This window comes from Natator depressus, chromosome 7 (genome assembly GCF_965152275.1).
Source record: "Natator depressus isolate rNatDep1 chromosome 7, rNatDep2.hap1, whole genome shotgun sequence".
Classification (NCBI taxonomy): domain Eukaryota; kingdom Metazoa; phylum Chordata; order Testudines; family Cheloniidae; genus Natator; species Natator depressus.
The window spans coordinates 11,128,417-11,200,505 of record NC_134240.1 but is presented as its reverse complement, the minus strand read 5'-3'; the positions used below and the strand labels follow the sequence as shown (position 1 = coordinate 11,200,505).

Genomic DNA, 72,089 nt, shown 5'->3' with positions numbered 1-72,089 from the left:
TTGTAGTCTAGAGAAACAAACAAGTAATCTTTCAAATGCTAAAAGTATACTTTAACAACCAGTAAACACATGGTTGTTTTTTTGACCTACAAATCTGAATCTGTAGCTTAACAATTCATAGTAGATACACTGTCTCTTTGTTGCACTGTGTCACAGAATTCATTGTTCTCAATGAGCTGCCAAACTGCCACATGCAAGTTAAGGGGACAAACACCAAATGGTTACAGTTTATTAAAAAAACCTAAGCACCTAAAAATGGATTAAAATAAATCTGATTTTAGATAGAAATCTATTTCTATCAACATGCTTCTTTTTATGTATACTTTTTGTATTGCATGAACAATGTCCATTAAAGAAAAAGTTAATCACAGATTTTAAAACAACTGAAGACACTAACAAATGTCACAAGATATTAGATTAATCATTAAAAGACAGATTTTCGACTTTGGTTTTTAAAAGGTATCACAATAAAATATGTTTAAGTTGATAGGCACCGATTTATTTGTACCTGAAGTTGTCTATGGCAAGTGTTGAGCAGAATGAAGATGTGGAAGTAAATCACAGTAAGACTGGAAGGTCATCTATGAAAGATGATACATTGCCTAGCCTTGAGAAAAAAACTGTTTAAAAACAAATGAGATTTGATTAAAAATTACATACCCATTAAATCCGGTGACTATTTTCAGGATTCGTTCCTTCATCTCCTCAAAGGGAATATATTCCACATTGGGATTAGGGGGCCCTCTTGGTTCAGGTGCAGAGGTTCTGAAGTCATCCATCACTTTCTCCAGTTTGAAAATAAAATAGCCTTTAAACTGAGACCACTGAATCCTAAATTAAAGGTTAAAAAAAAATCACAAGTGACTTAAGACGCATGCAAAATATCCATATTATAACTTTGTTTAGACCAAAGCAAAAAATCTTAGATGATCATGAATTTTTATAACCAGGTAGTTCAAAGATTTAATATTTTTAAGCAACAAATAGTTTACTGTAGCCAACCAACTGAGAGACATTTTGAAGACTATTCCAAGGATAGCAGACAGGACAAAATTAAACATTTTATCTTCAACGAGAAGGCTGTTAACACCACTTTCATACATAAATTTAGATACGATATTTTACAAAAGCTCTTTTGCAGTCCTGAAGAAGACCTGAACATAAATTTATTCTTCAGTTATGCAGCTCAGTTACTGACAGTTAGATTGTCAGCTCTTCATTACATGGATCATTTTATTCTACATTTGTAGAACATTTAGCACTTTGGGGCAGCAATCTCAATTATTATTCATATTATAGTAGGCCTAGGAGCCCTGTGCATGGACCAGAACTCCATTGTTCTGTTTGTACTGCATCTAGCACAAAAAAAGTCCCTGTCCCAAGGAGCTCACCATGTTTTAACCAGGGGTATATAGTAAGTCATGGGCGGGTCACGGGCCATGAATTTTTGTTTATTGCCCGTGACCTGTCTGACTTTTACTAAAAGTACCCATGACTAAAGCATAACCTTAACAATGAGATAGCTTTGCAGATGTTTACAGGAAGCACCTCCCACGGGTGTTTGGAAACATAGGAGAAAGCATGCATATGCTTGTTTGAAAATTTAACAAGTAGACAGTGGAAGCTGGCATCATGGCTTGATCAGAGGTGAGCATCAACATCCAGACAGTGAATGACAGATGATAGGTAGGGCGGAAGTTCACTGTGAAGGATCTTGAAAGTGAATACAATCAACTTACGTTTGATGTTAAATGAGATTGCAGCCAGTAGAGAGATTCAAAGGGGAGGGTGGGGGGGAGACAGCATCAAAGCAATAGGCTTGGAAAATGATCTTTGCAGTAACATTCTGAACAGATATGAGCAGGGCAATGCTGCATTTGTCAAGGCCAGAGCGAAGAACGTTACAGTAATCAAGATGTGAGATGAGAGCCTAGATGAGAGTTTCAGTTGTGCGAGTAGATAAAAGCCATATCTTATAGATGTGGAGCAGAAAGAGTTGGCAAGATTTTAGGTATAGCCTAGATGTGAGGACCTAGAGTGAGAATGAAAGGCAGAATGGTGTCCACAGTGATCAAGAAATGAGGCAGGTGGGAGGGTTTGCAGGGAGTGGGGAGATTAAGGGCTCTGTTTTCTTCCAGGTGCTTCTTACCACGAATAAATAGTATGGAACATAACACTGATGAACATAACACTGACTATTTTTGTCTATATTTAATTCATATAGTTATCTAAAATAATTATAATGTAATTCATGTGGAAGATTAAAACAGAAGAATCACTAGCACCTGTGTAAGAAACCACTTCTGAGGAATATTTAGAGTTTAAAGAATTAATATACATTCAAATCAACCAAGACAACCTAGCTTCTAGAAACACCACACCATTTACTTTATTCAAATTTAAAATGTATATGAGTCTTATAGACTTCAATTTAAAATGGAACATAAACCTATATAATAAGGGAGTAAATGTTTCTCTCTTTGTGTTGAGCTGGGATATATTAATCTTTTACTTCCAAACGACCACCTTGGTGTGAATAGTATTTTTGCCTTCACCTTTTTGCCTAACGCAAGTGTGACAGACCCAGGCCAGTTGGGTACAGCAGAGTAGTAGAAGGCAGATATACTGGCCTCTGAGGCTAGCATAATCCACCAGGAAGCACAGGACCCACTGAGACAAGGTCGGAGCTCTGCCTCACAAGGTACTATCTATTCAGCCCTCCTCCAGTCTACAACATCAACTTTGCCAAGGTATTGACAGTAAGATAGGACTATGGCTAAAAGACTAGAATTGTGCTAACCTAAAAGATGTACATACTATAACCATTCTCTTACATAGTTACTGGTCTTAAGTGTCTCTTTAGAATAGGCTCAAGTTACATGCTTCCATATTAATTTGTGAAAGGAGAACTTTACAACAAATAAGATACTGTTTTTTTGCTGCCATAGCTCATCTGTCTCCCAGACTTGTCGGTGCTTAAAGATTCAGACATAGAACATGTTTATGAAAGTCATTTTCAACCTTACACAATTCTTTTAAACAACTTTTATAGAGAATCTTTTAAAGTGCTATTTACCATATAACTTCAATCTAAGTTTGATGCCAATGAGAATAATTTCCATGTATTGGAGCTTGCCAAAAAACTAGAAAAGGATGGGTCAGAAAATTACTACAGATATTATGGGCAGGTTCTGAATAAGCCTCTCTACACTGATCATCACATAGAACCTGCACTGCAAAGAGAAGTTTTGGGCCTTTTCACAACACAGCACTTCCTCAGCAGTGCAGGTAGAATTGTGAAACTGATCAATATAATGTTATCTTAATACATTTCAATCTACTACTGGTGTGGTTTATAGGATTCTGGCTAACTGACAGAGCCACATTTAGCCCTCTTCAGCTGGAAAAAGGAGTTCCACATAATCAAGGACAAGAGGGAAATTAAGACATAGTAAATATAGGTCTAAAGATAGCGGGGGCTTGAAGAGGGGAGAATATAATTCAAGCTCCCCTCCCAAAGAGATTCTGATAGGAAGCATTGCTCTTTTTTTAAAACGTGATTAAGGGCAAAAAAATGGAGGTGCAACAACATTCAAAGTTTGAAATAATGTGTGGTTCTTTTATATAAAATATAATAGAGGGAATAAACTGGGTTTAAAAGTGAGTGACACACCTTGAAAAGACACTTTACCCCTCACTCCCAACCCCCCCAAAAAAGAAAGAGGATGGAAACAACTAGAAAAAGGTGGGATAGAGAAAGACCCATACCAAAAACACAAGGGCAGAGATAAATGGGCAGAAATAAGGGAAAGAAAAAAAAAATCCTAAAATGACAAGGTGTCACGTTATTGACTTGAACTGGGACCATACAGAACATGGTTGCAACCAAGATCCTGTAGTGGCACCAAATCTTGTATAAAGGGGGTCAAATAATGTGTCTCAGACAAGGTTATGGTTTGCTGGTTATGATTATGCTGTCTACATGTGTGTATCATTTTTGTAGTTAATGTTATGAATATTGGCTCTATACTATCTGTAATTTAAACCTATGCTATGCTTCTGGGCGACACCCCAGACAAGTTAGTGTCAGATCTGCCTAGCCTGCTGGATGGCCCATTAAGGTCCATCAGATATACAACGGACCCACTGAGAGAAGGCAGACACCTTGTGACTCAGCAAGGCATGCAGGGACATGCCTATGGACAAAACTCTGAGGTTTTTCCATGCCATGTGATGGACAGCTTGTCTTTGAAACAAAGAAAGAAAGACCACATCGCAAGAGAATATAAAAAGCTGCTGCAGCTCCTCCATCTGGTCTTCAGTCCTGCTTCTTACCTCTGGAGGGACTTTGCTACACAAGCTTTGAACCAAAAACTAAAAAAGACCCATCCCAGCTGTGGATGTACTCCAGAAACTTGATTTGAACCTGCAGTTTATTCTATCATTGCAAAAACCTGAACTAAGAACTTTGCCATTACTGTATGTAATTGATTCCATTTAACCAACTCTTGCTCTCATCTATATCTCTTTTCCCTTTATGAATAAACCTTTAGATTTTAGATTCTAAAGGATTGGCAACAGCGTGATTTGTGGGTAAGATCTGTTCTGTATATTGATCTGGGTTTGGGTCTTGGTCCTTTGGGATCAAGAGAACCTTTTTTCTTTTACTAGGGTATTGGTTTTCATAACCATTTGTCCCCATAACGAGTGGCACTGCTGGTAAACTGGAGTGTCAAAGGGAATTGCTTGCGTGACTCGTGGTTAGCCAGTGGGATAAGACCAAAGTCTGCTCGGTTTGGCTGGTTTGGTTTGCCTTAGAGGTGGAAAAAACCCAGCCTTGGGCTGTAACTGCCCTGCTTGAAGCAGTTTGTCCTGAATTGGCACTCTCAGTTGGGTCCCGCCAGAACCAGCATTGTAACACAAGGCATAGATCAAACAAACTACTATTCTGTTCGGTTTGTTACCACTCTAATTAGCTACATAATACTAAAGCAAAAGTAGCATATCATTTCCAATGTACTCTATTTTAGCCTTTTTTTTTTTTTTTTTCAGTTTAACCCTCAATGCAAGCATCCAGACTCTGCAAAACTGTAACCATGACAGACTCAAAGAGACAGAAGATTTTAGAATAAATAGCAAATGTTTATAATAAGTGAGAAAAATCTCAAAACTCAGACAGAAGAGACCCATTAAATCACTCCCATGCCAGTGCTGGATTACAACTTACAGAATATTAGCCCATGAAAGTAGATTCCAATATTGCACTAAAGATTATTTCACAGATCCATTTCCCCCTACTTCCAACCTAGGTTAGTTTTCCCTTACTCATTTTCATTCAATTACTAACTACTACTACTACTTATCCTTTCACACAATATCAATGGTTCTCAATTATTTGGAGACAGATATCAGATCCATGTGGCCTAATATGTACGGACTAGGTTAATAGTGGAAGTCTAATGCCCTTGGGGCTGAAAACAGTGCCCTGTGTCATTTTAAAAATCCTGAAACCACAGAAAATATTGGTGCCACCTGGGCAAATGGGAATCACATTTTCAAAGCACAAGGCAGAAATTCTCCCTACAAGTTGAATCTGAAATCTACTTGGTTTTAATTTATTTTTAAGTTATTTTAATGCACTGCACCTCTCCAGGCTATAATGCTGATTTCAGTTTTAACAGCATCTTCCATTCAAAATCTCAAAACATTTGACAAAATACCTGTCAAGCAGAAAGTAGTATTCCCATTTTACAGACTGAAGAACAAGCAAAGCTAAGTAATTGGTCCAAGAGACACACAGGTCATTGATACAACTAGGAATATAACCTAAATCTCCTGATTGCTAATATTGTGATTTAAACACTAGAGAATGCTGGAATTTTAGATAATCCTGTTGAAGAGCTGCCATTTTGAACTTTATGGAGCAGTTTATCCAGGTAGTGGTACACTTGAAGGGTACTCCTGCAACAGACTGATATGGACCAACAGCAACTCTTAAGTCCACAGAGCAAACGAGACACATAACATCACCTGCTGTGCTCTTAGAATCCCTGTTCTCATTTTATGTCTATAGGATCTTGCACAATTTTGGATGAAACAGGAGTAGAGAGTGGAAAACATGTTCAAGATGAAATTATACAGACCACAGCTGCTTGGTAATGGAGGAAAATTCAGTCTTCTTTATGGTACTACTAATTTTCAGGCCCATAAAATTGTCAAGAATTCTCACTCCATTTACTGGGATCAAGATTTTTCTGTTTAGCAATCTTGGCTGAGATGGAGAGAGGTTGATCTTTTGGACCAAAGAAAACTTGATCATCTTCTCCAGATTTAACTGGACTTCTTCACTTCCAGATTGCAACATTCAGAGTCTATCCTTTTCCAGAGATTTTTGGCTTCAGGAATGTTTCTTTCCCTATTTTTCCCTCGCTCCACGTTAAGAGGACTGATGGGAACTAAATAGAAGGATCTGTTGTCTTTAAGATGGAACGAGTAAGGTAGACCAGCTCACTTATTTCATCCTGAAGGAAAATGTGACTAGTTGTCACACACTGGTTCAAGGGCAAGCAGAAGTGTCTCCCCTTTTCTACTGATGGCCCTTGAGAATGGTAATCACCTGATCCCTCACAAGAAGCAGTTGGCTAATATTTTCCTTCTCTAGTTAAAGGCTGAGTCTATACTAGAAAATTGGGTCAGCATAACTACGTCCCTCAGGTCCACACCTGAGTGGCATAGTTAAGCCAATTTAAGTCCCCGGGGGAGGGATAGCTCAGAGGTTTGAGCATTGGCCTGCTAAACCCAGGGTTGAGAGGTCAATCCTTGAGGGGGCCATTTAGGGATCTGGGGCAAAAATAAGAGACGGTACTTGGTCCTGCTGTGAAGGCAGGGGACTAGACTCGATGACCTTTCAAGGTCCCTTCCAGTTCTATAAAATAGGTCTATCTCCATATTAACAGCATTAGGTCAAGGGAAGATTCCTCTGGGAGGTGGATTACTTAGGTAAATGGGAGAACCCCTCCTGTCAGCACAGGTAGTGTCTACACTGAAGCACTACATCAGCTCAGCTGCAGCAGCACTGCCATACCACTGTACTGTTTTAAGTGCAGACAAGCCCTTAGAGTGAGACCTGGCTGCAGAAAGAGCAAGGTCAAAAGAAGACTGACTGTCTTAAGAGATGAAGACCTCAGGATGCCTGGTAACCATAAGTTTTGGACCTGTGAGAAGCTAGGGAGAAGGTCTTCATCTGAGTCAAACAGATTTTGAAGAGGGAAACGGGTATCCAAGCTGGTTGGGAGTCAGAGTTGTTGCTAGGGTGGGAACCACTGACTAACCCAAAGTGAATGATACAGACAGGCAGCAGAGGAGAAACAGAGCAAGACAGGGAGAGAACACTGGAGCCAGGGCCATCCCTTCGCCGTTTAGATCAAAAGGAGCCACCATCACCTGATGCTGAAGAAGCATTAGCGGTATCTCATGTTAAACATTTCCTTCCCCTCTGATTAAACTGTTCACTACTCTTTCTTCTCCATAGGTGCCAAATTCAGATTAAGCTGCAGAAGATAATTTTATGTACCAAGAAATGCCAAGTCCTGGCCCAGGAAAAACAGCCTCTAGCAGCTACAGATTCTTTTCCACTGAGCTGCTGCAGGCTCACAGAACAGAGCCAGGAGTGGAAGCCCCTTTGAAGTGGAGCCCTATGTAAAGAAAGATCAATCACTATAAAAGCCATAGACAAGACATCCCCAGATTCCCTCAAATCTTCCTGGGAGTATCTCCCTACCAAAACTGTTAGGTTGAAGGGAGGAGGAGGAAAAGCAACCAAAAAATCTAGCACAGAGGCAGACCAGGGCTGCTGTTGATGGCAGTAATCCATTCTTGACAGCAGATGGGGATAGCAACTAGCTGCAACAAAAAAGACAAGAGGAGTCACCAACGGATAGGATTAGAGGCAGAAAACCTGTCATTCCCGGACTGCTGGGAACAGGGGTTTTTCACGCGGGCATTGAAAGGGAAGCCATTTATCTAGATCGGGGTGGGCAAGCTACGGCCCACAGGCTGCATCTGGCCCGTCAGGGCTTTGGATCCGGCCAGGGGGATTGCTAGCCCTGTGGCACCACGAGCCCCGCACCGCTCCCAGAAGCGGACGGCACCATGTCCCTGGGCCCCCCCCCCCCCGGGGGGGGGGGGGGGGAGAGAGCTCCGTGCACTGCCCTCACCAGCAGACACCACTCCTGCAGCTCCCATTGGCCAGGAATGGGGAACCGCGGCCAATGGGAGCTTCGGGGAAGGTACCCGCAGGCGAGGGTAGTGCGTGGAGCCCTCTGTCCCCCCTCCCCCAGGGGCTGCAGAGACATGGTGCCAGCCACTTCTAGGAGCAGTGCGGAGCCAGGGCAGGAAGGGAGCCTGCCTAGCCCCGCTGCGCACCACTGCCACCTGAGCCGCTCCAGGTAAGCGGTGCCGGGCTGGAGCCTGCACCCCAACCCCCTGCCCAGAGCACCCTCATGCACCCCTCCCACTCCCTCCTGCACCCCAACCCCCTGCCCCAGCCCTACATTCATGGCCCTGCATGCAATTTCCCCACCCAGATGTGGCCCTCGGGCCAAAAAGTTTGCCCACCCCTGATCTAGATAGCAATGCTACAAACAAAATAAGTTCCTTGTTTAGAAGAACTGCTGAACACACAACTTCGCTGAATCTTTTTAAAAAATATTTTATCACCTCACTCAAGCCTAACTTGTTTGTGCTTTAGCTGCACCTGCTGTTAAAGCTATTAAACTTCACTTTCATGGTCTAACTTAAGAGTTTGAGGGTGCGAATTTGGTTTTCCTAGATACCAACACTGAACACACAAGAATTTTCACATGCAATCAAGCACCCGAGTCATTTGCATACACACACACACACTTGATTTGTAGATCAAATTAATTCAACTGTGGAAGTTATGTGCACAAATTAGACATACAATTGGCATACCTAAAGTTTGAAAGTTAGACCCTTAAAATCCATCTATTTACAAGAGGCTATCAAAGAAGGTAGGCTGTTTGATAGGTCTATGAAGCTTATTATTTTTCAAAAGCTCAAACCCTCTTCATTTGTCATATTTAGAAAAGATCAATGCATGGCAATAGTTCAGCACCTGAAGCATTCCTGTAAGAAGTCAGCATAGTAATCAGAAAGGAAAAAAAATGGGGATGAGCTGATTTCAGTTTCAAGTAGTAAAGCAACATTGTACAGTGTGTCAAAAATAGTTTGAAGAGGGCATTCACAAGGTAGGATAGAAGACCGCTAAATATAACTTTACTACAATAGGGGGTTTGTGAAACAACATTTTTTTTTTCCCCCTTGAGGAACAGCAGAGTTTGAATTACAGAAAGCTTCCACCAACCAGCAGCTGAATGGAAATAAAAACAGAAAATGCTTGTATGTATGAAGTTCTTACATAAAGAATGATTTAGAAAGAAACCCTACACATCAAGCTCTGTGAATTAATCCAACTGAGGAATCTGCATGGAGAGGAGAGTACTCTCAGGACAATGCACTCACTGAATTTGCTTACAAGAACTTGCCACTGACATATGAGTCATCTCAGGATCTACACACTGTAAGGAAGTAGTTCTTCCAAACTGCAAGCTCAGATAAATAAGGTACCACAAATTTTATCCTGACACTGAGAATTTATACTAACACCTTATAAAGAACCCTGGATGGCTGTTTATTTACATGTGTAACTATATAATGTTTTAAAACAGATTCCCATGAGTATTCCACAAATACTGTACAAATACTTTCAGAACCAGTACTCGAGGTAAAAAAAAAAAAAAAAAAATCAACTGGCCTTAAAAATATTTGCTGTTGTCCAGAATGTTCTAGTTTTGATAGGCTGAATGAGGACTTAAAACTACTCAAATTCTATGCATTTCTAAAACGCTCCAATAGCTTGGTCATCCTCTATCAATATATCTAATGCCAATGACAGCATAGCAAGAAAAAAAGTTAATCCCCAGATACGATGCAGGTATGTAACAAGCAGCATTTCTGTCAATAATAATGGCTAATGCAACCCAAGGATTGAAACACCAAAGTATTAAAATGGTACAGTAATATAAACAAACATGGAAACTACACTTTAATGTTATAGTGCAGTTTGGTTTCTTAAACCAAGACTTTCCATTTCATGTTGCACTCTGCAAATCAAACAAGACACAATGTTCTAGTTTTAAAAACTGTTAATCACGACTGCTACATAGCAACAGTAACCAAACAATGTATATTGCACCATGATTCTGGGAAGTATCATGCAGTAATAAAAAAAAAAAAAACAGTCTCTGACCTTACACTCTAACAACCAGACACAGACCACAAAGAAAACAGACATGAAGGGGAAGGAAAAAGATTTAAAATAACAGTTGTAGTGGATAGAGTGTAGATCATAGGTTGACATTTTTAACTAGAGACTGAACTAGATTAATAAGGAAGTGGGCAGCACTAGAGTGGAAAGTCACTAATGAGAATCAAAGTAAAAGGTAGAATTTGAGAAGGAGAGGAGGAGACTTGCACACACAGATAGGGAATCCATTATAGGCACAGGAACAGAATAAAAAGGGATAAAGGACAGAGAGTGAGGAATGGACAAAAGGAACAATAAGAAGAGTGGACAGAGATGAAGACGTGAGATGGGAAACAAAAGAATGAGATGAGAGCAGAACTGTGTACAATGAAGGCAAAGAGTTTGACCCTTATGGGGAAAGACATAAGGAGCTGGGAACTATAACATGGTCGAAAAAGAACAGGAAGAGGTGTTTTCGTTGAATGGACTAGAGAGAGAGAGAGAAGAGAGTTAGTGAGGACAGAGGAGGAGATTATAATACTTCATAGGAAAAACCACGATAGCATGGAACTGGAAATAGATAGGAAACAGTGAATTTTAGAAATGATAGAAAAGCAACAAGATTTGCTGAGAACCTGGATGAAAAAAAAAGAAAGAAAGAAAGGGAGAAGTCAAAGGTAGCTAAGTTGCAATTACACTGCATGAAGATGAGTTGGTGAACTGCTTCTTAGAAGTTGCACAAATTAGCCAACATAGTTTCCTTGTCAAAGTTCCTTTAAGTTATACCAGTTCTATTTGAGGAATACTTTCCCAACCTAAGGAACACTGCTTGCCTTCCCCCATAGCTTGACATTGTCTGTAAAAGTTTCCATTCCTCTTGTTACCATGGCTTCATTACAGCAATGCATTATTAACAAGCCTTTCAAAGAACGTAAAGAAAAGAGTAGATCATTCAGCCATCTAGTGCTATGTTTTGATTTAATGCAAGAACTATAAGCACATTAAGTTCTTTACAAAATGCATTAAAAAGTGAGTGTATTACCAAGTTGTGCAAGATCATACTGATACAAAAGCTTATCCTACCCAATTAAACAGAAAATCCAAAGTTTCACTGCATACAGGAGCCCAATCACACCGTTACTCCTATCTCTTTGGGAGTTTGGAAGGGAGAGCAATGAAGTGTAAAACTCTCCTTTTTGCTCCACCACCCACATACTTGGAGGCCTTACACTTGTGGAAGTGGGAAAAGCATCTCTCCCCCTCTTCCTAACCTTCTCCATTATCTGTCATGGGAGCCCTTTTCCCTTCCCCCGACTACTGGGAAAGTGGGAAGCTTCTTTCATCTGTTCCCACTCAGTATCAGGCCATTTCCTAGTCACCAGCAGTAAGGTTTATAATTATCTCACTAGCCTTTAGATTATCCTTCCTGGAACGATCAGATTTCACATTTTTGACCAGGAAAAACAAAATAAACTATTTAATAAAAAACAAAAAGTTTCAAAAAACCTCCTACACTGTGTTTAAACAAAGAACTTGGCACAAAATGAAGCATCCAAATAGGCTCTAAAAAGGCAGTATAAAAGCTAGAAATGCAGAAAATCCTAGAATCCAAAGGATTTCAGAAGGATACCCTAATGCTGGATCTCTGGCAGACAGCAGACCAGAGATAGTTGTGCCAAAATATATACATACATACATAAATAAATAAAATAGAGGACACCCTAACTGCAGCTGTCCTCAACAAAAAACATGTCTGCCTGTTGGCGTGTTCCTGAAGATAACTATCCAAGACACATTTGAACACCCTACAGTCCTATGTACTCTAATTTAAAAAAAACAAACAACAAAAAACCCACACACACACACTGGAAGACCTGGTAACACTGTAGTATTTGACACTACTATAAGGTTTGGCCTTGAGGTATAGCAGCATGTTTTAACTGTGTTACAGCACTTGTCTTAACAGAACTGCAGCAAAGAATACAGTTAAAGCAAATTTCAGATCTGCCCACACTATGAGATTAACACATTGTTTTAACCATGTAAGAGACTACCGTAGAGTAAACAGATCACCAACACAGTTTTTACACAGATGGGACATTTAACATAGCAGAATAAAACTGTAAACTTCAGTAATATTTGTGGAAGAGAAAGTCAGAATGATGTCTACAGGAATCTGAACGGGGGGGGGGGGGGGGGAGAGACTGAGGTTTAGATCAGAGCAAATAATCTGAAGTGAAGGTACTGCAATTATCTCAATCTTTCTGGAATTGTGTCACAGATTAAAGATCTAATTAAACATCACATTATCCTGGGGAGATGTTGAACTTCTGGAGAACTAGCCATGATCTTGTAACTTTAGAGTCGGGGGAGTCCTAATGGATGGCAATCTTTAGATTTTGCTGAATTTAAGGAGTTTGTTACCAAGTTACTTGGTTTAAATGTTAAGAGGACTCCATCTCTTCTGAAAAAACTGTCATAATACCAGAAAAAGCAAAACGAAAAGGGAAACAATGGACACCTACTACTGTATTTTGTGAACTTGAGACCACAGAACAAAACAAAATTTTGTTTCAGATATAGGAAAGGAGGATTTTTATTTTTCCCCTAACATTAGCCCAGTGAAAAGTGAAAAAACTAAAATTTGAAACACAGCTTTACTCAGAAAGTACAATCAAGCATTCCATTTCCAGCTAACCTAAAGAAGAAGAAGCTGTATTTTCTGAGAGAGGTTCATAAAAAATGAAAATTCAAAACCAGAGGACAAGCTGAAAACTAAGTCAGAGAGGTGAAGGCTTCATTCCGTATACTCTGTGATTTTGGGGGGGGGGGGGGGGGGGGGGAGTGGCGGATGGTGGAGTTTGTTATGTTAATAGCTTTTCCCAAAGTTACTATTATTGTTGACTTTGAAGCAAACTGAATGCTGAACATTTTATCTTCCATTTTCTTTTATTTCTGTGTGTGGGTTTGCTCAGTGCGGACTATGGCCTTTTAATACAATAACAAATAAAGCAAAATAATCTAGTAAAGTTTTTAGCTCTTCCTTTCACTGTTTGTCATCCTCCTACCCCTTTGCATAGCACCCATAGTGGAGAAAGATATGCTCCTGAACTCAGTACTTCCCCAGAGGTATTGGCAATAGCAGCATGAAACGGTCAATTTCACTCTCCTAGTGTTAGCAAATGTTGGGAAAGCACAGCTGAAATAGATTTAATCACTAGGATTATCTAAAAATTCAGGGTGAAGCAAAGAAATAAGACACTCCTGCAAACTTGCACCCAATTTAAACACCAACTTTAGGACCCATATTTTGCAGTATTCTTCCCTAGCCTTGATGCAAACAGTATCCAAACAGATAATGACCATTGGCTATTTTTGGATATGCCTTAACGCCCACGTTTTTCTTCAACATCTCTTCCCCCCCAGCCCACCCCCCCACCAAAAAAAAAAAGGATCACTAGGCACACAATCAGAAGCGTTTGGTGATAGGGGAGTAAGTGGAAGACATTTTTTCAACTGCCTCTGAAAATATCTGGGATGAAATCCTGGTGCCATTATAGTCAATGGCAAAATTCCCATTATCTTCAGTGGAGCCAGAATTTCACCCCTGATACTTATATATCATCCCTATGCTGCATCAAAGCTAGTGAATGAGCTAAGGAACCAGGAGAGAAAATTACGCCCTGAAAGCTAGCGTATTGCTGCACTAGGTAGAGATAACTAGTTAGTAATTTAGGGTGAGAAGAGAAAATGTCACTATCAGTCTATAAAAGAACTTACATTGTTTTTAAACTTAGATTCAAATATTTTAAAATTTCTCAACTTTAAGAATTATTTAGTCTCTCTGGTTTCTCCTGCACACTTGCTATTTTGATATACCAAAGCATTTCAATGCTTCTGGTTTGGAGACAGTGAAAATAGCAACATCAATGCACTGGGAATTAACATGGGAAATTCCCAACAATGATAATAGGATTGACGTATGAAGATCCCCTGTGCATCAATGAAAATTAGATTCTTAAATGCTTTCAGCATGCAAACAAACCCTTAAGTTCTACAGGCTTAATAATAAAAGTTGTGAGCTAGTGATAGATTTCTTTATGCTCCTACAGCTGTAGCACTGAATGCAACACTTGTGATTATGTAGTATTTATTGGGGTGTTCTACATAAGTCATAAAAAAGTATTTCTTATTAGGTTAGCTAACACGAACTGACACACAAGGTAAAAGCTTAGCGAAGACAAGACAGTTTGTAGTTTTAACACAAGTTAGGAGGACGAAATATGTAAACTATGGGCTGTCTAGGGTTTACCTGGACCTGCTAGCAGTGTGTAGTATTAACACAAGTTGAGTCTTCACTATGATTTTACCTCATGTTAACTAATAAACTAACACTTTTTTCCTCTAGTGAAGACAGTCTAAAGGAGAAAAACATGGAATTTCTCAACAATTCAGAAGACGTTGTTTTGCTTTGACGACTAATTGTGTAACTAAATCCTTGATCTCTTTTTGGGCAAATGACATGTTAGATCCAAGCCTAAGGAATTAGGAATACACTCTGGCTGCATCTACACTGGCAAAACTGGTGATCATCAGTGCTGCTCCACTGGTCGTGAATTACAGGTTCCATGTTTGCCAGGAAAGGCAAGGCCTAGTTGTTCAGGAAGCTGTCAACTGATAACGGTATTAAGAAAATGCGTTTGAATATCAAAAGCCAAATTCTGATCTCACACAAGGTTTATACTGTGTAATTCCACTTACTTCAGTGAAGAACAGTAGTGCACGTTGGAGGTGAACAAGATCTGAATTAGGGTTCAGACATTTTCAAACAAGCTGATATCTTTAGGTAATTTTACTATGTAGGATGCATACAGCTACCCTTTATTTCTCTCCCTTTAAAATGCTAATAAAGGCTGACTGATTACAGAAATTTAACATTTTTGGTTATTAGATTGCTAAATTGAATACACTGATTCGTACACAATGGCAAAATCCCGTTTACCTGTTCATGAAATGCAAACAGTAAGTTGTTCCAACCAAGCAAGCATGACCAATCAACTTACACAGGCTGTAAGATACTTTTTTGTTTTAATCACTTTTCCAGTGCTGTAGCTACCATTGTTACAATGGCAGGTCTGTGGTGGGAATGCCACTCATGCTCCTTCAGTTCAGCAGAAGGCCAAGTTGAGGAGATGCTGCAATAGCCTCTGCTGAATCCTCTTTGTTCCAGACTCAATTACCTGGGCAATGTCTGTTCCCTTCCCTAACATTTACTATCTGAGGTCAAGACCAGAACAGTCCTGCACTACCAGTCTTCTCTCCAGGCTTGCCTTGTCCTTGCCCAGCAATCGCTTCCCAAGGTCTACAGAGGGGAAGAGAAGAGAGCTAGTTTATCCGTCTTCAAGTAGGAACAAGATAAATAACAGCTGTGCTCTCTGTAAGCATGATTTAGGATGGGACAGAACTCCCAGTCTAAACAAAGGGTCTGGGAGAGTAGCACTTCAAGTGAAGTAGTCAGAAGTGAAACCCCTATGGGAAGTTAAATTTAAGTCCCAGCTGGGGAGGACAAAGGAGGTACTAAAGCAGCTGCTGCATCTTTTAAGAGCCACTATTGAGAGACAGAGGCCAGGTCCATACTAAAAAGTTAGGTCAACCCAGCTACATCACTCAGGAGTACGAAAAATCCACAGCCCTGAGCAACGTAGTTAAGCCAACCTAACACCTAGTATAGATAGCTAAGTTGACAGTTCTTCTGTCCTAGCACTACTTCCTCTCAGGGGGGTGGCTTACCTCCCATCAGCATAGGTAGTGTCTACCTGAAGTGCTTACAGCGGCAGTGCCCCTGTAATATTTCAAGTGTAGGTAAGTCCAGAGTATAAGAAAAGAACCAATGAAGATGATGAGGAGAAAAAGAAACCTAATTAGCGAAGGTAACAGAATTGATGAAGCAAGGTTAATGAATGAGTAGAAGGGGAAACTGAATAGGCCTGAGCCAGGGTGTGAATAAATTAGCTGGTGTATAGAATGAATCAATGGTAAGGTCGGTGGGTTGTCTGTGTGAGACTGTCTACATTGCGGACCTGGCAACTGTACGGCTACAGCTGTGCAGGTGTAAGGTCTCCTGCATAGTTGCTCTATGCCAGTAGGAGAGAGCTGTCCTGACAGCATAATTAAACTATCCCCAACAAGCGATGGTAGCTATGTCGGTGGGACAGCATCTCCTGTCGACATAGCGCTGTCCACACCAGCACTTTTGTCAGTGAAACTTATGATGGTCAAACGTTTGTTTTTTCCGCACCCGATTGGTAAAATGTTTGTCAACGAAAGTGCTAGTGTAGGCAAAGCCTGAGAGGGGAACAGCTTGATGTTTGTAAGAACAGCAGCAATGGCGTGAAGTGAGCTTATGAGGCCTGGTATACACATAATAGAGAGTACATACAGTGGCATCGGAGGGAGTTGTATGTGACAGTAAATGCTCACACACGTTGATGTTACTGTGCGCTAGTACATTATTGCCTAGGCTGGAAAATGTTCTTGGCAAGGCTGACACACAATACATTCAATGTGGCTTGTTAGCATTACTATGAGGATCTTGGATTTTGCATTTCTTTACTCAAACTGTTAATTCTGCACTAATGTAGCTTTGATATTTAATTTCTGTGGGACAGAATCAGAAGCGCTTAGCACCCAAATTCCACAATGTGAGCTATTGCATGTCCCTTTCCCTTCACTCCCAAAAATCACAACACAAAAGACAAGACCCACACTAGTTCACATTTCTGGGAAACACCAGTACAGTTTGTGTACACTGCAATGCTGCCTCCAAAGGGTACAGCACTGAAATTGCACCATTACTACACAGATAATCCTTGAAGCATAAGCATTGCATCAATACCTCCATAGCAGTGAGGCAGCCAATTTACCATCTGGGAAGAGACGAATGGGAGAGTTCCTTCAGTCAAACCTCCTGTGCTCTGTAGACCAGAACGCACTTTGGGGTAATCCCAGAACCTCACAAACTGAATTGAGTGAAGGATGACTAATGTGAGGCAAATTTTTAAAAAGGGCTCCAGATCCTGGCAATTACGGGCCTGTAAGCCTGACTTCAGTACAGGGCAAACTGGTTGAAACTATAACAAAGAACAATATTGTCAGACATATAGATGAACATAATTTGTTGAGGAAGAGTAAACATGGTTTTAGTAAAGGGAAATCATGCCTCAACAATCTAGTAGAATTCTTTGAGGCGGCGAACAAGCATGTGGACCAAGGGGATCCAGTGGATATAGTGTATTTAGATTTTCAGAAAGCCTTTGACAAGGTCCCTCACCAAACATTCTTACGCAAAGTAAGCTGCCACAGGATAAGAGGGAAGGTGCTCTCATGGATTGGTAGCTGCTTAAAAGATAGGAAACAAAGGGTCAGTATAAATGGTCAGCTTTCGGAACGGAGAGAGGTAAATAGTGGTGTCCCCCAGGGGTCTGTTCTGGGATCAGTCCTATTCAACATATTCTTAAATGATCTGGAAAAAGGGGTAAACAGTGAGGTGGCAAAATTTGCAGATGATACAAAATTACTAAAGATAGTTAAGACCCAGGCAGACTGCAAAGAGCTACAAAGGGATCTCGCAAAGCTGGGTGACTGGACAATAAAATGGCAGATGTAATTTAATGTTGATAAATGCAAAGTAATGCACATTGGAAAGCATAATCCCAACTATACATATAAAATGATGGGGTCTAAATTAGCTGTTACCACTCAAGAAAGAGATCTTGGAGTCATTGTGGATAGTTCTCTGAAAACATCCGCTCGATGTGCAGCAGTAGTCAAAAAAGCGAACAGAATGCTGGGAATAATTAAAAAGGGATAGATAATAGGACAGAAAATATCATTTTGTGTCTATATAAATCCATAGTATGCCCACATCTTGAAAACTGTATGCAGATGTGGTCGCCCCATCTCAAAAAAAGATATACTGGAATTGGAAAAGGTTCAGAAAAGGGCAACAAAAATGATTAAGGGTATGGAACGACCTCCGTATGAGGCGAGATTGATAAGACTGGGGGTTTTCAGCTTGGAAAAGAGACAGTTAAGGAGAGATATGATTGAAGTCTATAAAATCATGACTGATGTAGAGAAAGTAGATAAGGAAGTGTTGTTTACTACTTCCTATAACACAAGAACTAGGGGTCACCAAATGAAATTAATAAGCAACAGGTTTAAAAAAAATAAAAGGAAGTATTTCTTCACACAACGCACAGTCAACCTGTGGAACTCCTTGCCAGAGGATGTTGTGAAGGCCAAGACCATAACAGGGTTCAAAATAGAACTAAATAAATTCATGAAGGATAGGTCCATCAACGGCTATTAGCCAGGATGGGCAGGAATGGTGTTCCTAGCCTGTTTGCCAGAAGTTGGGAAATGAGCAACAGGGGACGGATCACTTGATGATTACCTGTTCTGTTCATTCCCTCTGGGGCACCTGGCATTGGCCACTGTCGGAAGACAGGATACTGGGCTAGATGGGCCTTTGGTTTGACCCAGTAGGGCCATTTTTATGTTCTTATTGAATGGTCAAACATTCAAAAATAAGCCCATTTTGGTATGGGATCAAGGATGGATGATCCCCGAAGAAAATCAAGAAAGACTGACCACTTTAACTTCATTTGTAAAGTGTGTGCATTAACAGTCACATGCATTGCATTTATTTGAAAGTGTTACATTGCATTTGTCACAGCATTATTACGTGGTAGTTAATTAGAAACTTGACTAAGCAAAAACATGCACTCCTCATTGAGAACTACCTATGTCCTCTGGCTGAAGTTTAAAGTTTGCCTTCTTAGTCAGCTGAAGTAAAAAAAAAAAAAAAAAAAAAAAATAGAAAAACGCATCTCTCTCCAGTAACTCGAACAGTTGAATGAATTTGCTTCTTATTTTTTCTACCAAAAGAAATCCAACTTTATTCTGAGACCAAACTAACTTTCAATATAAAAGGAGCTTTTCAAAAAGTTACAAGTGAAAGTCATATGATAAATAGTTTTGTGATTTTATCTATACTTACTACTGAAAGCTCTTCACTAACATACCCATGTATAAAGCAAAGCAAATTTGAAAGTAAAATAAAAAGAATATTGTTCATAAAAATAAGGTTTAAATTATAGCAGGGGAACCTTTGAAGTTAGAGCATATGTTGCTACAAAAATTTACATACACTGAAACACAAGAAAGGAACTTAGCATACAAAATGCCAAAATATATAGCTGAAATGCCAGAACGAAAATTCGAGGAACTTCTGTCCATATTTACAGTTATTTTCATCATTAGACCAGTTTTACAACTGACAACACCTTTTTCACTCTGGTTCAACTTAAAAAAAAAACAGAACTGAAGTTCACGAAGGAAGTTTAAAAAAAGTTCAATTAAAAACTAAACACTTTCCACCAGCAAGAGTAAACAAAGATATTAAAACAGACCAAAATACTAATGAGGTTAAAAATGTGCCCCTTTCTGTATTATCTTAGGGAGAATACAGATGCACAGAACATATGCTGGACATTTAGAGACCACTACATGCTAAATTCACTTGAAGGTATTTTTCAAATTCAGGCCAATGTGAGAAACTGAAAGGTTGTCTCTTGGTAGCTTCCTATGTATTCAGTTAGACAGAAGTTGGGAAAACTTAGAAGACAAAAGCATCTGAGGGGGAAAACTTGACTACAGAAGAGAACAAACTATGCAGTCCACAGCCTAAAGTAAAAAAGTTAAAAACCAAAACTAGGTAAACTGAGTAATGTACTCAGAGGCACTTAGAGTAAGCACTAGTGCAACCCCACCAATTCCTGGTCACAGGTCATGAATCAGAATTGTTCCCAAGCACAGAAAAGGCTTAAAACTATTTTACAATTAATCGCTTCTGACTTGAGCCAAGTTTTCTACAGGTTTTGGTAGGATCTTAAGGATGCTAGAAACAAATAGGTAACTAATAAAACATCTGCATTATATCTTTTGCAATAGGAAAAACTATTGTTAAGACTGCAAACTTAAATGTTACCTGAACTGGGAGCAGAGAGGGGAGGCCTAAGGCAGAAGGGAGGGGAAAAGATAATCTATGCTTTTTGGGGTGTATAAAGACATCCCAAAACTTTTTTAAAACTCTGCTTGTTTTTTCTACCTTAGAATTACCAGGAATGTCCAACCTTGTTTCCCTGTTTTTACTACATGTTTCCTCAAAGGACCCAAAGAAATGGCTATCAAGCTCTTCTGCCATTAATTCAAGGGGCAGAGAATTGAATCCTTAATTCAGAGACCCTTCTTTCAACTGTTAGGCATTTGAATTAAGTGGCAATTCTAAACAACTCCCTCCCCACACACACCTAGTTTTAAGAAGTCTTCAACAAAAATTGCTCAATTTATCAGATTTTACTTCCCCGAAACTGAAAATGTCATAAATACTAGCTCTCCAGTCACCTAGAGAGACTTCCTGAAAAACAGTGTTTTTCTACATTACATTAGGGTTTGTGCAGCTGCAGGAGTGATTCAATTGGATTATTTTTCTTTATAACTGAGTGATGTAGTTTAAGGCCTACAGAGTGGCAGAAAACAATTGTGCAACTTCACAGCTCTCCAGGTAGGTCTTTTAGGCAGCAGAGTTGCTTTCTGCTGAAAAATGTTAGCTGAAAGGTGTTTCACATGCACATTACAAATAAGATGGTACTAGGAAACAACCTGCAGCCACCAGTTCTCAGACAGTGTGGGTTGGGCACAATTCTTGTTCAGTATAAGTCTCAAATTACAAGAAACCAACATCATTTTGCATAGCTCCATAGTGCTTGGTTAAAAATTCAGGCCACAATCTTTCAAACACTTAAGTATATGCTTAACTTTGCTCACAGTAATAGTCCCATAGACTCCAATAAGTAAAGTTACGCATGTGCTTGAGCTGGTGCAGGATCAGGCTTTTACTGCAAGATGCTGCAAATCCTTGCAACCAAGTTTAGCATTTGCACATTTATACCCAGGCTTCACAATGTACCTATAAAATTTTTAATTACTAGTCCAATCCTACACACACCAAGTAATTTTACTCAGGTGAATAAGTCCCAGTGAGTCAGATGGAACAACTCTCATAAGTTAGTGTTTTCAGGATTAAGACGTAGGCTATTAAATGTGCAATATATAGCACGTCCATGCTCCTATGAGAACCTCAAGACCATTTTTTCTAGACATATTTCATTTTAATTTTCAAAGCCATACTAATTAAATTTAGTAACTGTTTACCTACCAGAAAGTACAGCTACCACAGAAGGAAAACACCTATTCTTTGAACCTTATTCTATAAAGTATATATAAAGTTTGAAAAGAAATATTATGAAAGCCACAACGGCTCTACCTGAAAACCGGAGGCATAACAATAAACTGAGGCAAGACAGAAAGCAAAATTGCCTCATATTATCTCATTTACCTCCTTCCCCACTAATACAAATCCTTTTTGTTCACTAGCTTATATGTCAGCAGGAATATGTACAACTCCACATACCACTGGTAAAAGAAATGTTGCCAATGTGCAGAATCTCCAACATAGAGGACCTTCCCTAAAAAGAGGGCCCTAATTATTTAAATAATTGTGTTCCCGATACTGAGGTTTAGCAACCCTTGGAACTAGGTTTCAGTTTTAACAAACATTGCCTCTGAATATTTCAATATGCAACGGGTAAATAAATTTTGCAAAATATTAGACAAAGAAATAATGTAGATCTTGAGGTCTAATGGGAGCAGAATTAAATGTATGGTGAAGCCTGTGTGCACGTAGTTCCAAATATTGCCTTGTTTGTGTACAAGGAGAACACTGGAGACTTGTTGAACTGTTACCAACAAATGTGAAACTATTAAACAGCCTAGAGCTACTGAAATATCTGAGTATTTAGAAAAATACAGCGGGATAACAACAGAGAAAGAAACTACTGAGAATGTATCGGGCCATCATTTGTATAAAGTGTGAAAAATGTGTCTCTCAAATAACACAAAGCCCATTGCAGGATCAAGGCCTCTGTTTGTGTAACTGAGTACAAAGTTAATCCACACATTTCCCAAACAGAAAGCAAGCAAAAGTTAACAGTACAGAAACAGTTACATTGTATCGCCTGACTCTAAATTCCCTATCACTAGTGATTTCTTAAATATTTCCCCTGCAATCAATTTTAGAAATATGTTATAGTTTCCAAAACAGAAAGTAGATAAAGGCTTTTGTTTTCCTGTCTAAGAAAATTTCAGACAAATGTAAGCAATTAGCATACCTAAAGAGTAATTTTACACTTTATAAAAATATAATTTCTTCTAAAATAAGACAGCATAAAGATTCATTAAGCAAAAATATCTGTATTACAGTTGTGCCTTTTTCTGCTAAATTGAAGCCTTTGATTCAAGGAGCAAAGTACATTTCAGAACTTCAGCTTTCCCTTCAAGGCCACAAATTCAAGCAGGAATAGCAAGAGATCTGTTTTTAATGTAGTGTGCAACTTAGACACAGTATAAATTAGAACAAAGCCTCTGTGAAACAGTGGTTCCTAATAAAACACTAGTATAGACATAAATTCTTTTCTGAAGCCTGTACTCTGGCTGTACTAGGCCTCAAAAACAAGGAGGCAGCCTGAGAGCCAGAAAGCGAGCAACACATCAGCAATCCACCCAGGGAAGCCATTCTCCTTCCTGCCAAATAGTGAGACAACAAGGAAGTCACCCAATACTGCACCACAGATTATCCCTGACAAGGAGAGAGATATTCTAGCTCCTTTATAACTACAATGCCTCTTCCAAGAAAAAACCAAATGGCCCCTGCCCCAGTTAATGTTGATCTATGAAAGAAAGTCTGGGGAAGTGAAATGGGAGCAGTTGTGTGCAGACTGGGAAATGAGGACCTAATGAAATGGAGAGTAACAAGTTAGCTCCCAAATGCCTCTTGTGCGGAGAGCACCTACATTATTTCCCCCCTTCCACATAAAAAGCAGCAACTAAATGCAAGACAGCCTGTAAGTATGCAACACAGGCTGTGAGTACACAACACAAAGCCTGCAAAAATTAATCATGTAATTCACGTCTGTGAACCATGCTATCAGATATCATCACATCAAAAGAGAGATCACAATACATATTAAACTTTTCCTCTTTCAAGCTATGAAAACTGATACGAGTATTACATAAAATGCAGAAAAAGCAACAGGCTTATTGTATTTAATAGGATCAACGAAACCTGACAGATGACCCTGAACACCAGGAGAAACTTCTCAATCACATCAGACTAATGTGTACCAACTCTAAGTGTGAAAGGAAATAAACAAAACTCAAGAGGTCTTCAGCAACTAGAATGAAGGAGAAGATATTCAGTACACCAAATCAACCTACATGCAAACAAAACTTGGGCATTACTCAATCTATCTCTGGGCCTAAAATTGAGAGAGTTCTTATAAGTCTCAACTGGGGAAAAGGAGTGGGGAAGGGATCAGACTTACATTGTCTCTCCAGTCTTGGCAACATGACAAAGAAACTGATCCAGTACTGGACACACTTCCTTCTTCCCCCTCTTCTCAAAATCTGCAGGTAAGAGGGGGTGGGGGGAGGAGAAAATCCCAATCGACATTAATGGATTTGGTCTGCAAATGCAGCTCCCACGTGAAGCTTTTCCAAGTCCCAGGGTGCTGGAAAGCAGAGCCACCCCCTTCCACCCCACTCGAGCCGCAGCCTTAGGGCCCTGCGAGCCTCTTACTGCTTCTGAGGAGGGAACCGTCTACATCTGAATGGCAGTAAGTCACTCGAAGTTGATTTGCAACTTCTCTGGAGCGGCTACAGCCACGAGAGAGAGGCTGATGGACTCCGGCTGCGTCCAGGGAGGCAGGCTGAGGCTAGCACGAACGGGGCTGGGGAGAGAAAGGGCAGGGGTGAGAGGGGGGGCCGGCACACGGGGGGGTGGGCACTGGGCTCCAGCAGGGCAAGGGGAGGAGGAGAAGGAAAGACACTGGGGGCCCTACCCCCCAGCCACCCCTCCCTGAAGCCCAGGGCCCCTCCGGGGGGGGGGGGAGGGCATCCCCCCCCGCTCTCCCCTCATGTCCCAGAGAGCTCTGCCTCCCCAGAGGGGCGGGGGGGGGGGCTTTCCTCTCCACCACCTTCCCCTCCCAGCCTAGGGCGCTGCCTCCTCGCCTGTCCTGGGGGGGCCATGGCCTCCCTCAGCGCAGGGACCCCACCCGCAGGGGGTCCTGCCGCCCCCGGTGAGGAGAACTCGCTCGCTCCTTCCCTTCCCTTCCCTTCCCTTCCCTCCCCTCCCCGCGTGGGGACCCCCCCCCCAGCCCGGCCACCACCTTTCAGCGCCTCCTGCAGCCTCTCGACGTCCATGGTCCGCCGCTGCCCCCTCTCTGCGCCGCTCCCGCCTCCTGCCCCCCGCCCCGCACAGGAAACAGGCACCGGCAGCGGCACAAACACACACCGCGGCGGGCTCAGCAAGCCTCCAACATGGCGCCCGGGCCGTCACCGTGCGCGCCCCCGACGGCCCGCCCCCTCCCACTGGGAGCGGGGCCGCGCGGGGGGCGGGGCCCAGGCTGCGACCGCCCGGACTCTCGGAGAGACAACCTGGCGGGGCGGGCGGGGGAAGGGGTGGTGCTAGGCGCGGGCCGGTGTGTGTGGCCAGGCCTGGGCCTGGGCCTGGGCCTGGGCCTAGGGACTCCTCACACGCGCCCAGGTCATACTTAGCCAGGGGGGCTTCCCACCTTCCCCCCCCCTCTTTCTACACTGAGTGTGGGGCTTCCCTCGACCCCCACTTTCCACACTTACACTGGGGGGCTACTCAGCCCCCCCCACCTTCCACACTCAGATTGGGGGCTACCCAACGCCACACACACACCTTTGACACTCAGATTGGGGGCCTCCCAACCCCCCCGACACACACACCTTCCACACTCAGATTGGGGGCTACCCAACCCACCCAACACACACACCTTCCACACTCAGACTGGGGGCTGCCCAACCTCCCCCCGACACGCACACCTTCCACACTCAGACTGGGGGCTGCCCAACCTCCCCCTGACACGCACACCTTCCACACTCAGATTGGGGGCTACCAACCCCCCCCCCCACACACACACTTCTTCCAAACTCAGCTGCACTCCAACTGAAGTGGTGAATACATAGCTGTTCTCCTTTCCTTGTGCCATTTAATTGTCCCTTATCTCTCTTTCTATTTGCCTATTACAATATTACTTACCTTTGTAAAGTATTGTTGCAATACTTTGTATATGAAGGATGCCATGTGAAAGATGCTTTGTACTATAATACCATTGTGTACCATCGTATGAATTAATATTTTCTATAGCTTTCAGGTATTTGTGAAACTTACCATCTGTGTTAAAACTAAATAGTTATTTCTTATATTAAAATCTAATAGAATTAAGGCGTGATTGTAGTAGGATGACCGCCCAACCAAACTTGAAGGGATAGTCCTTATTTGAAATCTAACATCTTGAATCCCATATCCAGTCATTAAAGGACACACTTCCAGCAATAATCATGAAAAAAACATACACAACTGTACAAATGTATGATTTTCCACAGTGTGTACCTCTATACCATAAATGAAATGTAGGATGCTATCCTTAATTACATATATGCACACATACATTGACTCATATTTTAACAGCTATAGGTGGTCACTTGCATTTGATCTGACTTAGCTTTACAAAATTTATGTTCAAGAGTTTATAAATAAGAAATGTTAGTTAAACAGTTTTTGAACAAAACTATGCAAACAAATATTTTTAAAAATTACAGAAACTCAGATTTTCAGTGCTTTCCATTACTTGTAATGGAAAAGCTGATCCTTTCAGTCTGAAACTCTGATTTGGCAAACAGCAATGTGCTTAATTTTGAGCATGGGTGGTTCCCGTCAATGTATTAAAGTCAATGGGACTACTCACATGCCTAAAATTAAGCACATATGTAGGAATTTGCAGGATGAGGACATTAGATTGAACATCATCAAATGGGACTTCTGCTGGGAAGTTTAACTGAAATGACAGCCTCTGCTGAGGGAGAAAACAGATCCAGGCCGTGAATACAGATACTGAAGAAGTGTGATGGACTTCTAAAAGCAGTTGTAGAAATGTCTTTTCAATATATATTCTTGTAATGGTCCATAAATTTCCCTACACAAAAACCCACAGAGGACAAACACCACAACTCGGCAAGCGTGGTGGTAAAATCTGTGCATTCTTCCCCATACTTCCCTGGACTGGGTCCCAGAATCAGCAGGGGTGTAAACTGGCCTATGAACAAGTCCCTAAAATTGAAGCAGAAAGGCCTGGGATTCATGGGAATCTGAGCCCTCAGATCTGCAGATTTTAACCAGCCAGCCAGCTGCACACACAGAAACGTGTCTACTGTGAACACTTCTGTAGAATTGAGGCACCCATGGTGATTATTCCTGGAAGGAAATGGAAATGCCCATAAAAATGAAGTTGTAAATATAGTAGCCAAATATTGCAGTCAACTGTTATTCTAGGCATATGTGAGCTGGCACATCTGCTGTAATTTACTATTAGGTAAAATCCTGAATAGGCCTGTATCATCTCCCATGTGCTACCCCAGATCTGTATATACAGAGACGTGTGCATATAGATTTCCCTCTTCTCACACAAAAAGGGGCAAGGGGGAATCAGCGGCCTCTGGCACCATCCTTCCTCCTCCCCCCACCACCAACTTTTCCTGAAAGTCCAGAGTATGTATAGCATGAGATGGAGATTTGACAGCCTACGAGGAAGAGTGGGAGGGCCAGAGCATGGCTGGTCATGACATACATTGTCCACTCTCCAGCCCCAGCAAGATTTCGTGGAAAAGATAATATAGCCTCAGGTTGTATTATCTTTTCTGTATAGTCCAGTCCAGGGTCCTTGATAGAACAACTCCAATAGAGCTGCATTGCCAGGAAGCTGGTGTGGTGGCATGGGAGATTACCAGGTTTGTGTACAGTCTATTCTCTGGATAAAGGCAAAACCAATAATCCTGATAATAATACAGGGTGCTCTGGCTGAGGGCTACCTAAGCTCCCCTGTGTGAGTTTTGGCATGGGTCGGGGATGATCCAGTTCCTAGAATCTAACAATGTCCTCAGGCATGTTTTTTCTACAAAACAAAGTTTTTTCCACAACCCTTATTTTAGAACTTCATGGGTTCTAGAATTGAGAACCTTGTAGAAATTTTGGACCTTAGAGTACTATTTAATAGTGAGAATAATGCTAGTTAGCACTTCATATTTACAACATAGTGTACAAAGCAGCTATTTTGTGATGCAATGTAAAAAATATGCTTAGTTTAAACACACTGTATAAAAAGAATTCTAAATGTTTTGTAAACTCTCTAAAATATTTTTCAAACCTATAGAAGTATCTCAGATTTAACACTTTGCAGTTCTCCCTGGCTGAATCTGGAAACCTGGTAATAACCCAAAGGCAGTAGTTGAACTGTAAACATTTTAGAAAAGAATGTTATTTTTCGTGCCATCGGTCATTCCTCAATTTTAAAAAGAAAAACAGCATTGCTCCCTGAACTCCATTTCAAGAGAAAAACAGCATTAATGAGAATAATAGTAATTAGGATTTGCATACTGCAGCATTTTTCATTTGCAAGGTATTTTCCGCGCATTACGTAATTCTAGCATCCTTTAAGTATCATTAGCTCCATTATACACATAAGCAAACTGAGGAAAAGAAGCTGTGATTTGCTCAAGCCATGGAGGGAATCAGTGTCTGAACTGGAGTTAGAATGCTGGAGTTCCCGGCTCCCAGTCCTGTGCTATGCCCACGCTACTCCCTCAGGAGATCTGTAGTGGAAAGTTGAGTGGCAGCGAAAGGAGGGAAAATCCCACTGGGAAAATCATTACTGGTTTTGTTCCTGCTAAGTTGGTCACCCCATATTGTTAAAAATTTTCATTACTGGTGATTTTGCCCTGGTAGCATTTGTTGCCATCGGCCACTTTAGTTTTGTGCATGGGGGAATATGAAGGTGGAGCAGGGGGTCTGCGCTATAGCAAACTGTCCATCAAGCTGCAGTTAGTTCAAGTGGCTCATTGCCACGCTTGTGGGCAAATCATTATGTTAAAAACCTTTACAAATTAAAGCAATGTTTATTTGCTTTTATCTTAGGGCAATATTCTGCTCTCTTGTTCATTGATATTCTCAACCAGTAACATCACTGGGAGCGCCACATGTAGAACTAGTGCAAAATCTGTCGTAATGGGAGGAGATCCGCATCATAGCTCTACCGCAGTGGAGGAAGGAGAGAATTTTGTCCACCAAGTAAGTTGAGGGCAGGAGAAGGATTTCAAGGCAAGGAATGGATACGCAGTAGCAAATGTAAGTGTTGTGGCTTGTGAGCAGATACACCAGCAAGGAGAAGGGAAAATAAAGGTCAAACCACAGTTAAGCCTAAGTTCCTTTCCCTAGCGCCTGCCCTGCTGTATTAACCTAAAGGAGATGCCAAAACACAAAGTAGCACAAAACACTAGCAACAGCCAAGTAAGTCTTCTCCAGCTTTCACCAAGCAGGGAGGGAGGGAGGGAGGGAGGAAGCTTCTCCTAACTATCTCCTTATGATCCATTACAATTCCCCCATGAACTAACTTCTCTAGAGCTCTCCTAGCCCTTATAAAGTTCCCAAAGGTGGTCACCTGATTCTCTGGTCACGTGACCTTGACTCGGTTCCCTCTGGGGGAACTACATTTCCCAGAACACTTGTTTTTAAAGGGCCCATGAGTCATAACAGACATACTGGGACATATGCATGGGCCCTGTTACATTGCCCACTGAGAAACATTAGTAGGCCAAATCAGCTGGCCTGTGCAACACCCTTCCATTCACTGGTGTTATGAAGATCAGCCTATGGCCCATATTCTAAGTGTTCATTTGAAAAATTATGTACCAGCCTGGGTCAAAACAAAACAAACAAACAGAAAGTTCCCAGGAAACTTGTGTTAAAATAGCTCAATGTAGTTCACTGAAAAGCACATTACAGACAACGAGGACTGTGTTTTCTCTACACTGTGAATATTTCATTCAGTACTATACTGCTATCAAATACAAATCCTCATCAGCCTAATTTGTAATAGAATTATACAACCCCAATACAGTTTTTATTAAATATTTCATATCTGAGCCCAGAGAAATACTTCAGTGCTATAAACTGGGATTGTGGAAGATTCGGGTTTGTCTTCTAGAACCTGGCAAACAAGTTCTGGGGATGAATGCAGAATTGTCTCAATGTTAGTTGGCTGAGCCAGGTGACCCTTCTCATTTAAAGATCAGATTGAAATTCTAGTTTCTTATTGTACTTGCATTTGGAGCATGGTCACTTTTGGACTTGTGTTTTACATTATTGACAAGTTATACAGTCCATTGGCTTTGCTGTGTGAGAAGGATATTGCTATCTTAGGAGGTAGGAAAAGTCATTAGTGGCCACCATTGCCACAATTTATCTGCCGAAGGAGGATGTAAGTCACCACACTCCTCCTTACAGGATCTGACTGTTAGAAAAAAGGCTACCTGCAGCTTCTCCACACATGGGTCTTGTTATCTTATGAGTTGGAAGTAACCAAGGGCCTCTGAACTAAACCTGTCAGAGGGAAAAGAAACAGCTTACCAGCACCAGTTCCTCAATGAGCTCCTCTAGTTTGTAGCACTCACCACTTGCGTGTGTATCTTGGCATATTAAATAAGACATTATTGTAATGTGTCCTTGGTACAACAGAAGAAAGAATGTTGCTTCACAATGCAGAAGAGTTTTAACCAAGGAGCACACTAAACCTCATTCTTCACAGTCTTGCAACTTGTGTAGTCCTTTACATCTGTGCAGACTGGGAGTAAAACGCTACCATATCAGAATGGTACCATTTTACACCTTGAACAGATATATAACTATGCAAGGAGCAGGGCAGTGGAGAATTGGGCCCATTGGATCCTGTCATCCTTACTTATGTGGGTAATCCCATTCAAGGTAATAAGACTAATCACATAGTTAACAGTTGCAGGACACTGTGTCAGGCTGTGACACTGGCAGACCAGGTGCCAGCTCTTGCCAAGGTGGTAGGCTTCAGCTAGGCACTGACAAATTCATAGCTGGAAACCAAACTAGTTCACCTATATGTTAGTATTCAAAATAGGTATTAGACTTATAAGGATGTGTTTAGACTCTATGGAATGCTTGTAAGTTGCTGCATGCTTTAATTTCACTTGTAATGTCTGTATCCCATGCTATAAGGTAATATGTAAGTTTTGCTTTATAACTGTAAAAATGCTTGCTCTGAATCTGTGAACCAATAAGAATGGTCCATGGCCCATCAAGGACTACCAAAAGTAAATGGGCCATTGTGGAATATCATGATACAAAGACTTGGTTAATGGTCCTCTCACACCCATGAAGGTGCTCCATGTAAAAAAGCTCATCTCATCAGCTTGAATTCTGGAAGAAGGAAATAAAGATAGCTGACAAGAACACTTTAAATCTCTTTTTGCTGTTTGGACTCTCACAGGGCTGGAGCTTGGAAACAGAAACAGAGATCAACTTGGGTTAGCCCTAAAAGACATTCAGTGCTCATGGGCGCCAAGTTTGTATAATTTTTGGTGGTGCCCAGAACGGATCTAAGCAGAGCTGTCTCATCCATAGGACAGACTGGGGCAACTGCCCCAGGCTCCGTGCTTTGGAGGGGCCCCATGCTTCAGGGGGATGCGGGGTCCAGGGCAGCCTCGGGGGTTAGTGGAGAGACTGGCACCAGCAGAAGCGAACAACTCGGCCTCAGCCCGCCCAGCTCCACCCCACTGGCTCCCGGCATCACTTGGGGGAAGGGATGGAAGCCAGAAAGAGGCAGGGTGGAGGTGGGGGCTTGGGGGAAGCCATGGAATGGGGGTGGGGAGAGGGTGGGAACGGGCAGGGTGGGGGCATAGGGAAAGGGGTGGAGTGGGGCAGGGTGGGGGCAGAGCAAGGGTAGCAGAGGCGGGGCGGAGCGGAGCAGGGAGGGCTGGGGCTGGGTCGCTCGCTGCTGCCAGTGCCAGGCCCCCCGCTCACCCTCCAGGTCTCCCTGGACCCCACATCCCCCTGAAGCACAGGGCCCCCCAAAGCCCCGGTCTATCCTATGGACAGGATGGCTCTGAAAATATAGGCCCAAACACTGGTGAAGTGGGGCCCATGTTCCTGAATATTGGTGGAGCATGGGCATCACGGGCCCATATAACTCGTCTCCTATGTGGATTGCTGACAGATTCTACAAGTCTGTCACCTTTTAAAACTACAGACTCATTTGTGCATATATGTTGCCTGCTTTAACCTGTACATAACTATCATTTCTTTTTCATAGTTAATAAATCATTAGTTAGCTTACTATAGGGTTGACTACAAGTGTTGTCTTTAAGTGTGAACTCTGAGGTACAAATTGATCTGGGGTAAGTGACTGGTCTCTCGAGACTGGAAGCAATTTGTATCTTTTGTGATCTTTGGTATATAGCAACCAACTATCACTAAGTCAAGCTTGCCTAGGTGGCAAGGTAAACTGGAATGCCCAAGGGGACTGCCTGTGACTCCTTGGTAAGATGGTTATAGTGCTTCAGGAGTTCACATTTGTTACTGGGTTGGTGAAATCTGATTATAGAATATACAACCAGGTTGGGGTCTCTGCCCTCCTTTTTGACACTCTGCCCTGAGGATGGCACTCACAGTCAGGAACCATTCCAGGCAGGGTGACACAGGCCCAGAACTGTATTGTCACCCACACAGTCACTGGAAACCAAAGTTCTGGAAATCAGGCAAAACTCCAAATGTTGATTACAAATACAGGTATCTGAGACTTAGAATCAGTAGAAGAAAGCATTAATCATACTGACAGTTGAAAAGAGGAATATTACTAGATTTGGCACTGTTTCTTTCAGAGCTGCAAGAAAGATAATGGAACTTATGCCCTGAAGATATTACATTATCATAGGCTAACATGTTTATTACGTTGTGGGAAATCTGTTGGAGATCACATAGCTCCCTATGGGCGCTTACATGGTTTTGGCCTTGTACAGCTTAATCTGCCTCCATATCCTTGCACACCTATGTCGCACCACAGTGTCTGCAGCTCAGCATTCTGGTGATGTTTTCCTCTTTTAGGATATGTTTTCCTTTCACTTTGTCATTTTCCGCATCGACATGCTGCACTATCAGTTTGGATTTCACATATTGTAAAATTAGTGTGGAACAACATTGTATGAGCAGCTGTGAAACTTAATAGCATTTGCAAAAAGAAAAGGCGGACTTGTGGCACCTTAGAGACTAACAAATTTATTTGAGCATAAGCTGTAGCTCACAAAAGCTTATGCTCAAATAAATTGGTTAGGTTCTAAGGCGCCACAAGTCCGCCTTTTCTTTTTGTGGATACAGATTAACACGGCTGCTACTTTGAAACCTTAATAGCATTTGTGTGCATAAGAGGTTTGCCCCAGTCTCCATATTGCTGTTTGAAGAAAACAGTGAATGATTCTGTTTGTATATCTGATGACTACACAAGAGGAGCAGAAAGGAATCAATTATTAACCCTTCCTTTTCTATATATTTTCACTTTAATATGTTCATAAATCTTGGTTGGGGGAAAGAAAACTTTATGTCCTGTGATCCCCAGAACCTAAATTAAGCACTGAGCCCTAATTAACTAACTTAATGGAGGCATTAAGTCTGACCAATTTACATTGGTTAACAAAGAACCTAATATTCAGGCCCTACTTCTCTACTGCTTTCCCCCTTGTGCAATGCTTTATCCTGGGCAAAGTGAGTGTAAAACTCTACCCAATCAAAATGATCAAGTAGACATCCACTTTGTAAGCAGCAGCATTCAATGCAATGTCTTTTTGTTGAAAAATGCCAGTTAGTCAAAAATGAAATTTATCATGAAAAAAGTTAAAGCCTAAGTTTGACCTTAACCAGTTAAGCACATGCTAGAGAACAATTGTTTTGTCTTGGCCCGAGTTTTGAAAGTGTTAGTTAGATCAAGCTGGATAACATGATCTAACATCACACTTTTAAATACTAGTCTAGACACGGCCTAAAACCCCAATGCTGGAATTATTCATGTAATAAAGTTAGTACAGTGCATAAGAGTTTGCAGGATCAGGGTCTAAGGCCTTGTCTAAGTGGGAAAGATTTTTCAGTATGACCTCAGGTGTGAATTTAAATAGATATAGTTACACTGATATAAGCCTCCCAAATGGACATTCTTATTCCAGTATAAAAGTGACTCTTTGTGATTTAGCTTGCGAAGCAAAAAAAGCCACTTTTATAGCAGAATAAGAGCGTGCACATTGACAGGTTATACCAGTGTAAGTATACATGTATAGCTGATAGAACTTTCCCTTATTGCTGAAAATGTGTAATGTTGAAAGTGTTACTTTCAGAGCTACAATAATATTTCCACTTTTAAAAATAACACTGGCCCTCACTTCTTTACTTTTTCTTTAATTGAGAAAAGGTAACACAAAATCACACTTGGACTTTATTCCAGTGGGAAAATAAAAGAGAATGCTTCCCCCCACCCCCATTTTTTCCTTTTTCAGTTAGGTCCCTTTTTAAATAGGAAAAAAATGGGGGTGGGGGAGGGGAAGGCAGGAGGACAATTAAACAAAAGGTGAGAAAGTGGGATATTTTAAAAAAATTGAAATGGAGACATATTCAAATAAAATCCCAGTTGGAATATATAAAGCACATAACAGGCCCTGCCATTGATTTGTTGTGTGACCTTGAGTTAACCCATTTGGACATCAGCTTCCTTACCTGTAAAATGGGTATGATATTTTCCCTTCTTTGTGAAGTGCTTTTAGATCCTTGGAGTAGAGAGGTCGTATGTGCAGAATGTGGCTATGCTTTGTGTGAGCTCCTCCTGTGTTGCTTTTTGAGTATTTACAGAGGGTTAAGCACGCTGCACCTTCTTTTCTATTTTGGCAGGTATGTTTGTTGCTAGTCACACAATATTACAGTGATGAGACTTTCTTTCATGTCAAATTGTTTTCTACCCCAGGTTTTGTTTTTCCAGCAAAGCAATTTCGTCCAACGGTAATTACCACACGGTTGAGAATTCTTACCTTCTATTTTCATATGGTGCATGTTGCTGATTTTTTTCAACATATGTGAATCCAGGTGTAAGATCAAGGATTTTGAATGGTTGTTTATTGATCCCTTAAGTTTAGGCGTAAAGCTGATTCAATACATTTTAAAGTAAAGAAAATCAAAAAACTTGACAAAAACCCATTTCGTTTTCACTTACTCATTACATGTAACTTTGTTTTTGTGATTTTTTTAATACTAGAATTTTAATACAAAAAGGAAAACAAACCATGACTGGAGCTGATCTTACTTTCCTTGGAAACCCAAAACTCCCACTTGTGTGAGAATTTTGAGTGCCCAGAGAATGAAGGATCAGGCCCCATATGTGATAATATTAATCCATCTCTGCACACAGGGAGTGGGATTACACTTCTGTAACTCCAGAGCAGATTTTGGCCTGATAGGAATTCATTATGCCCATATGCCAGAGGGCAGAATTGGGCTCTAACTTCCCCTAGTGAGGCAATGCACAATTAAGACTGCATATTTGAACCTTATTGTGCTGAGATATTGCAGTTTTTTTGATTTGTAGGAGATCACTCACTCCCAGGTTTCACGTGCCCATTAATACTAAGGCAGTTTAGAGTGAGCTAACAGAAGAGTGACAATATTATGGCCAGATCATGCTCTAAATGGAAGGGAAAAAGACAGAAACTCAGTGCTATGAGCTTCTCTGGAATCATCCTGTCTGGGACGAAGGTTTGTCCTGCCTGGGGTGGAAGGTGTGTAGTTGTCCCCCAGCAGCAGTAGAAAGTCTGCTTCTTGAGTCCTAGCATTGTAAGACTTTTTAAAGGTTCCATGGAATTATACACTGGAGAACTCCCAAGGCACAGCGTGATCATCAATAGGCCTAACTGATTAAAATGATGTAAGGCATGTGCCCAGCAGTTACCTTTGCTTTTAGTTAATCAAGCTCAGATTAGGTATCTAGGGATCTTTGACCTGACCTGACCTAGAATAATTTAATTCATTAGAGTGTGACAGCAAGGTGTGTGGCACTTCAATTTAGTCTGCACTAAAATTGATTAGTACACTGAAAGAATCTGTAACTAATTGATGTAATATCAATTAAGCCAGGAGTGTATACCGCAGAGATAGGCGAACAAGTTCATAGCAAAATAAGAACGGCCATACTGGGTCAGACCAATGGTCCATCTAGCCCAGTATCCTGTCTTCCGAAAGTGGCCAAATGCCAGGTGCTTCAGAGGGAATGAACAGAACAGGTAATCATCAAGTGATTCATTCGTTGCTTCTGGCAAAGAGAGGCTAGGGACACTTCAGAGCAAGGTTTTGCATCCCTGCCCATCCTGGCTAAATAGCCATTGATGGACCTATCCTCCATGAACTTATCTAGTTCTTTTTTAAACCCTGTTATAGTCTTAGACGTCACAACATCCTCTGGCAAGGAGTTCCACAGATTGACTGTGCATTGTCAGAAGAAATCCTTCCTTTTGTTTGTTTGTTTTAAACCTGCTGCCTATTAATGTCATTTGGTGACCCCTTGCGTTGTGAGAAGTAAAGAACACATTTATTTTCTCAACACCAGTCGTGATTTTATAGACCTTTATCATACCCCCCCTTAGCTGTCTCTTTTTTAAGCTGAAAAGTCCATCTCATGAATCTCTCCTCATATGGAAGTCGTTCCATACCCCTAATCATTTTTGTTGCCCTTTTCTGTACTTTTTCCAATTCCAATATATCTTTTTTGAGATGGGGCGACCAGATCTGCACTCAGGGAAGATGTGAGGTCCTTCCCTCTTATCCCATGACAGCTTACTTTGCTTAAGAGCCTTTGGTGGGGGACCTTGTCAAAGGCCTTCTTAAAATGTAAGTACACGATATCCACATTCTCTAATGCACATTTACTAGCAGTCAATAACAAAGCACATGCCGGAAGAACTGTCTCTCTCCACACAGCCAGCTGCCACAAGCTTTCCTCCCCTCCATACCCCAACCTAGGAAACAGAAAACCTCCTGCAGGGAGCTATCATGAACCAGGGCGCCATTCAAGTTAAAACCTAGACTTGTACCATTCCCACTTGAAGACTTTAATGTGTGCAGAAGTAGGGGTCCAGGTTAGCCTGCCCCAGCTCCACTCAGGATTTATTAAGGTGCACAAAAACAAGCCCTATGCTTCAAGATGTGGAGCTGGAGAAGGCACTTGCTTTGCAATAAGTCCGAAGATCCACCCCAGCAGGGGATCAGTCAGTTTTCTTTGTGCTGCTTTCCATGCCCCCCTCCCCTATTTGGAAGTCACGTACCATAGCCTTCAGCTGGCCATTTGCATGGCACAAAGTAGATTTATGAACAACTTTACAAAAGCAAAGTGATGCAGTTATTTGCCTGGCTGCATGATCCATAGTAAAAGGGACCTTGCTTAGGATACTGCGACATTCATTCCATGAAATATAGAAACCATACCATCACATTCCTGAGAGTTGTCTGGCTCCCTGTCATCACACCGTGGGAGGGACGAAGGCAGCACATCTAGTGGTTAGAGTAGCGGACTGAGTCTGTTGTCAGTTCTGTCACTAAGGCCTGGTCTACACACAGATTTTGTACCCGTGTAAGAATTTCAGTTAGGGATGTAATGATTTGTTTCCCTATAGTTACTGGTATAACCTCAAGTGTAGATGCAAGAATACCAGCACAAGTGTGCTTAAACAGGACAGCTTATCCCCTTTTTCTTCCGGGAATAAGCCCATTTCTACTGCTACAGCTATGTCTACACTAAGGGGCTCATACCACTTTAACTGTGCTGGTATAGTTACAGTGGTACAATTTGTGTGTGTAAACAAGCCCATATGTGCGTAACTCAGTGTGACCTTGGTTAAGTCACAACATTAAATCTGTAAAATGGGGATAAAATGGTAAAGCACTAGATCCTCTGCTGAAAGAAGTTATGAATTATTGTGCAACACAAGGCATTTTTCATAAGTTCTTCAGGTTTATAGAAAAAACCTTTCTGCTCATTCAGGTTTCAGATGGGCAATGCCAATTTATCATTGCATTAAATGACTAACGTGACCCTGAAATTCTTGAATCGCTTTATAGTACAGTATGGATTTGCATATATCTCACAATCCTGTCCAGGAGGAACCAGTGAGGACAACTGCTTTCCAGACTGCAAACAGATAATAATAATAATAATGTGTTAGTAAATGAAATACAGTTTAGTGCCAAGTTTGTAGTTGCATTTTCAGGAGCACTTTGGTTTCTCTGGCATAGCAGCATCATTTGTAAAACATTTAAATGGTGATTAGAACAGGTATTTTGTTAGGATCTGAAGCTGGGCTGAAAGTTCCATGTTGTTCTATCCCCTGCCCTTTGAAATTTGTTAGTACCTACGAAGAAGACATTTTAAAAACAAAATTGATCTTGACAACTGATAACTATCCAAATACTCAGAAGAAATGAATGGAAAAATCTAGCAAATTGTTTCAAATGCGGAGGAGGAAGAGTTTATTATCTCCCATAGCATTTAGCAAAGTCCTAAATCACATTTTGGTAAGTGTACTCCTGTGTGCAATTGAACTGAGATGGGACTTAACCCCCATTACCTACAAGACTAACAAATACACCCAGTTAGGCATGCTCTTCTGCACCTGGAGGTGAGTAGCTAATTGGCTCCCAGACAGAAGGGGCAGAACTAAGCCATACTAAGTAGACTGTAGGAGCTCAGTTGAGGAAAGATTAGTCTCTCTGGCCCAGGGCAGGGTAACAGACAATGATAATCAGGGCAATGCAGGCTCCTGCAAGGGAAGGTCCGAAACGAATTTCTACAAGTACAAGACCACCACTTCAGTAGCCCAAGGGGACAAAAGAATTATCCAGATTAATTTGAACTTGTCCAGGATACTCTGGAAGGGGTTTGAACTTGGTGACTTGGCCAAAGTGTGGAGCCCCAGAAGAACTGGAGTCAGAGGCAGCCAGCCAGAGGCACCCTCTAAGGGTAAGCGAGCGCAACCACACAGACAACATGATGTACAGCTAGATATTGCTCAGATGGAATTAAAGCTACAGATCTGGCTTTGTTGGTTCAAGTGCCCAAGACTAGAGCTGGCTAAAGAACGATAATTCCATTTTGCGGCACTTTCAAGGTTTGGTTTTGTTCCATACTGGAATGAAAACAAACCTTAAGTGATTCTGTAAAACACAATTGCATCAAAATAGAACCGTGTCAAAACATCTGTTTTTGGAATGGACAGGTCAGGTTCTCATTTAGTCTCACTCTTTCTGGAGAGCCCACCCTGGATCTCAGATACCTTCCCATTCAAAATGTAATCAAAACTGATGCACCTCTGCCAGCGGTTCTCAAACTTCAGTGCACTGCCACTCTCTTCTGACAACAAAAATTTACACGACCCCAGGAGGAGGGACTGAAGCCTGAGTCCACCCCAGCCCTGATGCCTGGGGCGGGGGAGGGGGGGAGGCAAATCCCAAGCCCCACCACCCCAGGGGGAAGTGGCAATGGCAAAGCCAAAGCCTTCAGCCCCAGGTGAGGGGGCCTGTAACCTAATCCCCATCACCCTCGGGCTCAGGCTTCGGCTCTGTGCCCCAGCAAGTCTAACACCAGCCCTGGTGACCCTATTAAAATGGGGTTGTGACCCACTTTGGGGTCCTGACTTGTAGTTTGAGAACAACTGTTCTCTGCAAAACTTTCAGCTTTGATAAGACAGCATACTTCAATGAAAAAAATCTTTTGTTCTGACTAGCTCTTCCCACAACAAAAAATACCCATATTCACATTTGAAAGCAAAGTGCTGGAGACTGCTAATCAAACTAACACGAGCCTTTCTCCAGTCTTTCCATTCGGTGGAACACATTGTTCCTTTACAACCTTCTAATGGATCCATCCACGCTCTCGACACCTCAATTCCCTATGGCTTGGTTTATACCTGTGGACGGCCGGAAAGCACTCTTCAACCATTAGCAGTCAGAGAACCACTTTATTACATAATTGGCCCAATCCTGCTCTCACTACAGTCATTAGGAGTTTTGTCCTTGACTTTAAAAGGAGGAGTAGGCCCAACGTGCAATACAAATGAGCAATGCCATAGAACAGTATCTGATTGCCTTTATCTCCTTCCAAAAAGGAGACCTCACCATACAGATACTGGTCTGGTTGCAGAAAGATTGGTAATTTTCTGTCCTGCAGAGAAGTATCAGGGAAGCCAATTCAAACCCAGTAGTGATGGTACAGAGATTGAGTTAATAAGAAGGCAGATACTACAAGGAAAGACAACACAGGGTAATGCAGAATCAGTAGGGAAAGGAAAAGAAATTATACTGAATCCTGCAAGTACATGTACAACTGAAGATCTCTACTATTTTACTTAATTTGAAACTAAGAACTTGTTTTACAGTGAATACACATCGTCTGTCATACCACTAAGTCAAGTGAGAAAGGAACAGGGTCTCTTGTTATTATGAAGGAAATGCATATATTTAGTCCCTTTCAGTAGCCATATTTACTTATTATCTTGCTGGAATAGGTCCAATTTTCTTTGTTAAATTCAATGAGCACTAGCAGAGGACAAATTTCCCTTTAGGCCAAATCTCTGCACATGCCATTTATCTTGAACAGATAAGACCTTTAAAGACACACAGCATAACAAAGAATTTACAAGGCAGAAATGTATTAAAAAGAAAGCTCATTGAGGTCTGATGTCAATTTTATACAAGCTAGCTCCCTAAGAAAAAGAATATGATTGAAATAAACAAGAGTGGAGTGACATAATAAAGATTAAGTGCCCAATGTGCCCTCAGTTATGCACATACAATCCCTTGAGGTCAGTGGGCCAAATTCATTGTTGGTGAAAGAGGGTGCAACTCTGCAGGTGTATTTGGTCCAATGGGACTACACAGATGTATTAGGAGGGCAGTTTGACCTGGAACATTTAGGGTTTAGTCTTCATTGCTACATTTAAAAAAAAAAAAATCCACAAAATATAATTTGAAAAACCAACCAAATCTTATGTTTTAGTCTTAAAGCATGTTATGGAAGAATAAGGTTTTGTACTTCAAACTATAACTTTATTGTTAAAAATAAGTTAACAGAAATTGATCATTTATAGTAAATATGCAACATATTAAGAACAGCCTAATACAGAACTGCATAACTACGCTGTAATACGCAGCTACTGCCAAACCTCCATTGTGTTGTGCATGTAGGTGGTCAGGGCAAAATATGGTCCTTAAAGTAACGAGACCTATTACTGTGATCCTTTTAATTTGTTCTGATTTAAACAAAAAAACAAACAAAAACAAAAAGACATGAAAATGTGGAGTTTGCTTAAAAGTTCATTTATTTATACTGTAAGCCAAAGAATCTTAAACATAGAAATGCACTGCGATGCCTCCTTGGGAGCTATAAACAATTGGTGCACTTGTCAGATAAAAATATACAAGCATTTAAATGATACAGAAATTGATCATAATTATTTACACACATACACATGTGCACACACGCACACCAAAAATGGTTTCCAGTTTCCACCTGTAAAGAACAGAAACTATAGCAAAGCTATCTAGCTCACTTTGCCAGGTGCAGCCAAATAGCCAAAAAAGCCCTCACATTATAAAATGGTGCAAATAAATGCCTCCCCCACTGGCAGTTCCTCACTGTACAATGTGTATTTTTATTCTGACACTTCCTTAAAAGGCTTAGGGCTGAAAGGAGGTGCTCAGCACCGCTCAGTGTCAGGCCCTTATTTGTATAACTTTAGCAAGTTCAAGTACAGCACAGCAAATTTAAAACCTGGAAATGTGCATTATAGCCCAGATCATGCCAACACTTAGGCACATGCTTCATTTTATACACTCCGAGTAGTTCCACTGACTGCAATGGGGCTACTCACAATGTGAAAAGTTTAAGCACATGCGTAAGTCTTTGCAGGATCACAGCCTGTGTTCAAATAACTAGCGCACAGTTCTTTAGGCTGTACGGTACCACACTGTTCTGAATGCAGCAGATGAATTTTTCTTCGTGAAATCTGGGTTACAAACACTCTGAATGTGCCAAAGAATGAATCTACAGATAAATATTTTGGTGTTCCCTCTTTTAGTGCTAATACGTTATGGTGTCATTGCTTAGTGTGGTACATGAAAAATGGTATTCTGTTTTGCTGGGTTTTTTTTTAGTTACCAATACAATAATAGTACATATGAGAGGAGGAAAAAATATATAAATCCTACGTAAGTATTTACATAGTTCCATTGTTAAAATAAATGAGGCTAAATTACAAGTAATTAGCGATGCGTATGGAGTGTGATTAAAGTAAGCTTAATATTAAAACCAATTGCTGTTGAAATTAAGATAAATGTTTTTTGGAAGCAGTAGTAAAATATAAATTAATAATTCTAGTCAGCATGAGAAAAAATTATGTAACTTTAAAAAAAAAGGCTTTGGAGTTTTCAAATTATAGCTCAATTAATTTTTTCAGAAAAATACCAAAAAAAGGTACTTTTTCCTGCATAATCGCCTTCACATTACACTGAAAGCTATTTTCACGTTAAAATGTATACTTCATATACCTTATACAACAGTTAACATAATACTGTTCTTTATAAAAATATAGCACCTCCTGTAAACACTGTTTTAATCTCCAATAACTTTATAAGTAATAATGCCTTTATTCTGTAATTAACTATAGTATCTTATTGGATTCCTTCATTACAAATATGTTCCCATGGTTCCAAGTTCGACTGAATCATAACCTACTAAGCATCTGTGAGTTAGCAACTCTGCTGCTGTATAGGAGAGGCATTGTTCTAAAATGCAGAGTTCCAAGTTCTGGGCAAGGCAACTTTTTCTCTACAAACTTCTGTGACTTGTAGATACCACAGAGATGAGCAATTTAGAAATGCTCTGAGGATGTCTAATCTGACCAAACATGACCTACAGACAGTCTGCGTTATTCTGATTTAGGAAATCAAGCTATTTTTTTTTTTTTTTTAAGTGTCCACGACTACCAACCCCAAAATGTTTAAAAATCATGAATCAAGCTCCCAGACAGCATGGGAGTATTTTAAATATCATGAAGCTTTTAAAATAATGCACCTTGGGTTCTTTTTATTTGTTTTCTAGCTTTTAAGTAGCTAGGGTGCACTCGGGTCACATTTTCAAGCTCTTCTCCGCAACCACAAGAGGCAAAAACTTACGTTTCTTTTTAAATGAAAACTGAGATTCTGAAGAAATCATCTGACTCCAGGAGTTGGGGCTTGAAGAAAAATGCTAAATATTTCAAGCCTGCACTATATGGGTTTAAATGCCTTTCTGGTCCCTGTTAAGAGGAACAGCTGTAAGACTGGTCAGAATGATTGCTTCTGTCCATTGCTAGTTAAGGTACTTTGATCTCTTACACAGTAAGAGCATAAGATAATGTGAGGATGAGAGCCAGAAACATGCAAATTGTGTGCGTGGGGGGGGGGGGGGGGAGGGGGCTGAGGGTCCTATTAGGCCTTGTGTCAAAGAACTGTTCTTTTGTCTGTTGTGTCTCTTCTGAAGACTAGTCCAGCCCTGGGGTGAAATCACTGACTTTAGTGGGGCCAGGACTTCAAGTTTGGTATTCTGGGCTCTTCCATTTCACTCTACTCGGATGCTTCCCTAGTGCTGCTCTCTGTCATGCCATGCCATTCTGTCAGTGTGCCTACAGATGTGTCACGTATGTTTTCACACCCCATTCATTTGTAAAAGGTTTCCACAGGCACTTACCGCTGCGTACAGCCTGCCTGTTTGACAGCCTTAGCGGCCAGCAAACCTCATGTCTTCCTCTTCCTCACAAGCCAGGTATTGCATTTGGGCACGAGTGTCAACTGTTCTGATGAGGCAGCGAGAGACCGCTAGCCCACTGTTACTGGAGAAGAGGGATACACGTAGGCCACCCAACTACGAGGATTTTCGTGAAACTGTGTGTATCAATCATGAGTGGTGAGGGCAGCAATGCCAACACTGCAGACTGTCTTGAACTTCAAGACCAGGGGTCGGTAAACTACGGCCCACATCTGGCCCCCAGGCGTCTTGCTCCTGGCCCCCAGGAGTCTTGCTCCTGGCCCCTCCCCTGCTGTCCCGCTTCCCCACAGCCTATGCTCACTGGGCCACCAGCGCCATGCTCTGATCGGCCAGGCTGCAAGCTCCTGGGGCAGCGCAACTGTAGAGCCGCGGCCTGACCCAGTGCTCTGTGCTGCACGGTGCGTAGCTGGCTCCAGCCAGACGGCGTGGCTGCCTGTCCTGGTGCAGCCACGCCGCCAGCCACCAGTGCTCCAAGCAGCGCAGTAAGGGGGCAGGAAGCAGAGGGGGGTTGGATAGAGGGCAGGGGAGGTCAGAGGGCGGGGAATGGGGGGTTGAATGGGGGCTGGGGTCCCAGGGGAGCAGTCAGGGGCAGGGGTTCCGGGGACGGTCAGGGGACAGGGAGCAGGAGGGGTGGATCAGGTAGGGTCCTGGGGGGGCAGTCAGGAATGAGTGGAGGGGTTGGATGGGGCAGCAGGGGGCAGTCAAGGGACAGGGAGAAGGGGTGGTTGCATGGGGCAGGGGTCCCGGCGGGGGACAGTTAGGGGTCCAGGGGTGGTCAGGGAGAACAGGTGGTTGGATGGGGTAGGGGTCCCGGGGGGGGGGGGCAGTCAGGTGGTGGTGGTGGTGGTGGTGGTGTGTGGATGGGGCAAGGGTCCCGGGGAGCCGTCAGGGAACGGGGCAGTTGGACAGGGCAGGAGTCTGGGGGGGCCGTGAGGGGGCGAGAAGGGGGGGGGGTCGGGGGCTGTGCAACACCTAGCTGTTTGGGGAGGCACAGCCTCCCCTAACTGGCCCTCCGTACAATTTCAGAAACCCGATGCGGCCCTCAGGCCAAAAAGTTTGCCCGCCCCTGTTCTAGACTCTAATGACAGTGACATGCCCCTAGCACACACCAGCCATGCAAGGTAAGTATGTATGCCTGGAAAGCCACTGGGATTACATGCATATTATAATGCAGTCGAAAGCAACTTTTTCATTACAGAATAGTTTCCCCTCAACACCTTGCATACTAGATATAAAAGACAGTACCAAGTGATGGCTGATTTTTCTGCTGAACAGGTAAGGTAAGCCGGTCTATTCAGTTGCCTTCCACATGCTGAACAATATAACCTTTCTACGGTATACATCCCTCAAGATTTTCACTTACAAAGTGTCTTTTAAAATTTCCTAAGTTTCAGGTTTCCTACAGCTTCTGCTGAGCATCTTTTAACTACTGCAAGTTTTAATGAGCTATGTAACACTGTCTGTAACCTTCAGTCTAACTACTTACAACATGAACATGCTTTTGAAATCTAACCTAAATTAAATATTTTTAACTAAAACAAACATCAAAGCCATCTTGTATCCCATTTCACTTTGAGACTATTAGTTAAAATCCTGGCACAGATGCTGAACTTCAAGGGATGAAAGTGCCAAGCAGAGATGTGGAGATTTTTTTTTTTTTTTAATGTCGAAGAACAAGTGGATTTTTGGCATATTGGAAAAAGCAGTCAGAGACAACAATCTCAGTCTCTCAGTAACGCTGTGCTGGAAGAAAGGTTTTCAGTGGTACGGAATTATTCCCAAGCAGTAAGTAGTAATTAAAGAAGGTTAATGGGGAAAACAGTTCAATAGTACATGTTTTCCTACAGTTCATTCACAGTGTTCTTGGCCTGTTTTTAACACAATTAAAACCACAAAAAAGGTAATGTATTTAAAATGGGAAGAAAAAAAGACCAAAGCCATGTTCCCACAGAGAGGGGAATTTAAAACAGACACTTAAAATCTAGGTACTTTCAGCAAGTGAGTTAACACTAGTTTCAAGCCCTGTACTTATCTCTACATCGCTCTCCCAATATTTGTGCATATGTTCTTCTTAGTGACTTTAATGGGTCTCCCTCCTGTTGCTGTGTGAAAGGCCCCCACAAAACAGGGAAAGTAGGCCAGGGAACAATGATACTCACTAGACACAAAATGCTGTCAAATACACAAAGTAAACAAACAGACCCCCCACACACACACATTTCAGTGATTTCTAAGCAGATGGTTTCCCTTTAATACAGTCATGTTTAACTAAGCCTGTCATGATGGTTTGAGCATCTATTTTTAAGTCAGTGATGCTGTCAGTTTAAATCTAGACCCAAATTTAAATCTTGTGGGATGAAAAAAAAATTTTTTTTTATAAAATATAATACAGATGTTTCCACAACTGAATAACACCTCCAATTAAAATAGTTGTTTTTAAAACACACAAACATTCCCCTGAAGTGTTTAAACTTAAACATGACAGAACTAAAAACAAACTCATTCTAGGGACGGTCAAACCATTGATTCTCCTTGCTCAAGGGGAGAGAAATGCAGGAAGTAAACAAAGAGCATAAGAAGTGGCAGTCTGAATGGATTTTAAAATTCCATTTTAATCATTTAAGGAGTTTTATTAATAAAACAGGGAAATTCATGAATTCCAAGGCCAGAAGGGACAACTGTGGAAATCTTGTCAGACCTCCTGTATTACACAGGCCATAGAACTTCTCCAAAATAATTCCTAGAGCAGATCTTTCAGAAAAACACCCAATCTTGATTTAAAAGTGGTCAGTAATGGAGAATCCACCATGATCCTTGGTGAATTGTTCCAATTTAGACAATTTTTGTTAACAACATGAATTTTAAACTGACGGTGCCCCTTTAATTTATCTGCCTCAAATGATTTGGATACAAGGATGAAAAAATTACCATATAAAGTATAGCTATGTTTAGTATCTGTAGTTGGCTCCCACATGAACAATGACACGATTTTCATAAACCTTCTTCATTGTTTTCTCAATCTGCTTCAGAAAAACTTGTGGAATTCGCCCACATAAAGTGTGTACAGTATCCAGAAACTTAGACTGAAGTGGGTAGTACAAGGACTGGAAGAGATTGTCTTCAAAGGGAAACTGAAGCGGGAGGAGAGCGGAGAAGAAAAATGATTATTTTCAGTAGCTATAAATGACATTTGAAAAGTTTAAAACCACTTTTAGTTGCGAGATGTAACAGACAGATATTCACAGGGAGCTAAATGTCCTCAACTGCCACAGGGCCGCTATTCAACCCATAAAAAGGAGCAGGAATAGGCCCTATAGAAATTGGCACTGGCTTGCTCCTGAGTCACCACTGACTTCCAATGTATTGAAACCACTTGTCAATCCATTTAAGACTACTGACTTTCAGAAAGCTCTGCCGAGCCACGTTGTCTGGCACAGCCAGCTTCACCGAAACTGCATTTTTAAAGCCCAGGCTAGGGGGTAAGTGTAATACAGTTGGAGCCAGGCATGTTCTTGGAGTTTACACTTATGCTCATTGATGGAGATTTTCTTCCACAGTGGTGTCTGAGGCAGCTCTATGCCAAACCTTGAGGTACTCTGCCTATGCCACTTGAGCTATAAGTAACTTCATTAATTGGCTGCAGTAGCAGGCTGTTATCCTGTATGCAGACCTGTCGCTATATGAGACCATGACACATGTAGGCAGCCTGCTAAGTAGCACAAAGGCAGAGTAACTGAAGATGTTTTGCTGGGCTTATGCTACTTATACACAGGTTCTATTAACAAAAAAAGGGAGAGAACTAAATCCAGCATCTCAAGAAGAAACAAAAGGAACCCCTGAAACACTTAACAAAAAAAACAGCACAGAGTCTGAAGTTAGAATTCCATCCCACAAAATGGAAACATGGGACCAATTCTACAAAGTGCTGAGCGCCCTGCACTCCCCTGGGAGGTGAAGAGTATTTGAGGGTCCTCAGCCCTGTCAGGATCAGGCTCCATATAACAGTTGTGCAGTCACAGTTGTAACACCATAGTAAAGGATGTAAGATCGAGTTCATTCAAATCCCTGTTTCCATTAATACACTACAGAAGCAGTTTACCAGGCCTTAGGATTGGAAGTTTGTTTTAACATTGAGGAGGATGGTTTCAACCATCCCTCGTACACACACACTGTGAGGTGGAAGAGTCCAACACAGAGTGTTTTGTGAACACTGTGTATACACACAGTACCCTTTTCCTCAGACTTGGGCTATTCAGGCCATTGAGCACTCTGCGTAACATCTTGCACTGCTTTGTATCAAATAAAAAAAAAAAAACAAAGAGGAGAACACTTACATCACGTATCACTTCATATAGTGCCTTAAAAGTAGGCTGCTTGTCATCATGGTAGACGCCTCTATTACCATGAAGAACAGATATGCCTTCTTCTTCTGCGCCTTTACAGTTACTCCCATACATACAGTGATCAGGCCGGTAATTCCACTGACAGGGAAACACATAGAGACTCTCTGGCAATATCAAGGAGAGAGAGAAAGAGAGAGACATTGAACTAAACAATTACCGCAAGTTAATCACATTGCTAAGAAAGTGGTGGGGTTGTCAGTCAGGAAGATTTTTGGTCATTTTGTTGGTAGTGACTCAGGGTAACGGCCTAGAATTCTAACCGGGTTTTCTTCAGGAGATGACTGTGTGTAAGTCCCATCACTGTTGGGTTGGGGATTGTTACAATAGGAGATTTGGCCCATAGCAAAACTGGGAGGAAAGAGAAACTGAAGACAGAAAAAAAAAGGGGGGGGGGGAAGGGTGCTTTTCAGAGCTACGAATGACAGAACAAGGCCTAGATCCTACACAATGTGTAGCTCCTTCATCCAGCATCCTCTCTAGTTGTGTCTGTGTAATTGCAAGGCCATGGAATGAGAGGGAGGCAGCGCAAGTCACCATCACTTGCATCCCACTTGAAGACAGATCTGTAGTGGTTGGCTGAATTTTGACTTCTATTAGAGCCAGTGGGACAAAGCTTTTAAACAATTTCCATGCTTACCACTGAAACTCTCATCTAGGCTGTTGACATGCCAAGCCAAAGGATGACAATTTGTTGTACAATGGATTCCCAGAGCATGCGATGAGATAATTTATTCACAAATGCTGCCATGGGAATCTGTGTGGTCACTAACATACAAAGCCACCATACACGCACTGAAATACAATCCCTGTTTCAAAGCCCTTCTGTCTGTTACGTCTACAGTTCCAGATTAATTCCAAAAGCAAATTAATTACTTGCAAAGTGCCTTATGAACGGGCTCCTCCTGCTATTCCTCTTCTCTTAATTTACTCTGTATATTCCCAGCATCCGCAGCACGCTACGATAAATCATGACAAGTCCTGTGGGTCATCTCCCAGCCAGGGAGTAGAGCTGTACTGGTCCCGGCTCCATGACGGCAGAATCACGGCTGTACCGTAAGCACCAAAGACTGAATATTTCATTTGGCCTTTCCTGGGGCTCCACTCATCCTGCCCAGTACAGCTGTGACTGGTCCTCAGGTGGGTTCCTAAGGGGGCAGAGGGAAAAGCAGGAGTGCTTTTCCCCTTGACCACACCCAATGAAGGAGGTGGTCGTAACGGCCCTTTTCCGAGCTCGTTCTGTTCAGCCTGACATTTCTCATGCTTCGCTCCAGCCAAATGCTCAGTGCTAGAATCAGTGGAAGGGGAAGCTGCACGGGCCTGATCCAAATCCAATGAATGTCAATAGGAGCTCCAACTGGCTCCAATGAGCTGTAGATTGAGGCCTCTATCAGCAAGATGGCAGCACTCAGCCTTTGCACAAGCACAGCTCCTCCCCAGGCCCTTAATACTGAACAAGGGCACCATGTCGCTTATCAGTTTTCACATGTGGTGCTTGCCCATTCTCCTCTCCCCCATCACTCAGCTATGCTAGCGCTCAACTTTTGCTGTCACAACGAGGTGCTGATTCTAGTCACTCCTTCAAGTCTATTAATATCAGAGCTGCCTTGGGGATTTTGTAAGGATTATCTGACTGGATTCTGACTGTTTCTTTTGCATGGCTGGGTTATTTCAGGGGACAGAGGTTATACTTTCCCAGGTAAAATTGTGAGGTATATGCCTGGCTAATTCATTGGAAAACCTGCAGTGGGTTGGCGTAAATAAATTAATTGTCCTTCTCGAATGTCTGAGATTTTTAATTGATAGGACTTTCTAAACTGGCATGGGAAGGAAAGTTGTGTTGTTTGTTCTGAAAATACTTGAGATACTAAATAGTTCCTAGGAGCATATTTATCAGATGTGAGGAAAAGACAAGGCCTATGGAATGAAGAAGGATATTCACACGTGGTGCTAATCAGGAGTTTGCTAGTCCCAGAATTCAAGTGGTTTCTCATTTTTCTCTCCCACTTTAAGTGATCATCGTGAATTTGAAATAGATGCGTCGTCTTCTTTCCTTCCCCAGGTACTGCAGCGCAAGGCCATATTGCCCAGGTATCTTGGGATGTCTGCCTCTTTTTGGACACTATTATAACCTTTAATAATGAGGAGTACACAGTTTTTGGACTGCGCCACATTAGCTTTTTCCTAGGATTATGAGACTATTACTTGTTGCAACCAAAAGACTAATTTAGGGCATCTGTCTGCATTAAATAGCTGTTGTTGTAACAGTTGTTTTATTACTTTGCATTTCTCCTGCCTCAATTTTTTGATTTTTGTCTGGATTTTATTATAGCCCTTGTCACTTGACTGAAGATTTGAACGGAGAGGCAAAAAGGAACAGAATAATGGTACCTCCATGTTTATGCTGTGCTCAAGATCATGCTAGGGCAAAGGGGGAAAGCGAAAGCAGATCAGAGTGGATACTGGCATATCAGCATGACGGTACAGGTCCAGGACAAAGGTCCCAACTTTTCCGAGCGAGCAGGGGCCGTACCACAGAACTTCGGACTAAGTTTTCAAAAGTGGTAGTGATTTCGGAAACGTCTGAGTCTTTCAACTACCTGAAGGGGGGTTCCAAAGAGGATGGATCTAGACTGTTCTCAGTGGTAGCTGATGACAGAACAATGAATAATGGTCTCAAGTTGCAGTGGGGGAGGTTTAGGTTGGATATTAGGAAAAACTCTCTCACTAGGAGGGTGGTCAAACACTGGAATGCGTTACCTAGGGATGTGGTGCATATTTTTAAGGTCAGGCTTGACAAAGCCCTGGCTGGGATGATTTAGTTGGGGATCGGTCCTGCTTTGAGCAGGGGGTTGGACTAGATGACCTCCTGAGGTCCCTTCCAACCCTGATATTCTATGATTCTATGAGTCCAACTTGAGGCACTTTCAAGGGGCCTGATTTTCACAGGTGGGTGCTTAGCACTTTCTGAAAATGAGACCCCTTTAAAATTGAGGCACCCAAAATCACTAGGCGCTTGAAAACATACACCTATGTGACTATGACCTGAATTCAGGAGGAACTATGTGAAAAGCCAAAAATAGAGCAAGTTGTTTCAAAAGACCCTGTACAAAGCTGGTGGGCATAAGTCAGATCCAAACAAAAAAAATGTACTTGTGTTCATGGCCCACATTTGTAGGTCACACTGCCCCTCTGCTTGCTCTTATCCACTCTCTCGGGCAGGTGGGGTATCTAACATACTCTCTGACAACAAAAGTTATTGTAGGATTTTCATATCCTTCCTGTTCACAGGCCCAGAGCAGGCAGGAAAAAGGGAGAGCAGAAAACGCAACACAGCTGGGAGTGCAAATGATCCAAACATCCTGAGGTCACTGAGATGGGTAACTCAGCTGAAGAGCTGGAACGTTGCCTCATTGGAAGGTCTGGCTTTATAGCACAGGTTAAGGAAGGGAAGAGATTTTTCAAGGGGGGGGGAGGGGAAGGAGTTTTAAAATATTTTTTTCAGAGCAGAGTCAGTGTTGCATCTGTTGGCTTTGACATTGTCACCCCTTTAATAAATATTGGGGTTGAGCCAAATGTCAGAAAATAGATATGATTTGGACAAAGATGAGTAATTTCAGGTTCAGACAAATATCCGTGCACATGAAGACAAACATGTCGCTTAGCTGGGCTCTAATGCAGCAAAGCAAGTAAGTACATGCCTGACTAACTTCAGCCCAGGATTCAGCCTGCAGTTAGTACCATGCCTAGAAAACTCTTCTAAACTTTCCAGTTTAGAGAATATAGTTGGGCATCTGCACTGGAAGTAGGCCCCAGTCCCAACAACACTTATGCCCATAGTAGTCCCAGTGGGTATAAATCCCATTGCAGTCTAGGGACCTCAGGTTATTCATTTCAGGCCAGAATTCAATCTCATGTATATTTTTCAATCATAATCCCATTTTTGGATTATACAAGGTCTAGCCATTCTCTTGTTACAGACAAACATGAGACTAATAGGAATCATTACATACCTGGGTTAAAGTAAAAAATAATATTTAGCAAGTCCTGGTCTCCCCATGTAATGTAATTTTTGTACTTTTGGTATAATGGGTACAACATTTCCTCCCACATCAAGCCTGTTGGTATCATGCTGTTCTACAAGGCAGAAAGTAATCAGAGGAAGCAGGTTAATGTTTTACCAAACAACAGGGTAATAAAGTCATGGCTTAATGCCCATGCCCACATATGCAGAACTCTCCCAAACCCTCCTGTACCCAGAGGAGAGGAGCAGCACTGTGAGGAAGTGTTAGGCCTGGCTAGAAGTGGAGTGGCAGGACTCACTGAAGGGTGGGCTGTGCTCTTGTCTTACTCAGCTGAACAGGGAAGCAGGACCACTTGGGTCTCAGACTGGCGTGGTGTGCAGCCCCTGCTCTCCAGATACTTGCCATTGAGAGCAATTGGCCAGGGAGCTGGTGAAGAAGAGCAGGAGTGGGTACAGCGTTAGCTCCAGCCTTCCTACTCACTGGCCAAAGTAGGGACCACGTGCAAGTTGGGGGATGTATGCTGCACCTTCCCAAGGGCTATGGTAACTTTTACTTCAGGGAAGAGGAGGGATCATAACTTTGGAGGCACAATTCCTTCCTGGGGCTGCCCCGAAAGTGACATAGCTATGCACTGATCCTTACTCAGGGCTGACCTGAAAGGCTCAATCTAGCCTGGGTAAGGGTATCAGGACCAGATCCTTTAGGCAAGTTCGTGGAACATTTCTTCACATTGCTGGGCACTTACTCACAAGAGTAGTTATGGGAACAAGTGCTCACCAAGGTAAATAAAAGGTTCCACAACCAAGGCCCTTTGACATGGAAAGGGCAAAGCCAATTTGAAAATCATTCTCTTCATTTCCACCAGTATCTCCATTGACATCCACTTGTGATTTGCAGGGGTGTCAGGGAGCTCAAGAGCAAGCCTCATTCGATATAAATAAAACAGATTATTCCCTATGTTATTCATACCACCTTGTATATTACCAGTGAGAGGTATTTTTTAAAGTCCAGAATACTCAGCACTACCGATCCTTGGGTTTCTTTTTCCATGCATCTCAGATGGGAGAGCAGGGCAACAAATGACATCAGCTTTCCTTTTGCTTTTAGGCTGTTGCACTTTTAGGGTTTTAAAACTCTGGCTTTTGGGGAAATGTTTATTTGTTAAATATAATCACTCACTGTTTTTTTTTGCTTTTGTTTTTGTTTTTTTAAAATATCAGGAAATCTTTCTACTAGTTTTTCTAAAAGCTTGGTTCTGAGTTTGTCCAGCATCCTTTTTCAATTCTATACGGTACAAGTTGTTTTATGCAAGCACATGTATCCCTAAAAGTTTACTTTAAAAAAAAGAAAGTAAATTTCTACAGCAGTTTTTCACCTTGAACGGTGTGTTTCTTATCCGGGTTAAATTCATCAGCATGACTCCGGAATTGACTCCAGTTGTTCCATAGTAAGGGTGGCGAGCAAATCGACTATACCAACCAATCTTTGGTATTTCGTGCTCTGGGGCCATAGCAGCCAACTGTGTGGAGTTGAACTCTTTCAGAAAGCTCCAAATGTCGTCAATGGGCCTCAGGAAGAGAACGTCAGTGTCCACGTAGAGAAGAGAATCCACATCCTTTAAAATCACCTTTGGAGGTTGCGGGGTGGGGAAATGAGGGAAGATGGAAAAGGAGACCAGACAGACAGAAAAAGGAAATTGATTACTGCTCAGGAATTACTTGTATTTTAAATTATGCATTCATGCAAATGACAGAGTTATCAACTGACATCACCAACTGTTGTGGGAGTCACAAACAGTAGGTAGATTTAAAAAAGAAAAAGAAAAAAAAAAAAAAAAAAGCAACCAGCATTGCAAAATAGCTAGAGCAAAGTGCAAAAATCAAGGGCTATTCTTTACACAAAACAATAATCAGCTTAGTGTCATAACAACCTGAGATCTTACTCACAAGTTTTATCTCATATGGATTTTACTAACAAAACACCTACCTTCTGTACTAGTATAGTGTTGCTAGTTTTTCCAAAGACTAGGAAGTTGTGCGATTACTGCAGAATGTGGGTATGTAATTTAGGCATTGATATGGCAAATGTTTTGGAAAGTAATTGTAAAATGTTGGGTTTTTTTATAACTATATATATACACACACACATACACACACAATATATATATATATATATATATATATATATATATATAGCCACAATATGCACCAGGGTCTCTTGGCATGAGACCCTTCCATGGTCTAGCCCAAGGGAGGGCAAACTTTTTGGCCTGAGGGCCGCATCGGGTTTTGGAAATTGTATGCAGGGCCAGTTAGGGGAGGGGGTAATGGCCTGGCCCCCACCTCCTAGCACCTCCCCATCCCCTGGGACCCCTGCCTCATCCAACCCCCCCGGTTCCCTGATGCCCCCCCTACCCCCCGGGACCCCTGCCCCATTCACACACCCCCGACCCCTGACCGCCCCCAGGCCCCCGCCCCAACTGCCCCATCCAACCCCTCCTCTCATTCCTGACTGCCCCATCCAACCACCCCTTCTCCCTGCCCCCTGACGGCCCCCTGACTGCCCCATCCAACACCCCCTCCTTCCTAACTGCCCCCCCCGGGACCCCAGCCCCAATTCAACCCCCTGTTCCCGCCCCGACCCCTATCCACACCCCTGCCCTTTGACCACCACCCCGAACTCCCCTGCCCGCTATCCAACCCCCCCGCTCTGTGCCCCCTTACCGCGCTGCCTGGAGCACCGGTGGCTGGCGGCGCTCCAGCCGTGCCGCCTGTCTGGAGCCGGGCCGCGCCGCCGCCATGCAGCACAGAGCACCGGGTCAGGCCGGGCCCTGCAGCTGTGCGGCCCCAGGAGCTCACAGCCCCGCCGCCCAGAGCATGGCGCCAGCAGCAAGGTGAGGCTGCGAGGGAGGGGCCGGGGGACAGCCTCCCCAGCCAGGAGCTCAGGGGCTGGGCAGGAGGGTCCTGTGGGCCGTAGTTTGCCCAACTCTAGTCTAGCCAGACAGCCAAACCTAGATCCCAGATTGGCTAGCATGGACCTCCCCCTCCCCAATGAATCATGGGGGGCACCATGTTCTAATGCAGCAGAAAAGAAAATGTAAGGTAGTTGATAACAGAACAGTTTCCCATCTCCTTTTGATCTTGTGTTTCCTTGCTCCCGGCCATGGCTACTTTTCCTGTTACAGCTCTCTGCCCCCTCACTGAGTAAATTACATTCACTTATTGACATGAATTAAAGCCATATGTTTCCATGCAGTTTAATTTAAAAACATTAACTGTGGATCACCTGCACTGAAGTGTTTTTAATTCCTTGCTTTTTAGGAAACTATGCCGCCAGCCAAATAAAAGAACTCTTAAAAAGGAGGTTGTGGGCCATAGTCTCATCTCAGTTACCACAGTGTAAGTCAGGCATTACTGCAGTTAATTCAGTTACACCAGTGTAAAACTGCTGTATGGGAGAGTAGAATCAGGCCCATCGTACCTAGTTTATTCTTACTTGCAGTATGCCCCCTGGTGGAAATCCAGTAACTTACACATTCATTGATAATTTTAGCAGGGAGATAATACAGAACTTTAAAGGTGTGAAAATTCCCTTGACCTTCACAGAGACATGCAGATATTCATTATACTGTTTGCTAAACAGCAAACGCTATTAGTTAAAGCTGAAAATCAGTTGCAATTATAACCTTCCCATGCCTCCCCATTTTTATTTGCTAAAACGGTCCAAAAAGCTGAAGGGCTGACATTTACTAGCCTGGGTCTCACCCAAAAGTTTTGTTTGTTTGGCACTTCTGTTCAGCCATTGATTGCGGTCAGGTTGGGGAAGGAAACAAACAATCCCTAGTCCAATTGCAAAGACAAAGCATCCACATTTCCCTCCTTACTCAGGTAACTCAAAAACCAGTTGAACTTGTAAACGGTGCTCGTCGAGGTGTACCCCGTCCCCTCGCCTTGCAACCATGTATGGGATAAACTGGGTTATTAATATTGAAGTGATAAGTGACAGAAAAAACACTTCTGAGCATGCTCAATAGGCTCCTGTTAACACTGGACCGAATCCTTGAATGCCAACCTCAATGCGATTTCCTCCTGGCTCAAGGCTTCAGCATTTGGCTCAACATTTAGCCTAGTTTAACGACAGCTCCACCCCATTTCTGACATCACAAAGGCACATTCTCCCTGGCCAGCCTGACAAGCCAAAGGGGTGCCTGCACTTTTTAAAGTGGAAAATAATGTCTCTGATGAGGGCTCCGTGCAGACAATTACTCGCTTGGTTATTGAATAATACATTCGGCTCTAACTTACTGTAGATAATGGCACACACAATATCTAAGTGGCACAGAACAGTTCTTCCCTCTGAACGGGCACCTGTTGTTACTAGACAACACAACCTGTGACAGGAAGATAGCAATAAAACTATATAATATTATTAGTCCAATACTATAGATTAAAGAGGCAGAGGCTTGAGTTAGACTAGGAGTCAGGACTCCTGGGGCAGTGAAACTCAGAGAACTGGGCCCCGAGTTTCTCTTGCTAGCTCTGGAGGAAGCTAAAAGATGATAAGCTGAAACACGCTTCCTTGTCAGCTGCCCCAGGATGTTCAACACACTGTAGAGTCAGTTATTTATTATTAGAATTACTATAGCACTGAGAAACCCTGGTCAAGACCCAGAACCCCACTGTGCTAGGTGCGGTACAAACACAGAACAAAAAGGCAGTCCTTGCCCTGAAGAACTTTCAAGCTGAGACTTGTCTGCAGTACGACGAGTATAGTGGCATAGATATGGCACCGCAGTCATGCTGGCATAACCCAGTAGTGAAGATGCAACCTACAACAATGGAAGGTGTTTTTCCATGGATGTATGAACAGCATCCCCCCTGGCCCGCCGAGCAATAGTAACTATGTCAACGGAAGCATTCTTCTGTCGACCTACCTGCGTCTATTCTGGAAGTTATGTCAGCATAGCTATGGCACTCAGGTGGTTGGATTTTTCATACCCCTGACTGATGAAACTGTCGGCCTAAATTTTAAGTGCAGACTAGGCTTAAGTATAAGACAAGAGCTAACAGATGGACACAGACAGACAGGGGAGTACAAGGAAACAATGAGACAATATTGGTCAACATGATAGGCAGTAGTCTCATCACACCAGCGGCCCAACCACAATCAAGTTTTTGTAGGCGTCATGGAAAAGGAGAGTTTTAAGGATCTGCAAAACGAACTCATTATCCTCCTTCAAAACCTTCCTTGCAGGCTGGAAGGGGAGTGCTGCTATTTCTTTGAAGCCTTTAGCACTTTCCTTGTTCATATAGGAAGTGTAAAAAATCATCTTTAAGCTGCAGAGGTCAGTGTGATTAGACCACATCTCTTCCTGGAGGTAAACTGCTGTGCCCAAGGCCAAGTCATATGCAACTTCTAGAATAATGTGGCCAAATGAGTCCCTCATGTAACTTCACTGCAGTCAATGGGGTTAAACCAGGGAGGGAATTTGTTTTAAACTCTGGTGCTTCCCACAATCAAGTCAAATGTAGTATTTACAATAATCTTTGAGCTCTGCTAGAGTGAGATTTTCATAAGCAGCTAAGGGAGACAGGCACTCCCTTCTCACTGAAAGCCAAAGGGAGTTGGATGTCCTGACTCACTTAGTTGCTTTTGAAAAGCCCAGTTTTAATGTCTCACTTTGGCAATAGCAGATGTACTTGATACTAACAAACAAGTCTCCAGACAAGATTTTTGAGTCAGGATGTGACAGAATTCCTCCTAGTTATGTGACTTTTGAACATGACCAACTGGGAATATGAGAGTCCTGCTTTTCCTTGTCCCCTTCCTCCCCCCTCCAATCCATTTACAGTTTAGAAGAGCATAATCTCCATGTTTTTCACAGCTGTGTAGCGTTTTGCTAATAAATCTTTTGAGAGTTCTCTTCAGAACTTGCTATATTTAGCTTGACACTTCAGTTAAATACTCAATTATCTGTAATTTGATTCCACAACTTCTGTCTCTGTGGATTCTCCCTATGTTAGCAAGGCTGGCAAGTAATAACATGCTGGCAGGTAAGCTTACAGTGGTACCGAGAGACACAGTGCTGCCGATAGGTTCCAACTGGCCAGCGGGTCCATACTCCTGCGCTTTGTCCAGATCCTAGGGCTGACCCGTGACCAGGATCACAGGTTTGGGGAATGTCTACGTTAGCACCCACAAACATCTTAGTTAACGGATTTCCAATTAAACTGAGCTACCTCCAGTTACAAGAGAGCCAAAAACTCCAGTCAGGACAATGTCCTGGGGTCTATTCCCAGTTCTGCCACTGATCCACTATGTGGCCCTTGGCAAGTCATTTCAACAGACTCACGTTAGTTACCTGTAAAGTGCAGATGACACTAATCTCCCTCACAGGCTTCTATGTGTGAAGTGCTTGGAGAATCTGGGATGGAAGATTCTGCATACATGTTAGTTATTATTAAGACTGAAACCTTCCTTAAGCCCTCTGCATATTTATAGTATTTTTGTAATTCCACGCAGCAGTGTGAAAGGGCCACCCCAGCTCTCTAGATGGGATATAGCATCTGTGCGTCCAAGACAAACAGCGTGTTTTCACCCAGATGTCTGTAAATCGCTCCCGCAAGCAGGGCTCCATCTCCGCAGCTTCTTGCTCACTGGAAAAGTAGATGCTTGTTATTTGTTTGGAGCCTTTTTCATGGACAAGGTGCCCACTGTGTTAGGCGCCGTACAAACACAAAACAAGCGATGGTCCCTGCCCCAAGGAGCTCACCCCTTCCCAAGCCACTGCCGATGTTCCCAGTGAAATGACCAGGGCAGGTATTCAAAAGCAATGCAGCCAACAACCCACTGACCAGGCTGAGAGCATCACTGGACAGGAAGGCAGCAATTTTCCTTTGGGGAGGCAGAATGGGCTTGTGGTTCAGGCACAGGACTAGCAGGCAGAAGGCTTTGCCATAGGCTTCCTGCATGACTCTGAGGAAGAGAAAAATGTTAAGGGAACTGCTCCGTCTCCACATCTGTGAAATGTGGACAGCATTTAGCTCACTCACAGGGCCACCGGGGCAATGAAAAAGGGCCAGATTTTGCCAGCTTTCCTCAAACTGCACAGCACCCATCTCAGGGTTTTATATTGCCGCCCATCACCATCACATCTGAGTGCACTGAAGTCAAGGGACTACCAGTGGCGTAAGATGGTATCTAGCGGGGGTGAAGGTGCCACCACCTGACTACTGATGCTTGCACAGACATTGCAGATACTCAGATGGAACTTCCTAGAAATATTATTCTTCCCATGGAACGGTTAACCCTGCTACCCACCCACCCTGAACAGGTTGGTAACATGAATGTACCCTTAATATCTCAACATAATTTTGTTTTAAAAGCCCGTTATTTGTAATCATTTTAAGAGCTGATCTGCAGCTCCCTTGATTTGGTTTTACAGAGATAGACTGCAGCCAGAACATCAATGTAAACTTGATTTCATATTACCCTTAGGTTCAGTCCATCTACCCTATGCCTGATATGACAGGTTTATAATCCGACGCTGTGACTTCCCCCTGTTGGCATCTACTGTGGATCTTCCTTAACATTTTAATAATATTTTAGTCTCTGGTAGCTTCTACAAAAATCAGGAATGCCAGCATTAGTCTGCCACTCAAAATGAAACACTTCATTATCTGGGGTTACAGGGACAACACATGGCCTTAGCATTATTAGCTATGAAATTCACATTGAAACTTCCTTGTACAAGGCTCCTTCAGTACACGCTTGTACATTTCTTTCCAGTTTCACAGGTCTGTTGGCGTTCCATAAAGAAAAGATATTTAATTGGCAGGGAAGTTCAAAGGAGAGTAAACCAAAGGCTCGAATTCTGACCTGAGATTAGCACATGCATTAGCTGAACCAAGATAATGTGTGTATCTTAGGGGGTACATAGCCTGTGCTCTAAGCTGCTGTTCCCTTGGGACTCTCCAAAAAAAAAAAAAAAAAAGTGTTAACGTTTTATGCAGTTCCACTCAGAGATCCATCGGACATGGAGTCATTTGAAGAAAGGGGGAAGGGTTTATTTATTTGCGCACTTGCCTGTCAACATCAGTAGGCTAATTTATTTAAAACATGTCTCAACTTAATGGTTTAAACAGACGGAATGTAGAAAGGGCATTAAAAGAACGCCACTCCCACCCAGCTCAGGACATCCTCTCAGAAGAAGCCTGAGTGAATAGACGGGTCTTGAAGCACATCCTGAGGACCAACTAAGTTAGTCTCTGTTGGACTCCAGAGGGGAATTCTCAAGGTGAGGGCCTTCAACTTCGAATGCTCTTCCACCATTCAAACATAAGGTCTGATAGCTTGAAAGCTCTGAGATATCATGGGCCAGATCCTCAGCTTGTATAAATGGTCCCTTATTTCAACTGTTGAGGTTATACAGGATGAGAGAGCTGGTCACTGAGATAGTCAAGAGCCAAACCATGAAGAGCTTTCTAGGTGTAAAGCAAACACCTTGGACTCCACGATGACACAAACTGGGAGCCAGTGCAACCTCCACATCACATGTGTAACATTCTTCAGTGAAACATTTGCCTTCTGCACTAGCTGAATTGTCTCAGCCAGTTTTAGGTCTGGGCAAACATAGCATGCGCTGCAGTGATTCAGCCTGAGGGGACAAAGTTATGAATGTGGACATCGTTATGGGTATTCATGAGCAAGGGCTGGAACCCTGTGGGTAAGCACAGATGAATAAAGCTTTAACTAAAGCTCTGGTCATCCAGAAACAGCTCAGGATCCAGTAAGACTCCAGACTATGAACCTGAGTAACAAAAAGGTAGGTGTACTCCCCTCAACCAAAGGGTCACTTACCACCTCAGCCATTTCCACCACTTGTTTTTCCCAGCTCACCATCACCTTAGTTTCAGTCCCAACGGTCCTCAGCCACCTAGCTCTCATCCATGCCCCAGTCTCAGTCAGACACTAGGAAAAAACCAACTGATTTGGTCTGAGAAAACAGACCGAGCTTGGGCTGCAGAGCACTCAATCATGTCGCTATCTCCTCACAAGCACCTTAAACCTGAGGAATGACAGGACAGAACCTCAGGGCACCCTACACAAGTCAGCCCTTGGAGCTGACAAGCACTTGTCCAATATTCCCTTCTGCATCCTCTCAGAGAACAACGCCACTCAAGAACCAACTCCACCTGTCCTTGGTAGGGTGTGCAAGTTCCACCATCACCTTGAGGCAGAAAGCTGCTGATAGACCGAAAAGCATCAACGTGGACACCTAACCTTTGTCCACCACCAGAAGGATGGATGGAGATCAGCAGTCAATAACAACAGAGCAGTCTTTCTGCCCCAAAAGGCTCAATCCAGGTGGCATAAATGACTACAGAGGTACACGGCATGAAGGATCAGGCGCATTCACAGCATGGCTCTTCTTAAACTGGGTAATGAAAATGCTGTTCCATGAACACACTTAGGGGTCCGTTTTCCTGGTGTTTAGCTACGAGACTCCTACACAGTCAAGGCTGTGTCTATGAGAATACAGGCTCCGAACACGTGCCGTGTGCGGAGTGTGAATGCAGTGCTACAGCTACTATCATGGCTGGTGTACACACTTCACAGGGACTCTCAGCTGTCTGCCTCTAGCCCCAACATTCCCTCGTGTCTGCAGTTGACTTTCCATGGGAATTGGGCACCCAACTGGTCTTTATGCCTTTGAAAGCCTCCCCCATAAATGTTACTAAACAAACAGAATCGTTGGTAGTATAAGTTAAGGGAGAGGCTGCCAATACAACGTGCGCAGAGGCTGGAGGAGCTAACATATGGGCTTTTTACACGCCGCAATTTTGAGAGTCTCACATGGGATCACATTTTTCTGAACTGTGGAATTGCATTCTCTAGGGACACCCCTGAGAAAATGCTTCCTGGATGAATAAGTGGGGGCAGGGGAAGAAAAGTCCTAAAAAACCCTCCATTCTAATGGGGCACATAGGGAATGAGAGAAAGGGGACAAAGGACTGCATCTTTAAAGGAATGTGACGTTTAGAAAGCACACAGCACCTACATCCAAACAACACTGACACTGATCCCCAACAGGCAAAAGGAGCTGGCATCAAACAAGAAGCATGCATTCTTTGCCAGGGGGAAGAATGGTAAGATTGTGTTTTAAGTGGATAAAGAAACAGATAAAGATGTTCTAGAAAGGAAATTTCAGCTGGAAAAATGTTTTCAATCTCACATTGGCAAAGCTTCCTTACTTTAAAACAGACCTTTTCCTGAAGCTGCATATTCAGAAATCCAGGTGCCTTACCGGAAGAAAGAGGCGCTGGGCAGCACAAGGTTTGAATAATTTTTTCCATTCCTGAGCATTTCCTACTGAAAAAGCAATTGGGTAGACACTGTATTCAAACTTCTTGGTGTAAGAGGAAGGCCATTCCCTTAACTGAAAAACATGGGGGACAGGATTAAAATTCAGATACAGAGACAGGTTTCTGCAATACTATTAAATAATCAAACAATTTAAAAAAAGAAAAGCCTGTACAGATCATGGTTAGTAACAAGCCCTCACATTTTTTTTTTTTTTTAAAAGATCCTATCCACTAATTAACTTGTTGACATCCATGTATTTGTTATCAGACATTTGCAGGCTACAACCATTGCATTGTTTTTGAAAATGAGAAAGAAGCAGATTCACCTTCTTCTCAAATTCAGGCTTCAGGGAATCCTCAGCAAAGATGTGAAACTTAAGCTTCCTGTAGCTAAACAGAACTGCCGATTTCAGCATGATAAGAGTCTCTTCCAGCCGGTCGCCACACGCCACTACTGCCAGGTGCATCCATTGCAGAGATGGAAGTTCTTTCAAGTGTTTCTGTTCCCCAGGTCTTCTGAAAAATAAATATAAATAAAAAACATGCAATTGAAGTGAGTGGGGGGGGGAAGAGTTTTTTTGGGCATTTACATTAAAAGAGCATTATATCTATTTAAAAAAAAAAAAAAAAAAGGTGAATTCGTTAGAGTGGAGCTTGTTAACAGGATGTAGAATGTGAGTCACTGGGTCCAATCAAGAATGTGATCATGAGAACATGAAAAAATATGCTAGTTATTTTCTGTATCTTTAACTAGAACAGGTTTGATAGTTCTTCCTGTCTGCATACATCTGTACCACGCAAGTTACACTGAATTAACAGCACAGAAAGTCATTGTTTGGCTTTTGAAGAGCGAGTGAGGTTTTTATTCTAGATTCAGTGATTTTAAAGCCAAAAGGGACCATTATCATCATCTAGTCTGACCTTCTGCATCAAGCCCATTATGTCCGTTTGAGTAGAGCACGTCTCCCATCTGAATTTTTTTTTTAAGTTTTAGAGTGCTTGACCAGTATATAAAAGGCAAACATACATATCCAAAACTGACATGTAAAAGGCATTTTCAGAGGCCCTTTATACTCATCCTACTGTGCCTCATCCTATTCCCATTGTATCTTGGGTCACGAACTCCACTGAGAAAAGGGGTCGGCCCATTGCATCAATTTAAAAAGTGACTAGTGATTTCAGGTGCTTCAATTTTCTGCGTGCTAAACCTGAGACAGTTTCAAGGGGCCTGATATTTACAGATTGAGCGCCCAGCACTTTTGGAAAATCAGGCCCCTATATAACAAATAATGATACCTAACTCTCATATAGGGCTTTTAAGGCATCTCAAATTGGGAACGAAGAATCAGTAGTCACTTTTGAAAACTTTGGCCTTTGTATTTTCAGTTATTGGTATAGAAATAAAGTCATTCCTAGAATGATTTCCTCTTGGTTCGTCCTATTTGCATGCCAATCTGAACCACATTAACACGCTGCTATCCAGATGCATAGAAAAAATAAGTAAATCACAAGCATCACAGTTATCACTGGCTTGTTCAAAAGGATAAAGGTGATATATCACTGAGGTGAGGAAATAAATCCTAGCCCGGTCCCAGCTCAATATACACAAACTGACATGCACACAATCAATCAGTACAGCTAATATTACCAACAAAACAAAAGGCCTAAAGAAATTACAAAGAGAAAATGGCAATTAATTAATAAAACTCGGGATGTCTCTTTCCAGAAACTAACATAATGTTCATAATGACCTCAGCATGATAGCTGTTGTCCTGTACTGCAGAATAATCTGCTTATGCTTTAAGCCCCCAGTACTTTACAGACCGCACAAAGCAACATGTTTCACTAATGGTTTAAAAGTCTTCGTCTTTAGTCATAATTAAACCTCAATTTCAACAGTGTATAAATAATGAAACACTACGTTTATGTGAAGTGGTATTTACTTTCCAGACTATTAGTGTAAAAACCACTGAATTATTAAAATGAATAATTGGCTCCTCATACAGATCCTGTTTCCTGCTCCCTCCTTCTAACCATCTCTTTAATGTTTCCGCTTAATTGAGTCTCTAAATCAAGCCATATGTAGAATATAAATGTGAATTACTTTGATATAGCTTATGGCCACAGACTTCAATGGGAGCAGGACAAAGCTCTAACCTCATATTAGGACATTTCAGGTGCCTGTGCCAAAGCCCAAAGTGCTGTTGTGTGCATTTTTAACCACTATCAATTCTCGGCCACACATGCAGAGCGTGAACTCAAAGGGCAACCTCCCAAGCTACGTAAAAAGGGTCTTCCAGCCAAGGCATGCTGAACACAGACTCAATGGGTTCAGCCCAAAGGAGGTTCTCTTTTGGTCCACCTAGTACAGCTGCTGTCTTCAGGCCTGGTCTACGCTTAAAACGTCGCTACATCGCTCAGCACAGTGAAAAATTTCATACCCTGTGTGATGTAGTTAAGTCGACTTAACCTCTGCTGTCAATGCAGCTTGGTCGATGGGAGAATTATTCCATTAGCCCAGCTATCACCTCTCCAGTGGGTGGATTTACTAGAGTTATGGAAAAAAAACTCTTCCGTCACTGGAGAAAGTGTCTACAGTACAGCACCAGAGCTTAGCTACTGCGGCGCTTGTAATATAGACATACCCTCAGTTTCAGTCTGGGCAGAAGTAACATACAGCATGTGCGCATACCACAAGTCCCTTGTCTAGATAGGGGATCGCAGTAAATGGTTACTGTTGCTTGAGTATAAGGTTAGCAAGTGGTAGACCGGATCAGCTCTTACATGTCACCATGGGCTGTGAAGAGAGATACAGAGCCAGATCCTCAACATGGGTAAACTGATGCAGCTTCATTAACTTCAATGCAGGTACAGCCATTTACCTCGGCTAAGGATCTGGCACAGAACATTCAGCACAAAGCGCACAGGTCTCTACCACTTAAGCTAAAGAAGAAAATTCATTAGCTGGTAGCAGCAGTAGGATCTTATCCTCTGTGTAGAAAAGCCACTGGCGATGGACACAACACACTTTGATAGTGTTGCACACTGAGCTTCCAAAAAGGAGGAGGAAAGATACACTGTTAGCTCACTTAACAGAGTTGTTATTTTGGGACAAGAGGGGTCTACTTTGAATCTGGGCCTCAGTCTTGTACAGGGACCATACTCAGTGAATCCAGCTATTATATAAAGCCTTCTCTAATTGGTTAGTATTTAACCATTAATTGGCACAACTACATTTGGAAGCAGACAGTTTTCCGACACTTTGTCTGGCTGGAAACTGCTACATCAGTCAATAAGATGATTGATGCAAATTAAACGCCTGAAAAAAAATGCTTTAACAAAAAAACGCATATTTGTTAAATGCTGTGGTAACCTTCATAAAGGCTCTAGGATTTGTTTAAGTGAGACATAAGCAATTGGTAAAGCAAAAGAAACAAATACTGATCTGATGAAGTCACCAGTTTAAGATATTAAAATATTTTCATTATGGAGAGGCATAACTAATAGTTATGATCTGAAATGGATGGGGAACCAAGAATTCCATCTTTGATACTGTCCCTATGAGGCTTTCATCAAGTCTTGATGACTTGTTTCCTCATCTGTAAAATGGGGATTATAATAGCTACCACAGGAGTCTCAAGGAGATTAATTAGCATTTGCAAAACACTCTGATGCTACAAAGCACTAGATTATTAGCAAACCCTTACTCTGTTTGCATATTTGTGTTCATTCATTTATAATCTGATTGGTCACTGAAGTAGTTCCTTGTTTTTAAATGATTGTTACACACGTGGATTTTATAATTTTCTTTCCATTCTTAAATGATTGGAATATTTCATTTTAAAATATTAGTCTAACGTAGATGACATTTGATGGGTATTAAAACAAACAGTCAACCAAAGTGATTACATAAAATGGGAGCTTTCTGCTATCTTGAGCTCCTTTTACTAAGCCCAATAAATAAACCTAGTTTGGGCAGGTGTATTTAGGCAGAGCAAGGAGCAAGAGGAAAGACAGGAGAAAAGAAACAGACAGATAGGATTAATTCAAAACAGAGACTTCCCTACAGTATCCATGTAAGACAGATTCTAATATGCCATCAGCAGCCTCATTACATACAAGTCCGAGTACAGATAGCTTTAACATTAAGCACTACATAAAGCCCTGACAAGCACTTGCAAAGCATATCATAAACATTTAGAATCTGTCATAGAAAAGTTTAAGCCAGCTCTGTTAGCACACAATAGGGTATAATAATGCTGTCAGCATTAGGCCCCTCAAGGATACAGCATCACCAACCTCTTCGCAGTTGCTTAACTGTTGGCTTTAACACGGTTTGTATTCATGGTTTCCTTGGGTGGAACAGAGATAGTGGCAAGAAACTGAGATCCCAAGAACAACAGTACACTTTCCTCTCCATGGGTTTAGATTAAATCTAATTTTCTCATTTGTCACAGCCAGAGGCTTTACCATAATCAGACCATCACCTGTCCAGGACCAATCCAGATCCATACAAGACAACACATCCTTGCCTCCTTACACAACCTGCTAATCTATTCAAGCCTGCAAATTTTCTTAGAGGAAGGTAAATTCCACGCAGCATCCCTATAAGATGCGATTTAATACTTTAAAAAAGCCTCATGTTATGATCTCATCATATCTCACAATATAAACAGGGTTACATTTAGGCAATACTTGGAGAGTTGGTCCAGAAAGGAAAACCTTACAGGGACTGGTGATTCATTAAATAAGCTTCTTTCCTGTGAGTCAGCACTGAAACAATGGTTGTGGTATAGGGATAGATGAAATAAAAACACATTCAGTGACACTTAAAAAAAATATATACTAGAGGTGCCCAAAATTTTCTGAATTAAAAATATGATCATTTTTGCCAACCAGCAATACATTAGACGTGATTGAAATTTTTTGACGATCAAAAAGTTTTGTTGAAATTGTAACATTTTTCTAAATTTGGTAATGGGGAAAAACAGTAAAAAAAAAAAATTAAAAATTCTCACAAGTTTTTGGGATTTTTTAAAACTTTTGCTGTTTTGGGTTGATGAAGATCCAATCAAAGTTCGTTTTAAAAAGGAATAGTATTATACTATATAGCGAAAGAGCATCTTACTAGATCACACCTTTCTTTAAAGGAAACACTTTTGGGAGGCCTAAACATGTTGACAAGTATCTTTTTAAGACTTTGCAGTCCCACTTCCCAAGTCTTGCCACCTTAACTAACCATAGATCCTAGTTTGTGTGTTTGTTTTTTTCCCCTTAGAGGTGAGACAACCTTTTGCATACCTGGGGCCAGAACCTGCTAACCCTCATTTAGATTAGTAATCCCACTGAAAGTTATGGGACTCATTACTCACAAGTGTAAGGATTCACAAGATCAGGCTCTTAGCCAACTGCTGAAATAGAGAACAACTTTAAAAGCACAACAGAACTTTGCAAACAATGCTGAGCTTTAAGAGACACCTACAAAAAATAATCCAAAAATCATAATTAACCAAAATAGAACAAGTGAGGATGTTCAGTTCTGTCCTTGGAACTCTAGCAGGTGAAAATATGGGCTCAGTGAAGGCCTCACCTTCTAAAACCCTGTCCATACTAGGAAAAATGGTATGTTTTAAAAACTCAACAGCTAACACATTTTAATCTTCTAATGTAGACGGAGCAAGTGGTAGTAGCTAACACATTAAAATTACCATTTACTCTGTCTACACTAAGATTTTAAAACATGTTAGCTATTACAGTTTAAAACCATGCTTTTTTCTATCATTGACACACTGTAATGCCCTGTCTACATGAGCCAAAAAAGGGTGCATTTTTCCCAATCAAGCTACGCTAACTCAACTGAGTTAAGTCAATTAATTCCCCCCAATGCCCATGTAGACAAAGTTTCATTCTTTAAGATCATTTGAGCAGACCTAGAAAGTCTGGTCATGTTGCAGCCTACGTACTTACAGGTCAAATGATTTTAAAGGTGTGAAATGATGTCCTCACTACAGGTATGTTAAAGGAATTATGGGACTGGGGTTTCAATCAATTTAGCTTAACTCAGGTGAAAAAATAAAACCACCTTTTTTTGCCTGCGTAGAGTATGGCAGGGACCAAATGGCCTAAGGCCCTGATTCATCAAGTTACATAAACTTGCGTCTAACTGTAAGCATATGTAAGCCCCAGCTAAACGCATGGGACTACTCACATGCCTAAAGTTAGACAGAGGCATAACAAACTTACTGAATCAGGGCCTATTTCTCCAGAGCCTGATTCCAGCCCTTCGAAATTAGAGACTTTCTGTTGACTTCAATGAGATCTGAATTAGATCCCTAGAAACCAAGCAGATCATCTCAGCAGGCTAGTGAGAGAGAGGTGTAGCCCAGGGGTTCTAAACCTTCATTGCACCACAACCCCCTTCTGACAACAAAAATTATTACATGACCGAAGCCTGAGCCCGCCAAAGCCCCATCGCTCTGGGGAGGTCCAAAGCCAAAGCCCAAGCCCCACCACCCTGGGCGGGGCAGGGCAGGGCAGGGCAGGGTGGGGGCGTCAAAGCCCAAGAGCTTCAGCCCCAGGCAGGGGGCCTGTAACCTGAGCCCCGCTGCCCAGGTATGCAGCCCTCAGGTTTCAGTTTCTGCCCTACATAGTGGGGCTCAGGCTTCGATCCCAGGCCCCAGCAAGTCTAAGCCAGCCCTGGTGACCATTAAAAGAAGGTCCTGACCCACTCTGGGGTCCTGACCCACAATTTGAGAACTGCTGGTCTAGCCTAAACCTGGGTCTGTCACTGGCCTTCTAACTATTTAGAGAAATAAGAATTTTTTTTTTTCTAGCCATGACATAACTTTTACATGCTTTGCAAATTATACCCTGACTTGAACTGAGTAATACTCTCTGGCAGTAGTTCCAGAAAAAACAATGGAATGGCTAGTGCAATAAGGAACTTATCAGCAAGGGTATCAGAATTGGACCCTAACTATCTGCTCCTGCTCCCAGTGAAATCAGTGACCTAACTCCCATTAACCTCAGTGGTGCAGGATCACGCCCTAAGAGCGCAGAAATTTAATGAAAGCAGAAGAAAACGCAGTGTTTAAATGCAGCTTCTTTACTTTTTTTTTTTTTTTGGGGGGGGGGGCAGTGCTCCTGATTAACAAGGTTTCCTTGTGCAGACCTTGTAAAACGTACTTGAAAATGCAATAAACAAGCAAAACCCAGATAATGTCAAATTTTCCAAACATAAGACGATTCTTATTCATTGAAATGGGAGGGTTGTTTACCCTCTTCAGAAGATTTTGCTACTTTCGCTCTTCATTCTTTTAGCATTGTCCATGATTTCCATGATAATCTAAGAGATATGCTCCAAAGAAAAATGACTTCAGGAGGTACAGTTGCTAATGTAAATAATCCAGCTTTAATACATCAATTTGAATTCTGTTCATGATCCATTGCCAGTCACAGTAAACATCACTTGCGCTCAATATAGATACAATGCTTATAAGAAACCAACTGCTTTAATAACTTAAAGAATAAGATCTTATAAAATGGGACAGTCTTTCAGTCAGCAAAAGGAAAAGGAGTACTTGTGGCACCTTAGAGACTAACCAATTTATTTGAGCATCTCTGTGAAATCATGAATCAAAGACATACAAAGTTCATTTGATAGTTCAGTCACATTCACCATAATACAGCTAAAATGCAGAGGAGAAAAAGAGTCGTCTACCCACAGAAAAAAAAAACAGTGCAAATATTTGTACTTTTCTGATTCATAATCACAGTAACTTTTTTAAAAAATATTCTAGTTGCAAAATATTTTAAAAGCTAGCTCACATTAAACCAAACATCATTTAGCAAAGTTTTCTTAACGGCACTCATATATAAAAAAAACAATGGTAAAACAAGAAGTATTCATTGTTCTCTTAACTGTTTAATTCCAACTCATTATATAAAATATATTAAAATGTTATTAACTATTAACTATTCACACAAATAACTATTCACCTTTCATCTGATTTCATTTTGTTTTCACTCACTTTCAATACAAAATGAGCACAAGTTTGGCCATTGCGGTTGACAGAAATTTCTCACCTATTTGTAATCTATCACTACCAAATTACACTTTTTTTTTTTTTTAAATCAGCCTTATACTTCAAAAGAACCACAAAACCAGTCAGAATGGTTTTGCTTATGAAGGCTGCTTTCTCACAAAGGTGAGCCACACACGTCTGTTACCTGTACAGAAATGGGAATTCTTTTCTACAGGTTAAAAACAGAACCTCTGCATGGCACTGCCAAACATTTCCATGGGGTCTCAGACACTGATGTTTCAAGGAAAAGTCGATTAGGAGACAGGAGAAGCAGTTTATACGCTTCCAGTTATTGTGTGCAGTGCAACTAATCCGTGGCCTTGCAACCTAAAGAGGGAGAGCGCGTGATGTATTTGCCAAACTCAAGAGTGAAAAAAACTGGGCTATTTGAGCAGGAATTAAAAAGCAAAGGAAAAGGTCAGTGTGCGACTCAAACCAGAGGGGTTCAAGTTAGTGAAAGGACATAGAAAGTTCTTCCCCAGGAAAGTGCATTCTGGTGTAGTTTTGCCACGACTCGACCCGCGAGGAGTCCAACGCTGAAACTGACCCGGGGCACCACACATTCCACAAAACGCATTACAGGGGCTGCTGCTCCCATGCCAAGATATTGTCGAGGAAGGATCCCGCTTCCAGCCAAGGAAGCTCTGATCCAAACTGCTGCCGTCCGAGCAGCAGACTCGGGATCTCTAGATCCCGGACCAACCCTCCCTGCAAACTTACCCCGGAAACTTCCCTCCCTCCCGCCGCCCCCAATCCTCTATTGTTGCAGCCAAGCCCCGGAAAAAAAAAATAAAACAAAAGCAGCCGCATTTACCGAACGTTTGCAAACTTCCCTCTCGCAGGACTCCGCTTGCCGGGGTTTTTGCTGAGACGTGGCTCCCGCTTGGAAATCTGAGCCGCCGCCGCCGCCTGCACGGGGTGGAGATGTGCAAAGAGTGGGTGGGCGCGGCCCCCCGCTCCGGGGGAAACGGGCAGCAGCGGCAAGCGGGTTTCTCTGGCCCCTTGCAGCGGCGGCTCATCCGCGTTGCCCACGAAGAGATAGAGCAGCAGCAGGATCCCCAGGCACAGCAGGATGGCCACCACCTTGCAGTAGAGTTTCATGGTGCAGCAGGAGGGAGGCTCAGTCCCCGGGGAACGCCTCGCACGGGCTCCTCATCCCGCGCGCTGGCCAGCGGGAGCCGGACTGGACGCCCTGCGGCCGGCTGGGCGCAGCCCAAGGCACCGTGCGCGGGGCGCCTGCCCGGCTCGCATTGCTGCGCCGCGCTGGCTGCTCCGGGGCCGGGGGAGGAGAGGGTAAACCGGGGCGGAGCTCATCCCTACCGTACTGTGTGGAATAGCAGCTCTCCCAAGCTACCCCCCGCTCCGCGGTACTAGCCACAGGCTGCCTCCATTGGGAGGGGGGAGCCTGGGCTGATGGTGAGGGCAGGGGGCGCCTGGGCTGGGGCTCTAGGAAGGCAGAGGGATCTAGTGGTCAGAGCAGGCAGCTGGGGAGCAGGGATCGGGCTCTGTTCCCAGTGCCACTGGGTATTTTGTCTGGGGGGAGTCACCCAGGGATGGCTCTTGTCAATGCTTTGTGCCAGCCCGCATGGGGAGTTCTGGGGCTGGGGCCTTCCCTTTTCTGTGCTTCTCGGTCCCCACTCCCCCATCCGTAAAACAGGGATGCTAATCCTGAAATAAACCCATAGCCTGCTAGGAGTTCACAGCTGTCCCGAGGGGTACCTCCGCCCTGCGGCGGAAGGTGTCATTTCCATCTGGGGGAGTCAGACCTGTGCTCACTGGCATGGAGCTAGCATGCTGGAAATAGCAGTTCGGCTGGGGCACTGAGTTGCCAACCTCTGGGATATGCACTAGGGCGGCTAGCTGCTGCTGCTGCCTGTGTATTCACACCACTATTGGTACAGTGCTAGCTTGATGAAAGTAGTGTAGGTCTGTCTACTCAAG

The 72,089-nt window shown here is 42.4% G+C and overlaps 2 protein-coding genes across 4 annotated transcripts in view; both read right to left on the bottom strand.

The window, feature by feature from the left end:
- Window positions 1-24,851, bottom strand: part of PPP4R2 (protein phosphatase 4 regulatory subunit 2) — a 39,494-nt gene extending 14,643 nt beyond the window's left edge. The window contains exons 1-3 of one of the 2 annotated variants that reach the window (XM_074957500.1): window positions 24,676-24,851; window positions 23,833-23,914; window positions 661-831 (exon numbers count right to left, since the gene is read on the bottom strand). In XM_074957500.1, coding sequence (XP_074813601.1) covers window positions 661-831; window positions 23,833-23,914; window positions 24,676-24,709 — 287 coding nt within the window. In that variant the 5' untranslated portion in view covers window positions 24,710-24,851. Of the gene's footprint in view, window positions 1-660; window positions 832-23,832; window positions 23,915-24,086; window positions 24,201-24,675 lie in introns of those variants that run through there. The other variant, XM_074957501.1, reaches the window with a different exon arrangement.
- A 19,384-nt stretch (window positions 24,852-44,235) lies between these two features.
- GXYLT2 (glucoside xylosyltransferase 2) lies at window positions 44,236-71,389 on the bottom strand. 2 transcript variants are annotated; one of them, XM_074959676.1, is made up of 7 exons: window positions 70,963-71,389; window positions 62,391-62,577; window positions 62,007-62,138; window positions 53,076-53,327; window positions 51,689-51,812; window positions 47,610-47,782; window positions 44,236-46,406 (listed from the first exon to the last, which is right to left on the bottom strand). In XM_074959676.1, exons 1-7 carry the CDS (start codon window positions 71,247-71,249, stop codon window positions 46,224-46,226), a joined length of 1,338 nt encoding a protein of 445 aa, XP_074815777.1. In that variant the 5' UTR covers window positions 71,250-71,389; the 3' UTR covers window positions 44,236-46,223. The 2 variants fall into 2 exon arrangements, with proteins under 2 accessions (XP_074815777.1, XP_074815776.1); XM_074959675.1 differs by having other exon boundaries at window positions 62,391-62,580; window positions 70,963-71,388.
- Window positions 71,390-72,089: the final 700 nt, after the last annotated feature.

Bases quoted from the DNA above. Each gene is read 5' to 3' on its own strand.
- GXYLT2 (XM_074959675.1), bottom strand. From the start codon at position 71,249: ATGAAACTCTACTGCAAGGTGGTGGCCATCCTGCTGTGCCTGGGGATC. The intron at 62,581-70,962 runs GTAAATGCGGCT...TTTATTTTTCAG, and splicing joins GGGAAGTTTGCAAACGTTCG to AAGACCTGGGGAACAGAAAC. The intron at 47,783-51,688 runs GTATGTAATGAT...TGATATTGCCAG, and splicing joins TATTTTTTACTTTAACCCAG to AGAGTCTCTATGTGTTTCCC.